General features: G+C 38.3%; 1 protein-coding gene across 2 annotated transcripts; it reads right to left on the bottom strand.

Moving 5' to 3' along the window:
- Positions 1-231: 231 nt before the first annotated feature.
- Positions 232-44536, bottom strand: SEC24A (SEC24 homolog A, COPII coat complex component). 2 transcript variants are annotated; one of them, XM_070739228.1, is made up of 23 exons: positions 44301-44536; positions 34001-34492; positions 31497-31628; positions 30439-30516; positions 25625-25773; positions 22435-22607; positions 19560-19662; positions 18660-18786; positions 18294-18403; positions 16968-17080; positions 12986-13104; positions 12489-12544; positions 10702-10908; positions 9251-9371; positions 7784-7942; positions 6728-6901; positions 6261-6371; positions 5496-5671; positions 5101-5238; positions 2928-3032; positions 2689-2781; positions 1378-1481; positions 232-503 (listed from the first exon to the last, which is right to left on the bottom strand). In XM_070739228.1, the coding sequence occupies exons 1-23, from the start codon at positions 44386-44388 to the stop codon at positions 389-391; spliced, it is 3243 nt and encodes a 1080-aa protein (XP_070595329.1). In that variant the 5' UTR covers positions 44389-44536; the 3' UTR covers positions 232-388. The 2 variants fall into 2 exon arrangements, with proteins under 2 accessions (XP_070595329.1, XP_070595328.1); XM_070739227.1 differs by having other exon boundaries at positions 31509-31628; positions 44301-44478.
- Between the last annotated feature and the right edge of the window lie 15019 nt (positions 44537-59555).

The raw sequence follows: 59555 nt of genomic DNA on the forward strand, positions 1-59555 counted from the left end.
AGTCTTGGAGTTTTCAATTCTAGCAGCAAAACACAAAGCAGAAAAATAAAAAGTAAAAAAGTTAGTTTATAAACATTTCTGCAATATTGCCTTTTAATTTATGCCACAATTACTTACTGTGAAACATTTTTGCAGTAAATTAAAGGTGACCAACATATTCAAAATTATTTTAAAGTTTTAACGTACAACTACACAATAGTGTACTTAAAGATTCCACAGTTCTTTATTTGCTTTTCTTTTTCCTTTTTTGTGGAGGGAGAAGAGGGAGAATCACAGTGAGATTTTCATCAACTGCACCAGGCCAAGAGCTTATAGGAGCATTACAGGATTAAGAGTTCTGCACTGAGGGTACATTCCTTTGAGCAGATGAACCACTTAAGAAAAGAATTCATTTATTCAATTTTTGCTGAATATGCAAAAGAAATTCATAATATGATAATGCAGATTCTGTTCTGTCTTCTATCATATTTTGTAAGAAACTTGGTTTCCCCGGACTCTCGTCCCTTCAAAATATAAACAGAAGGCCATTATAAGTACACACTTATATACTTTATTCCTTTTAAAACTTTTTAAACTCTTCATGGTAACTACTTAGCAATGATCATATTTAGTTAACATGTATTGTGTGCATAGAATTAATGTGCAATATTTACATTAACCCTGTTGTTCTGCTCGAGTTTGTGCAACACAAAATCGAAGTTTGAGACCCTGTAAAAAAATTTCCCTGCATTTCTGAAACTTGAAATTTCATGACTTTTCATCATTTCAGGCGTTATCTCTATGAAAATTTTTTGGGGGGTGGGGGGCTTTTTTGCTGGGCAAAAAAGTCACACTTCTCCTTTGTGACTCGCACCGAAAATTCTTTATTTTAAGTGCTTATATTTGGTCAATTTGAAAACTTCTTTCCCTTGGAAACTAGGTTGAACATTTCTGCACACAATGAAATGAAAATTGAAATTAAAAAATAATGCTTATATAAGCACTTAAAATAAAGAATTTTCGGTGCGAGTCACACAGACTCGTAAACAGTACAAGTGTATAGTGGTTTTGAACAGAGCAGCAGGGTTAAACAAACTTAGTCTATTTAGGAAATCTATATGCAAATAAATATTAACAATTTCATAATTCTATTTTCATCATCTTCATTGCCCTCTTCTTTTATTCCTTTCCGTGGCATTACTTTTGGGTAGTAGTTTTGGATTTGTATTGAATATGCTTTCTGTCTCTACAAAAAAGTGCCTTGTTGTACCAGACATGAACTGAAGGAAGTTTGCAACTTACGGTACTTACATGCATGCAATTGTTAGTAATCAGAAAGGCAATCATGCACATTTTAGGTTCAATCTACTAATTAAATTTCACAAGCAATCTACTTACCTTAGAATATATAATATAGGAAAGAAAGGCCTTTGCTCCCTTAGCCAGCAAATAAAAGCAAGCACTCTAGACGATTCAGCTGTGTTCAATTCTGGAAGATGTGTCTGTCAAAAACAAACAAAAATGGGAATAATAATGGAGCAAAAATATATATATAAAGTATATTCTGCATTCAGAATAATGTATATCATGGACTGATTCTAACATCACTAAGCTACTTCTGCAAGACTATACTTTTTTCTCTCTTTGAGAACACAACAAAATAATTTTTTTCTGGTGTTTTTTGTGAGACAAAAGCACTGGAAGATCATTTAAGTTAAGTCCTTGACTATGACTATTTGTTCATTGACCAATCAAAGTTACGGTGACAATGGACAAGGGGAATTTATGGCAGGTCCTTACAGACAGAGGGCCACAAATTACAAATGCTTGTGAGAAACCAGCAGAGAATGTCATAAATTGTGGTCCTCTGTCTGTCTGTCACAGTCAGGCAAGGTCTTTGGTTAAAGCAGTATCTTGGACTGCCAGAAGTGCCATTTCTAGAGGTGAGATAGTCTCAAGATATCAAACTTTATGGGTACATTGCTTAGCCACAAAAATTATGGTCCCAATTGCTGTCATAAGCAGAGGTATACCTGCATAGAAAATCTTTTTCATTATTACATTAAGTGGGAAAGGAATATCTATTAAAGCAGAAAGTCTGTTTATTCTGAATGTGATATTACATACAAAATGGGAATGAAATTTCAGGTATTTTTATGTATATAACACGACAAAGGGGATGTTACAATAGACAGAAGCAAATAGTGCACAATTTAATGATAACATTTTTGGAAAATTGACCTTTCTTCTTTTAAATTATAATGTGCAAACTCAGGCATTCATAAAGGTATCTAAAAGCCAGAATTATTGAACACATTATCTCAAGGAATAGAAATAGCTAACATGATCTTGACTGATACTTCATCTTAAATTTCTTGAGTCAAGTTAAGTCTTGGCAAGTATATTCCTGTTGTTTTTTTAACAGCAATATAGTATGGAAATGGCTTGTTCTTCTGACTTTTTTAAAAAAAAACTTTGCCTACTGTACAATCTATTCTTAGGATTCCATGGTGATCTCCCATCCAGCTATATACTGGATCTGACCCTATTTAGCATTTTCAAGATTGACTAGATACTGCCATCTATATTGTCCTACAACTCTTGTAAATCTTTAGCCATTTTCATATTGGCTGGGCTTGATGAAAGTTGTAGTCCAAAGCTATGAAGGATTCAGGCTGTCTATCTTTGCTTACCGTGTTATGTTCTTACCATATTGTGTGGTATTGATGCATAGTTTGGGGCTCCAAGTACTTGGCTTATAAAGTTCTGTCCACAATTCTTCCCAATCCATAAAAACATGACCTGAATATTCAAACATAGGAATTAGTAAATAATGTATGCATTAAACCTTTACCTCAAACTAGGCTAATAAAATACTGCTATTAAGGTTTATTTATGGAGAATGAAATAACTCCAGCTGCTCATAGTATATATAAAATCCTACTTACAGAGCCAGCATCCATAAGAAAAGCACCATCCCGGTTTAGTTTCTCTACAGACAGCTGAAGAATGGGTGGCTGAGGTACTGTTCTGTCACCAACGTTGAGGGCTCCCTAAATAGATAAAATAATTTCTAATAGGCAAATAAAACAGTAGACTTATGTATTACAAACATGGGCTGCCATATCCTGATCAGTATAAAATCTAAAACATATATCATTATCATATATCTGTAACATAAAGATAACTAATTTCCAACTTATTTTTTAAACAATTGTTAATGTTTCCAGATAGAATGGTTTGCAAATTACACACAATTTCTGTTCCTTAGACTATGAAATGTTTTTTAAATTTGTAGGGACCAATCATAGTTGTTCTTAAAAGAAACTTAAATTTAACAATGTTTAGTTTGCATATAATAATATTATTCCATGTTAAAATACAAGAATGTGTACCATTTTGATAACCAAGTGTTGGTTAGCACGTATAAAGCCCTACATGGCATAGGACTAGATTACTTACAGGACCACCTCCTGCCGCATGAATCCCAGCGACCGGTTAGGTCCAACGGAGCCGGCCTTCTACAAGTCCCATCAACTAGACAATGTCACTTGGCATGGCCTAGGGGAAGAGCCTTCTCTGTGGGGGGCCTGGCCCTCTGGAATCAGCTCCCCCGGAGATTCGTATTGCCTCCTTGCCTTTCATAAGAACCTAAAGACTCATCTATGCCACCAGGCTTGGGGTTATTAGATACTGCCCGTTGGCCGATGAATGTATGGTGGGTTTGCTGACTGAATGGATATGTATGCATTTTAATTGGTTTCCTGGTTTTTAGATTTAACTTTTAACTTAATTAATTGGATTTTGATGTACATTGTTTTCTTAGATGTTGTAAAGTGCCCTGAGTCCTCAGAGAGGGGTGGCATATAAATCGGATTAATAATAAATAAATAAATAAATTTAAATTTAGTTCTTTATATCTATTTGGTTATAACAGGAATATACATGTTGGTTATGACCTTTAAAGCCCTACATGGCATTGGACCAGAGTACCTCCGGAACCATCTGCTACCGCATGAATCCCAGCGACCGATAAGGTCCCACAGAGTTGGCCTTCTCTGGGTCCAGTCGACTAAACAATGTCGTCTGCCAGGCCCCAGGGGAAGAGCCTTCTCTGTAGCAGCCCCGGCCCTCTGGAATCAACTCCCCCCCGGAGATTAGAACTGCTCCCACCCTCCTTGTCTTTCGTAAACTACTCAAGACCCACCTTTACCGACAGGCATGGGGGACTTGAGACATCTTTCCCCCAGGCTCTTTATACTTTATGTTTGGTATGTATGTGTTGTCTGGTTTTTAATATGATAGGGTTTTATATATTTCTTTTTAATATTAGATTTGTTTCACTATAATATTGTTTTTATCATTGTTGTGAGCCGCCCCGAGTCTTCGGAGAGGGGCGGCATACAAATCTAATAAATTGAATTGAATTCAATTCAATTTGTAATATCAGATATTCTACTTATTCAATTTTAATGTCCTTTGCAATTTACCCATCATAATTTAATATCTCCATTCATTTAAACACACACTAAACACTGATTTTGATGACTACATGTTTATATATTCAGCACAAAATTAGACAGGTACAAAAAAAATAGAAAAGCTTATACAATTTTTGGTAAATGCCATATGACATATACACGTCAACTAATAATCCAATTCATAACTGTCACAACTTATACTATATCTTAAAAGCTAACTGTTGGATTTATATCTACTCTGAAAGTCTGTTATAACTGCTACCTTCATAATTGATACCTACACCTATCGTGTCGAATATTAGTCCATATTTGCAATGTTCTTGATTGTCAATATTCACATAAGTAAATCATCTTTATGGCTTAGATAAGGAAAAGGTTTTTCCTTTTTCCAAACTTCCAAAACTTGAGAGATGGAAAAGGGAAGCCTGACACAGAATATTGCAGAAAATATTGCATACAAATCTAATAAATTCAATTCGGTTCAATTCAAAACTGCTCCCTGAATCTGCAAAGCATGGAAATGTATGCCTTTATTATAAAATATGCACAAGAGTCAAATGTTTTAGTACAATTTTGTATAATATCTGAATTAGGAAGATATATCCAATGATTTCCAGACAAATGTAGATGAAGGACTTACCTCATCTGTGAGATTGTCAATTCTATACAGGTTGGGATGCATAATAAGCATGAGGTACACTAATGGTTGGCTTTTCACTTGACACATTGTAAAGATGCGTTCATCTAAACGGGTATTTGTTTTACTTTGGAATGCTTTCTGTAAAGTAGCAGCAGAAAAACAAGACAACTTAGAAGTTATGCACACGTCGAGACCATCAATTTCAACCATACTTTTTTTACTTCATGCATACAGGAAGTCTGGAAATGTATTCTCAATACAGAATAGTTTTGTTACTGCATATAAATATTTGGAAGAAATAATTAACCACAATACTGTAAACGATCATTATTAATTTCAACAAAACTTACTCAGCCAGCTTCTATTTCTAAGGCAATTTTTGTTTTTGTTTTTACCTGTTTTAAGAGAGCCAGAATAAACAATGGAAACAGACGTAATGATGCAGGAGCCATAAGACCTGGTTGTTGAATGGTTAGGACAGATGAGCGGTATGCAGAAAGAGAATCTATTACAGCATTCACCAATGCATCTCGAGCATCACTCAAACTAGCAGAAATTGACCGGTCAACAGCTGAAAAAGAACAGAACATAATCCACTTGAATGTCAAAAAGACAACCGTAATAAAAACTATCAACAATGGAAATTAAAAGACTCACTCACTCACTTATTCTCGTTCACACACACAGATATCCAATTTACCAAAAAAGAATACAATGCAACATTGCATAGTATCAATATCTCTTTATGCTGTGGCACACTTGACAAGGATTTTAGGTACATTTTGTAAAGCACCTTTATGCATTCTAGAACAATCTCAACCAACACATTCATTATCACCAATCTTTAAACTTTGTACAATGATAGTATCAATGAATCAAAAAAATATTGTGCAATTTAATTCAACAATAACAGTTCTTAAGACCCATCTCTGCCGTCAGGCATGGGGGAACTGAGACATCTCCCCTGGGCCTATACAGTTTATACATGGTGTGTTTGTGTGTATGTTTGCTTTTAATAATGGGGTTTTTAGCGTTTTTTAAATTATTAGATTTGTTGTTACATTGTTCTTGTTATTGTTGTGAGCCGCCCCGAGTCTAGGGAGAGGGGTGGCATACAAATCTAATAAATAAATAAAAAATAAAATAAATTCAGCACATACCCATATTGGCTAAAAGGCCTGTAATAGCTTGTACATCAGCTCCTAAATAAACATCACTCAATTGGCTTACAACTGGTAAACACAGTGTGTGGACACGTATTCTTCTTTCACCTGTTAAAAAAGTAGTTTTTAGTATGGAGCATTTAAAATAAATCCAAGGTAAGGTTCAAAAATTATGATACATTAATCCTATTGTGGACATGGGGTGAAGTGCATTATTCAAAGTCATTCATCTTAAAAACTGAAATAAAGGCTGCTGTTTTCTAATTAAATTTATGTAAAAGACATGTTACTTTCCGCTTTTTTAAAACCCAAAGTGAAAGTCATGAGTATCTGCCAATAACCTATGAAGTTCTTAATCATGAAAACTGCAAAAGTCTAAGGACTTTAACAACAACCATTTTCTGTCATTAAAAGCATGGAGGGTACGACCTTGAAATGAATACCAGATGCTACTGGCTGCCTACCTTTACTAGATGTATACAGGAGGGCTGACTGAAAACAGACCACCTGCATATCTGTCAAGCTCTCCTCTACTGACATTTGGACAGCATATCCTGCATCAGGATTCACATTTGGCAGAGACAATAAATCAGTTGACCGTACAAAGAAGTTGCCATGGAAGGTGTGAATTGAAAGGCCTGTGAAAAGAATTATAATGCTTAAAACATTATAATTAAGTTTAAAATTAATATTCACTCTTCAATTTCCAACAGATTGGGTTTAAGCACTGTCCCTAAGTACATCTATAAGGTGTCATGCTCAATTTAAAAAATCAAATCAGAAACAATATGTGCAAAATGAAATTTCTGTGTGGCAAACACACCCCATTGTCCTAAAGCTTCTATAGTGTTATTCTCAATGTAGTGAGGAACAAAATTTATTTGAGCATGAAGAGAGGATTTTATCACATAAAAATGGCACTCTAAATGCAGCCAAACTCTTGAACTGCTTAAGTTGATTAAAATATTATTAAATAAGATGCAAATACATTATTAGCATTATCGTTATAAGTCTCATGTTTTCTATAACGGAACTGAACCAGCATTAAAATATGTTTTCTTTTTACCGTAAAAAGAAATGGAGACTTAGGGCTAACGTTATTTTGAATCAGGAAAACATTTCAAAATCATATCGCAAGCTCTAGGAAAAGGTGGGGGTGGGGAGAGAGCTGCTTCCACTATAACCATCCAATATATAAAAGACCTTGCCCTGGGGAACAAGATGTTATGTTTCCTTGATCTTTTGAGATCAACAATGTCAGATAATTTACAAATGTGGAAATAGCCTTCATTGATTATACAATAAGTTTATAATATTCTATGACAACTCTTTCATAAAAGCTCATACATTAAGACTGTAAAAAAAAGACTAATAACTTAAGCAATGCTGAGAATCAAACATCATTTGTCAGAATTCCAAATTCAGGCTACTTAGAATTTCAAATTTTTATGTGCACTTTTTCACTTATTTAAATAATTATTACAATGCTTCAATTAACACTGGCAGACTAAGTGTCTGACCTTTGGTACATCTTATCCTCATGACAGCTTCAAAGCCAATCTTCCTAGTTAAATATCGCTTTAGTTCTTTCTGTAATTTCTCCACCAGAAGAGGATTGTGTTGATGATGGTAAGCTTGATAATAATGGACACTACCAGCTGAATACCTTGATATACATCCTAAAAAAAAAGTAAATTTATTTCATTTTTGTGCTTAAATATAATATAAAAAAATTAGAAGTTTTACAGTAAGAAAAAAAAAACATGCACATTTTTTTCAAGCACTAGGCTCACTACTGAAGTGAAATGCATTTCCTAAAAACACATTTTTAAAGATGATGAACTGGAAATAGCATCAAGTACATTACTGAAATGTATTTGTCCATCTTTTATTTATTTAGTCGGATTTTTAAGCCTCCCTTCTCCGCTTTACAAGAATAAAATACAATACAATATAATGAGTGAAACCCAACCTAACACTAAAACTAATAATTAAAACCCCAATAGTATAAAAAGCATTAATTCAACAACCATCACACAATCATATCTACGACTGGAGCAAGATGTTAAGCTCAACGGCCCCAAGCCTGCTGACAGAGGTAAGTTTTTAGATCCTTGCAAAAGGCCAGGAGGATGGGGGCGGTATGGATCTCCAGAGGGAGTTGCTTCCAGAGGGCCGGGGCAGCCACAGAGAAGGCTCTTCCCCTAGGCCCCACTAACCGACGTTGCTTAGCTAACGGGACCGGGAGAAGGCCAACTCTGTGGGACCTGACCGACCGCTGGGATACGTGACTTCCTGTAAATAACCTGTTCCTAAGTGTCATAAGCAACACTTTAAATTGCGTCTGGATACCAATTGGCAACCAATGCAGCTCGTGGAGTGATGGCGAGATATGCCTATTGCTCACGTGGCTCCATTTTACACCAACTGTAGTGTCCGAACGTTCTTTAAAGGTAGCCCCATGTAGAGGGCATTACAGTTGTCGATCCTCGAGGTGATGAGGGCATGAGTGACTGATAAGAGACTCCCTGTCCAGATAGGGCTGCAACCGGTACACCAGGTGAACCTGTGCAAACGCCCCCCTTGCCACAGCCGAAATATGGCGTTCTAAAGTCAGCTGTGGATCAAGAAGGACTCCCAAGTTGAGGACTCACTCTGAGGGGGTCAAATGTGCCCCCCTCCCCCGGTAGGTGGAGACATCCTTGGGAGGCAAAACCCACAGCCTCCTACAATTTTGATTGTAATGTTTTGGCTTTTACAATTTAAAATCTATAATTGTAAAAACATAAGTTCATTATTCTGTTTAATAAAACAGGAAAGAAAGCAAACCAGTAGAACAGGGTTCCTCATGCATATGTATATATATATGTATAATTTTTATGCAACAGTTTCGATAAAGGATGACAATATTGTATTACAATCATCCCTGTGAAATCTACAACTTTCAACAAAGCATTCCTAAATGGCGAGCGACAAGAATGTCTTACCTAATGAAGCCAAGTCAGAGTATTGCCCACTAAGAAGAAACAAGTCAACTGCAACCTGCTGTCCTGAGCAATCCAAGGCCAATTTTTTATAGAAGTCAGTAGATGGTGTCAGAGGCACATCCTGGTAAAAGGCAAAAAAATGCACTTGACGGGGTGTTTCATTTATGTTCGTGCTACCAACAAAGCAATATTCATTAAAGCATTGAAGCAGCTGCATCCTCCCAAAGATTTAGCACAGACTTATTGTGCTAAATCGCCTCCATATGCTTGTGTATGCACTGAAGATGCTTTCACCAGGAATGCAGTTGCAGCTGTGTAGACAGTTGAAAAGTGATGCTTTGCTCACAGCCTTACTGTAAGGACAGCATTGTTCAAATGATTTATACTGGCTATTACCCAATACAGTAGTACCTCTAGATATGAGTTTAATTCGTTCCAGAACCGAGCTCGTATGTCGGATCAACTCGGATCTCGAACAAACCAGAAGCAAGGATTCTTGCGCCACCTAGTGGAAGCTCGGCTCGTATCCCGAATTTGAGCTCGGGTGTCGAACAGAAATTTCGCTCCTGTCGTGGCTCGTAACTTGGAATACTTGCATGTGGAGCAGCTCGTATCTAGAGGTACTACTGTATTAAAAAAATGCTAGTAATGTTCAAACAAACGTGAGAATTTTGTTACAAAATGGCTTGAGTCTAGGCTTTCTAGTAGTCAAACAAAATTGAAAATGCCCATTTAGGCAGCTTCAATGGTCTGTTCAGTAAAGCAAATGAAATTATATCATCTATTACAGCCCATACTTATATTCATCCTGTAGAGACATTCAAGAATTAGTTTGATATAGTGATTAAGATATCAAGCTAGAACGCAGGAGACTGGGAGTTCTAGTCCTGCCTGAGGCACAAAGCCAGGTCCACAAAAAAGTTCATCTGTCTATAGAAATAAATTCTACAATTGAACTGCTCTACCTTTAGCAAGTTTTCTAATATGCAGTCAGACTCTGCTTCCTTGTAACTTAAATCTCTAATTCTTGTAACAAAACAGAACATGTTCTGCACATTATCTTTTCAGATATGTGAATACTGGTATTACATCTTCCCTTAGCTTTCTTTCTTCGGGGCTAAATATGCCTAATGCCTTCAAATGTATCTTCATACAATGTTTTCTGTTCTGCTAATCATTCTCATTGTCATATTTTGAATCTGTTCTAGTCTCTCTGAATCTTTCTCAAATTATAGTACTCAGAATACTATCCAGAACTCAATGCTAAATCTAACTAAAGCAGAATAAAGGACAACTATAGTTTCCTGTGGTTTCCTGATAGTCTTCTGTTGAAAAATTTGCATTTTTGCAGCCTCACTGCAGACTAAATCTATTTTTAAAAAGAACTGTTACAGTAAAAATAGATTTTAAGAGTAACTTTAAAATCAGGCATAAAAGTTTGTTGTGCTAACCTTTGTGGATGCTTTTTGGTTAGGCTCTTCCCGTGGTTTGAGTGCACCTGCTCCTAAAGATGGAAGCTGAGTTTGGAAGACAGTAATCCGACCCCCAGTAGGTGACATAAGTTTAAAGGCAGCCTGTAGTGCAGGTCCCAAAGCACTTTGGGTTTCCAACGATTTAGTAAACATCTGAGGCAAAGTTCTCAATAAATCTTGAATCAGCTGAAAGAAATCAAATTCCCATCCTTTTATTTGCTATATTTATCCATTTTCATATTATCCAATATTTGAAGCACATGCCACAGCTTTAAAAAAATGAAACTTAAAATCATTAGTAATACTAATTGAATTTTTCTTCAATTAGTATTACTATTGATTTTAAGTTTGTTTTTTGGGGGGAGTCTGGTGTTAAAAATGTATGTGCCAATATACCACCATTGGAAATAACATCTACAATCAGGGTTTCTCCAATGGGGAGACCTTAAATCAATTAATCAGTGGTTGAAAGCTTGATTTTAGGTTCCAAGCTTATCAGTATAATAACTGATCAAATGCTTAGAACTTTAAAAGTTAATTATACAGTACAGGGCGTGAGAGTGTAGAGAGCCAGAAGATCAGTAGTTGCCCTCTGACTGTACCAATCTGGTATAGATAACTCAGGCCCAGTTTTGTCCAATTATATGGGAAGATTTTGTTTAGGAGGCTCTTTTAAAGTGTACTGGATTCGCTCTCCAGGCTGCTGACTGCCATTTGTCCCAATAGGTATTGAACATTTTAACTGAAGTTATTCTGTTCTTCAGGCCATATTATGTGTTAATATATGAGCAGAGTAATCCTTGTTTACCAAGGTTGTGCACATACAGAAACGTTTAGATTGAGATTAGTTGTGAATAACTGCTAGCATACTAACTTGAATTAAAGTTTACTTTGAGAAATAACATATTCCTATAAACAGTATAGTCATACACATAATAAGTCAGAATAACAATCCAAATATTACCAAGTACATAGTCTTTCTTATCATTTGTCTTTGTCATAATCAGCAATCCATGGCACCGGACCAGATTATCTCAGGGACCGCCTTCTGCTGCACGGATCCCAGCGACCAGTTAGGTCCCACAGAGTTGGCCTTCTCCGGGTCCCGTCAACTAAACAATGTCGTTTGGCGGGGCCCAGGGGAAGAGCCTTCTCTGTGGCGGTCCCGGCCCTCTGGAACCAGCTCCCCCCGGAGATTAGAATTGCCCCCACCCTCCTCACCTTTCGTAAGCTCCTTAAAACCCACCTCTGCCATCAGGCATGGGGGAACTGAGATACACTTTCCCCCTAGGCCTTTACAATTTATGTATGTTTGTTTGTAGGTATGATTGGTTTTAAAATAAGGGTTTTTTAGTTTTTGTAGTATTGGATTTACATGCTGTTTTTATTATTGTTGTTAGCCGCCCCGAGTCTACGGAGAGGGATGGCATACAAATCCAATAAATAAATAAATAATAAATAAATAAATAAAAATATCAAGCCTAAACACATTTTAGCTATAATACATGACTACAATATAAACAGTGAGTAGCCAGACAAAGAGAAACAGAGAGGGTGATTCAGAGAAATAAGCTATAAAGTCTAGCTCCCTCTTGTAACAGTTTTCAACACCTGCAGCCAATATTTTGCCAACCTAACAGTTATGGACAGAGCCCTAACAATATGTTTTTAGATTTTATTTCATGGAATAGGCAAAATAATATTTCAGAGTCAATTGCTTAAAATATATTTTTGTTCATACTTACAACATATACTACTCCTCTTACCTCTTTGCTTTCATTTAAATTTACTAATAGGTTTTCCGGCATGGGTATAAACACATCTATAAGACAGATAACAAAGTATTTATTATTTATTTTATCATTGGATTTAATGATTATTCAGTTGTGATAGCCCATAAAGCACTTCCATCCATGATAAAACATCATGATAAAACATCAAGATTGCCTTCCTCCACACAGTCACATGACTATATTTCAGGTGTTTGGCAACTGATCACAGCGGTCCATAATCTAACAGGGCAAAACCTCTACATTACTCCAAAAAGAAACTACTAGTCCTGAAAGATCTTCCACAAACTACAACTGAGTTTGTAGTTACAACTGAGAATCATCTTTAGTAGCAAAGTACCACAACTTGTCATGTAACTAGTTTTTTTCTTGTTGAAAACAGAAAATGGGTTGGATTAATACTCCAATTTAGGAATATATGACAGAAGTTATAAAGCACACTCCATTTAGTATTAGAGATTATTTCTTCTTACCTTCAGTATCTGAAATGATTAACATTTGAGGCTGTGAGAGACCTTCCTGGAGGCTATAGAAATGGATTGTGCTGTCAAATGTTATGAAGCCTATTTTTGTTCTAGTGTTTCCTGGGAGTCTGAAAATGAAGCAAAGAAATTGAGCACCAGGCATTAAATATGTAAAGTGTGCACATTTAAGTTGAACATATTTTCATAAAACATTTCATGTAACATGTTAAATGTAGTAAATAAACTATTCTTCCATGAACAACTATAAAGCTCACATTCAGATGGGTTCATTATTAAGTTTCAAAGTAATGGAATAGAACTTTATGAGGACAATAAGATGTCAAAAAATGGAAAGACAGAGAATGATCCAGGGGAGATATTCTGAAATGGACAAAAATTCTACCTTCATTACAGAATAAGATATTTTGTTTGTTTCTTACAAACATTGCAACATGCAGAGTTCCTTAAGCAAATTGTACTTTCAGATTATGCGCACATTTCCAAAAAATTGTGCTTCAGTTCAATACAATTCATCCATTCTTATTAAAAGATGAGCTCAAATCATGTTCCAAATCATGCTACTTGGATTACAGATAATTCTAAAAGATCCATAAACTTTCATCATTGCAGGTTTGTGTAAATTTATATTATCTGTATACTGATGTCATCATTTTATGAGCCAAACTCTTGTGCTATCCTGTTTTTCAATTCAGTAAATATTCCTCATCCTCCTACAGTAATGTTACCATAACTATAATTTTATACATTCTGCATGAGTGTATGCCAGCATCAACACACTCCAACTCAACTTAATGATACTGTCATGGTGGACTCAGATTGAGTCACTGGAGGAACAGACAATGAGCAGCCAAAGCCAGCTTCAGAAGTGCTGACAAACAACATGCAGGCAGCCCAGGTACTACCAGACAGACAGCTGCCTGAGCCAGCAAAGGAGATAGGTCCAAAACAGCACACACAGCTACTGTCACTCTCTGAAAATGACAGTGCAGAATTAGGGTATTTTTGGAGTATAAGACACACCTTTTCTCCCCCTAAAAGACTGAAAAATTTTGTGTGTCTTATACACCAAATGTAGCCCCACCCAGCCTCTCAACTGGATGTTTCAGAGGCTGAAAAAAATGCCTCTGAAATGGAGGTTTCACAGGCTGGAAAAGCAAGGCACAGAGGTCACAACCAATGAATCTGTTGCTAAAGGTCACCTCTGGGAACAGCTGATTGAGGGTATTAAGGGAGGACATCCACCCCCTCCCCAATCAGCTTTTTTCTTATTTTTCTCCTCCAAAACTAAGGTGTGTCTCCAGTGTACAGTGGTACCTCGAGATACGAGTTTAATTCGTTCCGGACCTGGGCTCTTAAGTCGAGCAGCTCTTATCTCGAACGACTTTTCCCCATAGGAATTAATGTAAATAATTTTAATTGGTTCCAGCCCTCAAAAAACTCACAAAGTTAGTCTAAATTATGCAGAAAGACATGTTTTTAATGAAGAAATGTACATGTACATATAAATGAATAATGAAGTTTCTTTCACTTAACTTGTAAACTTTCTTAAACTTTTAAATTTACATATGTTCAACTTCTCTGCCACCCAATCCTGTAGGACAGAGGTCCCCAACCCTTTTTGCACCAGGGACCGGCTTTAAGCGATCAAGAGAGGAATGGGTGAATGAATGGACGGAGGGTGGGAAGGAAGGAAGGAAAGAGGGAAGGGACAGGAACAGAGGAAGGAAGCAAGGAAACTTATGAAAGGGGAGAGTAAGAGAGGAATGAGTGAAGGGAGGGAGGGAGGGAGGGAGGGAAGAAGGTGGGAAGGAGAAAGAAAAGAAGAAATAGAGGAAGGGAAGGTAAAAGAGAGAAAGAAAAAGAGCAAGCAAGCAAGCAAGCAAGCAAGCAAGCAAGCAAGCAAGCAAGAAAGAAAGAAAGAAAGAAAGAAAGAAAGAAAGAAAGAAAGAAAGGGGGAAGGGACAGGAACAGAGGAAGGAAGCAAGGAAACTTATGAAAGGGGAGAGTAAGAGAGGAATGAGTGAAGGGAGGGAGGGAGGGAAGAAGGTGGGAAGGAGAAAGAAAAGAAGAAATAGAGGAATGGAAGGTAAAAGAGAGAAAGAAAAAGAGCAAGAAAGAAAGAAAGAAAGAAAGAAAGAAAGAAAGGGGGAAGGGACAGGAACAGAGGAAGGAAGCAAGGAAACTTATGAAAGGGGAGAGTAAGAGAGGAATGAGTGAAGGGAGGGAGGGAGGGAAGAAGGTGGGAAGGAGAAAGAAAAGAAGAAATAGAAGGGAAGGTAAAAGAGAGAAAGAAAAAGAGCAAGAAAGAAAGCTGCAAGCACCCCCCCGAGCCCCCCAGGCCGGCTGCAACCTTTTAAAACACGCGCGCCGCTTCGCAGCTGTCTCCTGAAGCCGAACGCGGAAGTTAGCGTTTGGCTTCAGGAGACATCTCCTTGGCGCTTGTATCTCGAATTTGGGCTTGTAAGTAGAACAAAAATATCTCTCCCCTCCCAGCTCTTATCTCGAGTTGCTCTTAAGTAGAGCAGCTCTTATGTCGGGGTTCCACTGTATCTTATAATCCAAAAAACATGGTACCTTCTTGCTCTCAACACAAACATAGAAACATAGAAGTCTGACGGCAGAAAAAGACCTCATGGTCCATCTAGTCTGCCCTTATACTATTTTCTGTATTTTATCTTACAATGGATCTATGTTTATCCCAGGCATGTTTAAATTCAGTTACTGTGGATTTATCTACCACGTCTGCTGGAAGTTTGTTCCAAGGATCTACTACTCTTTCAGTAAAATAATATTTTCTCATGTTGCTTTTGATCTTTCCCCCAACTAACTTCAGATTGTGTCCCCTTGTTCTTGTGTTCACTTTCCTATTAAAAACACTTCCCTCCTGAACCTTATTTAACCCTTTAATATATTTAAATGTTTCGATCATGTCCCCCCTTTTCCTTCTGTCCTCCAGACTATACAGATTGAGTTCATTCAGTCTTTCCTGATACGTTTTATGCTTAAGACCTTCCACCATTCTTGTAGCCCGTCTTTGGACCCGTTCAATTTTGTCAATATCTTTTTGTAGGTGAGGTCTCCAGAACTGAACACAGTATTCCAAATGTGGTCTCACCAGCATTCTATATAGCGGGTTCATAATCTCCCTCTTCCTGCTTGTTATACCTCTAGCTATGCAGCCAAGCATCCTACTTGCTTTCCCTACCGCCTGACTGCACTGTTCACCCATTTTGAGACTGTCAGAAATCATTACCCCTAAATCCTTTTCTTTTGAAGTATTTGCTAACACAGAACTGCCAATACAATACTCAGATTGAGGATTCCTTTTCCCCAAGTGCATTATTTTACATTTGGAAACATTAAACTGCAGTTTCCATTGCTTTGACCATTTATCTAGTAAAGCTAAATCATTTACCATATTACAGACCCCTCCAGGAATATCAACCCTATTGCACACTTTAGAGTCATCGGCAAATAGGCAAACTTTCCTAAAACAGCCTAAAATGCTGAAAAGAGAGTAGAGCCTTTGTGCTCTGTGAGACTGCTCACGCAGAAGAGGTCTCTCACCCTAAGATGAACTGCACTGGGGTTGTTTCTATTAAAATGGAGCAGCAAGCACAAGTTAATCCTTGATGACAACCACCCTTCTACTCTGTTTGGCCTTGGCTTGTGAACCTTGCAACCCTGACTTTGATTCTAAACTGGCTGACGAATCTGCTACATGCTTTGATCCGCCAACTATACCTGATACTCTCTTTATGTTGGTTTGATGTGGAACACTTGTAAAACAAAACTGCTGTACTTCAGAAGAGGGATGACTTTATACTGCATGGGCATCTGTTTCTAACTCTCAACTAGTAAACAGAACAAAATCATCCCTTTGGGTGTTTGTTTGTGCTTGGTCCAGGACTGGACAGATATGAATTTTAAAGGTTACACTGATAGATTGAAAAAAATGCAAAGGACTCACAGATCTAAATTGTCCAACAAAGTCTTGCAGACAGTGTCTAAGTATCCTGTTTCTATTGCATTATGTGACACATCAAATACAAAGAGGTACACAGGAGGTTGAGGTGGGCGTAGCTGAAAAAACAAGACACAATTATACACATTTAAATGGCAATATAGGACTGTTGACTTTTTTACTGGGATGTAAGGTACTCAACATTTTTGACACCGTAAAAATATAATGCACTTTTACATATTATAATCCATTTTTAATTTATTCTCTATTGTAAAGATGATAAATTTTCATTGTAGCAAGTTTGCTGAACGCTGCTTTGTAACTTGTGTTACAAAATGAAAGAAAAATCATAGTATGTACACCGTTTTTATTTAAAGATAGCAAATGCTAGTATGCTGGATTCAGAGATTTAGAGGACTGAAAACCACTATGACATAAAAAGATAATATTTATTGTAAAGATGAAATACATTAGAGTCAATATTTATTTCAAATCTTGGACAGTATAGTGGTTGAGATCCTGGGTTAGAAGCTGAAAGACCTAAGTTATGGTCCTCCTTGGACACAGAAGCTGGTGGAGTCTGAAAAGAAGGCAATGACAAACTACTCTCACATTTTTGTCATAGAAACTACATAAACCCATAGACTGACTGAAAAGTGCTTCTCCATTGAAAGATAACTTTTCTCTGGTGCAATATAAGATCAATAAGATTTCCTAGAATTACACAACAAGGAAGGGAACAATGAGATAACTAAATTCGTGGAACAAGTCACAGAGTTCCATAAAGCCCGATTTCTTCCATAAGCAAGTACATGCTGCTTGACTTTTGTTTTATTCTAATAATCATTCACAGTATTTGAAAGGGTGCTTTTGGAAGTTTGCAAGCTTAAGAGCAGTCTTTAATAGAAAAAGAAGCTGCTCCAACCAACTATATGAAAGCTCTAAGCGGTAGTGAAGTTCTCTAAGACAGTGTTTCCCAACCTTTGCTACTTGAAGATATTTGGACTTCAACTCCCAGAATTCCCCAGCCAGCAAATGCTGGCTGGGGAATTCTGGGAGTTGAAGTCCAGATATCTTCAAGTTGCCAAGGTTGGGAAACACTGCTCTAAGATGTATGGTACAAATGTATGGTACCAGTCACTTTCTCTCAACTGAAATACTACTTTCTATAATAGCTATGCAAGAACGGATAAATAGAAGTTTTTAAAAAGAAGAAAAATTTTGAGTTGTAGTAGTTCTGCACAAGTTGTGTTTATTATGACTACGCATTATATAACATTGGGGGAGGGGAAGCAGGAGAAGAGAAAGAAAGATGGGGAGGCAGAATCTCACCATATATTCAGAAGGAGCCATAAACTCAATAGTGGCATTTTGAACTTCAGGTCTTTTATGAGGTTCTCCATAAACTCTCGTCACAGGATTATACATAAACTCTTCAGGAACTATAAGAGAAAATATACACTTTATAAACCAGTATAACTTAAGGTTTACAGTACTTTATATAATATTTTTCGACCTAGTAGTCTTTTAAAGAAATGTTTATTTCCATAATATGTTCAATTACCTAAAAGCAGCTAGAGTCTGGTGTCATAAATGTATCTTACTGGAATCAAACAACTTATGTGTTACATATTCTTAAGAACTTAATATGAGATCAACTGGTTCTTTATTGGATTTAAACTCATACAAAAAACTCACCATCATTCACTCTGTAGCATAAGTTGCATTTCCATCTCCTTTGATCAAGGAAGCTGACAAAAGGATTTATGTACGTTCTACAGCTACGACATCTCACAATTGTGCTAGAGGTTACTACAGGCAATTGCTGAAAAGAGAAACGCTTAAGTCATTTGTTTAGGAACATTTGTCATCAAATATAATTTAATTCTTTCTTTTGACATAGGACTGAATAATGATAATGAAAATAAAAATCAGCCTTAACAGGTATGCTTGCAATGGCAATTCTGATTTCAATCTATTTTACATGAGTTTTTAAAGTTAGAGATGGCTTTAAAGTCATGTACCAGTGGGAGAAATGGTTTTGCCGTTTTTATAATTGCAGACAACATTGAAATATTCATCTACGGATGAAGGGAATCAGGTCTTATCTTGAAAGCAGGAATGAAAAACTGAATGTTTATAAAACATCTTATAATATATAACAAATAAATGCTGGTTACTTGGACTTTGACACTTAACATGTGTTAATTGCAACACACCTAACAATATATGCTTATCCAGAAGATGAGATCCAGAAGATCTCCCCAAACAACCTATATAAATTGTTGTAGGGTGCATTCAAGCAGACAGTTATATAAAAAAATAAATATATTATGCAGATTGCCTATAACGACTGCCTATAACAGATAGACTGCTTAATTTGTAACAACTGATGTCCCATTTCCCACAAGGTTATTCCCTAGCCTAGTAACTCTTTATTATTTGCAAACACAACCATCACAGCAAATTAAAATCAGGAACTACAAATCAGTTCCATACTTGTTATATTATGAATAATATTGATTAGAGTAATTTGAATATAGGGTATGCATTTCTAAAAATCAACACCCTAACATTTTCAAACATTAAATAACATACCGATAAATCTTTGAAAGGGTGAAGTAGAAGCCCCAAAGGAAGTTTGGCTTTATTCAGTAAGGCCTGAGTCTGAGGAATGTTAGTCAAGGTAGACCGGAACAACCTATATGGAAAATCAAAGAATTAAAGAAATCCTAATTGCATGTGTCAACCTTCCTGATCTCCATAGTTAGTCATTAATTTTCTCTCTCTTATATTTGAAGAAAGGGGACCACCCTATATCTTATGCAGCATTCAGTTTAAGGGGAAAAAATTATAAATGCAAATTTTAATAGTTTGTAGGATTGTGCTACAGCAGCATTTTTTTTCTTTCCTAGCATTTTTTTGTAAGTGGGTGGGGTCTCTTTCTTTTCTTTTCTTCTTTAATCAGCCAAATGCCAACCAATTTGATTGTAACAGGAATTGACTGACTGGTTTGCTGCGTGAGCTTGATGTCATGGGCTAGATGTGTGAATGGTCCAAAGTCAACTTTCATGCCTAAGACAGAAGTAGAATTCCCAATTCCTTCGTTTGTAGCCTAGTGCTTTAATTGCTAAACCAAACTGATCTCCTGCTACACTCATTTATTAACTTGTAAAGTAAGTAGATATCCTGACTAAATTTGCTAAACGAAACATTAGAAAGTAACACCACACTTTGAAAAATATACTTCTGGATCAATATTTTATTTATACTATTTTGCATACCATGGATTTTTAAAATATCTTATATCTAACAGGATATTTCTGAAATTAGAATAGAGATCCCTATATAATTTGAATATTCAAAAACAAGTATAAATCAAAAACAGAAACATATGTCATGACTGTAACTTGTTGCTTGTATCCTACGATTTTTGATTGTTTCTTCATGGCTTATTTGACCCCTATGACAATCATCGTGTTCTACCACATGATTCTTGACAAATCTATATTTTCTTTTATGTGCGCTGAGAGCATATGCACCAAGACAAATTCATTGTGTGTCCAATCACACTTGGCCAATAAAGAATTCTATTCTATTCTATTCTATTCTATATGACGGATAAAACTGGCAATTGACCTCGGGTTTTCATTGTTTTGAGCAAAATATTTTCTCACTGAGTGGAAAAAATGAATCCAATGCTTAGCTCTGATGAAGTCTTCATAATTGCTAACCAAGCATTAAATTATGTTCGCAAAACAAAAACATAATCCAAGGGTTAATTGATGAATTCGATTCATGTACATGATGTGTATATTAAGTATGAATAATTACTATAATATTTGTGCTGATGGTCAAAGTCACTTGGGTGGCCATCCATATATCTATAATAAAGATGCTTACAATTTTTGCAATTTGTAAATTTTGCAATATAAGGCTTATACTGTACAACATTTAGTTTTTTATTTTAAAAGAATTATTATCAAGCACCAAAACAATATTCCTTATATGATTTTTCAGAATCTACTTTACTGAATCATTTAATCTTCAAATGTTTAAACATGTTTACATTTCTCAAAACCTAAAGGTGCATTAGCAATATATTCAAATATTAAAAAGTGCAAATAGTCTTTTTCACCCTATATCCATTTACTTCCTATTATAACAAACCACTAAAACCCACAGCCCAATGAATAAGTTACCGTAATAAGAGCTTTAGTTTGATTGAAGCAATTAATTCAATTCCAAAGTTGTGATGATAAATTCTCCTAGTTGCAAGGCCATAATTTTTATGTACTCAGATAAGCTTTTGCTTGTCAGCATTGTAGAAATTATCTTCTCAAAATCTTTGGGCTATGAAATTGTTGTGTAGTACAGCCTTGTGCAACTGACATTCCAGCAGGACATACCAACACAACTGAAAAATACTGCTGTACTGTAGACTTTAACCGCAGTGTAGTAGGATAATACAGCACACATAGTTCTTGACTTAAGACTGTAATGGAATCTGCCAATTCCTGTCAAATGTTGTATTGGCCGTAAATTGGGTCACTCACATAACTAGCCTGATTTTTTTGTGATTGTAGTCAAAAGAAAGTGGCAAACCCAAGTAATTTCTTGTTTGGGACAAAACTGTCATATAATGCAATCCACAAGACCACAGAATGCTGCAAACAATTGTAAATGCCAAGTGCAAATGTGAGCTGGGAGTGAAAGAAGAAACTACCAAATTTTTGGAACAAGGTCATAACTCCTTTTTTTCAGGTAGGTCACAACTATCTGAATACAAATTTAAACCTCAATATCATAACCATCATATAAAACTTCATTTATCTGAACATTATTCAAACACCACCAGTATAATTAGCGCACCCTATCACAACCCAGCCAAATAAAGTTCATACATTTTGCTATCTCTTCTGTTCACCCATGAACATAAGAACTGATAACTCTTTCTTTACAATCTCTCCCTGCTCATATATTTGAAAAGGGAGATCATGTCAGCTTTTTAATTTTTATTTTAGTTTATAGGACCCAATCTTAAATTCAGCTGTTCAGTCTATATTTTAATAATTGCAACCTTCTTACAGAAAGTATTCAGGTACAACCATTTGTTATATATAGAAAGAACCATATGAGCCTACATTTTTCCCTTAACATAGGATTAGTTGGAATCATCAAACACAGATTAGATTTTTATTCACCAGTGATTTTTTTTAATTAAGAGTTGTATTTTTATCAAGAGTTGTGACAGACATCTAAGTAATGATATAGGATATATAAATGTAATTAAAACTTAACATTATGGTATCATCTTGATGTACTAAAATTAGTTTCTCAGTGTGTTTTTGTTTAAATATACCAGAAAAAAATATGGCATTTTAAAATACCGAAAAAGATACTAGCGAGAACCTTTGGAATAACAGAAATTGAAGAGGTTTATTCTTTTACAAGCAGTATTAATTAACCTTACTCGGGATTGCAGTTGAACTTTTGAATATCTTGATGCAAATTGGGAATGGGTGCTTGAAAGGGGGTTGCAGGAAGAATATTTCTGTCTTGAAGAAGGTTGATAGGTCTTAATCCTTCAGGTTGAAGACTTAGTCCACCCATAGATGCAGCTAAGGTATTTGCTCCCAAGGCAGGCTGCACCCAAAACAAAAATTAAATTTAACCTTTATGAAAGACATTTAAATCCATGTATAGACACCGTGGAGGATGGTGGGTTAATATTAGATGTAAATACATAATTCATAAAGCACTTATAATAGTTTATTTACAGGTCGTTCTCAATTACAACCATTTGTTTAATGACTGTTCAAAGTTACAATGGCACTGCAAAGTGTCTTATAACCAGTTACTCAGTGGCAGCATCCCCAGTCATGTGAACAAAATTGGGACACTTGGCAACGGACATGTGTTTATGATGGTGGCAATGTCCCCAGATCATGTGATCAACATTTGTGACCTTCCCAGCTGGCTTTCAACAAGCAAATTCCATGGAGGAAGCCAAATTCATTTAATGACCAGATGATTCACGGAACTTTGGGACAAAACTCACTTAACAACTACCTTGCTTAGCAAGAGAAATTTTGGGCTCAATTGTGGCCATAAATTGAGGATTGATTGATTATTTGGATTTCTAGGCTGCCCTTCTCTGTAGACTCAGGGCGGCTTACAAAACAGAAATAAAATACAAAGGAACATGTAAGAAATCCAAACATTAAAAGTAATCTAAATCTAATCTTTCATTATAATCATACATGTGGCCGGAGCATGATGCCGATACTCAACGGCCCCAACCCTGCTGGCAAAGGATTACCTGTATTTTATTATACCATCCTATTAACATTCAAAACTAATCTAGATATGAAAGTCCATATTTATTTTTTTAATATATTCCAGTAATAGTAATTATTTGCATTGTATTTATATCTTGCTTTCCTTGAGCAAGCTATATATGGGAAAACTTTCTCATTTTATCTGAATAATGTAAGTATGATGAGTAGAATTCAAAATTGTCCACTTATCTAGAATTATCCATGGGTTACTGTAGTCCAAGCCCAACATCTTAAGTACTGTACTATACTAGCACTAAATTAAAAATAAAGTACGGTATACTGAACTATGCAGTCCTATTAAGTAGACAACACTGATTACTAAACAGACTGAAGGAAGTAATGAAGGCTAATGTTTAGGTGAAGTGCATTTTTTCAATTTCATAATGAATTATTAAAAACTAAGTATTGAAGGAGGGATGAAATAGTTTTAAAATCTAGCCAATTATACATGTATCTATAAAGCACAAACTTGAATGAGATGGGGAGACACACTTGAGTGGGAAAATTTAACACCTGATGCTTAACTCCAATTGGAGGTATATCTCCCCTTACACAACAGCAGAAAATATTTAGCAATAGTACATACTGCTGAGCTAGTTTTAGTCATCAACTTAGTTGGTTTTAACATGTTTCTACCTAGAATTAAAAAAACAGAAAGGGCAGAAATGTAAAAGTTAAACTTTTAATATAACAGGAAAATTAAAAACAGTTCTTTTTCATGTAAAACACTCTTTCTGCAAACCAGCCAGTTCTAATCTAGCTATAACTAGGGCCAGGAATTTGATGGTCAAACCAGATCCTGGTTCTGAATGGAATTGTATTCCTCTAGACCAGGGATAGGCAAAGTTGGCTCTTCTATGACATGTGGACTTCAACTCCCAGAATTCCTGAGCTAGCATGATCTGGTTTGACCATCAAATTCCTGGCCCTGTTTGTTTGGGTAAGATTTTTCATAGCATGTAGATTCTTGATGTCTTGTAAATCAATCAAGACTCACTTGTAGGTATGGTGTGTAATGTGTTCAGTCTTGATGAAAATGCAAATCATGATGTAGCAGCCCTCAATTTATGACAAGTGAGCCCAAAATTTCTTTTGCTAAACAAGACAGTTGTTAAGTGAGTTTTGCCCGTTTTACAATTTTTAACTGAATCACTACAGCTGTTAAGTTAGTAACCTGATTATTAAATGAATCTGGCTTCCCATTGACTTTGCTTGCCAGAAGGTCACAGAAGGGAATCACAGAACCTCAAGAAACTCAACCCTTATAAATACAAGTAAGTTGTAAGCATCAAAAATTTTGGTCACAGGACCATGGGGATGCTGCAAGTTGTAAATGTAAAAAATGATCATAAGTCATGTTTTCTTTACCATTGCAACTTCAGTCACTAAATTAACTATTTTGTAAGTTGAGAAGTACCTGTTTATACTTCTTTCTGGAGGAAACTGAGAATCTCCAGAGTTTTCCTCCATATGATATCTAATTATTAATGTGATCTTTCATTGAACCAAATGCCTTTATGTTCAGAAATCGTACCCTTTGGCTGGTCAGGGTGGGATTAAATGGAGCGAGCGTAACGCCAACCATGTTTTCATGTAACAACCTAAATTTACAGAAGCTGCAATTCATGTTTATAATTTTTAAATTGCAATTAAATTAAATTAAAGAAATCTAGCACATTCTTAAATGCTATTCCTCAGGAACCATTAATTTAAATATTTTAACATTTTGTTCATATATATATGTTCCAAAAGCAGACTTCCATCTATACAACTTAGATATTTTATCCCTATTTGTTTCCCGTGTTTTCCCATGTTTCCCCGAAAATAAGACCCTTTCTTATATTTTTTTGAACCCTGAAATAAGCACTTGACCTTACTGCCATGCACTCAAAAGCCCGGTTGTACTTATTATCAGGGGATGTCTTATTTTGGGATAAGATAAATGGTAGAAATATTGACCACCAAGAAAAGAGTGACCAATCAGCAGTTTTACCTATTCTACTATTTAAAAGACTTTCTGGATACAAGTTTATGCATGATCCGATGTTTTGTCTATTGTCTTTCTTGCAAATGTAAATTTACCAAGCAGAAACTTCTATATTTCATTCACTGAAAACAAGATTTACAGATGATTTCTATTTTTTTTTTAAAAAACGGATCTACTACCTTCACAGACATTTTAGCAATATCAAAAATTTGATCCCCCCCCCCCCAAAAAAAAAAATTTAAGCTCTTTAATTATGGAAGAACAACTTCTACAAGGTCAACAAAGCCTTTGTGGAACCTAGAAATAACACATGACTAAAATTGTGAAGGCTTTACCTGAGAGAATGGCTGAGGTGCTCCTGGATACGGCATTCTTGGTCCTCCGGGTGGAGAAGCATTTTGGTAGCCTGGGGGCAAGCTGGGATAAGCAGCCCCAACATGTTTGTTCACTTTAGTATTTTGAGGAGCAGCGTTATGTGGGGTTGCTGAAAGAGTAAATACACCAAATGGTAAATGATAAGTATTTTTTTGCCATTTTAGAATAGAGTAGAACAGAATAGAATTCTTCATTGGCCAAGTTTGATTAGACATAAAGGGATTGTCATTAGTTCAAATGCTGTCATTTAATTTTAGTGATTAAGTACTGTACAGTGTTCCCTCGATTTTCGCAGGTTCGAACTTTGCGAATAGCCTATACCACGGTTTTTCAAAAAATATTAATTAAAAAATACTTTGCGGGTTTTTTTCTATACCACGGTTTTTCCCACCCGATGATGTCATACATCATCGCCAAACTAATAATTTTTGCAAATAAATAACAAAAAAATAATTATTGTTAATAAATAACTATGTTTATAAATATCAGGATCACTAAGTGTCTTATTCAATGGTGAGTACCAGTAATAATGGTGAGTAAATTGTTGTTAAGGGAATGGGAAATGGTAATTTAGGGGTTTAAAGTGTTAAGGGATGGCTTGTGATACTGTCCATAGCCAAAAATGATGTATTTACTTCCATATCTCTACTTCGCGGAAATTCGACTTTTGCGGGCGGTCTCAGAACGCATCCCCTGCGAAAATCGAGGGAACACTGTATATCACAGTATACAATATGCACAGTAAACGTATCATGCTATACAACGTATCACATGATATGTTTACTGTGTATACTGTATACTGTGATATACAGTATACACTGTATACTGGCACACAGGGAGCTATATCTCCCAGCACGCAAGGCATTGCCCTATGTCAGCTCCAGTGCATGTGTCTGCTGGCCAGCTGATTTTCACCCTTCTTTTTGACTGTTTTCACTCTCCCCAAGGTTTAGGAAAGCCTCCTGAAGCCAGAGGACAGTGAATAATGGCCCAGAAACAAACTTCCAGTTGGCCCTTTTTTTGCTTTCCTAAATCCTGGGGATGGCGAAAAATGCCCAACAAACCTCCTGGAAGTCCGAAGGCTTCAGTAAAGCCTGTATGCATGCATAGGGGAGGGGGAGAATGCAGGGGGACTGTGTACGTGTGCGTGGGGGAGAGCATTGCACTATGAGTGTGGGCACACAAATGGGCGCTATCACCCCTACGCGCACTCTTTTGGCACCCAAGCCCAAAAAGGTTTGCCATCACTGTTATACAGCATTACTTTACAGACAAGTAAATGTGTGGTTTTTTTTAAAAAAAATTTAAACTTAAATACTTTCAAAAAAAGTAATATCATTCAAACTAAAACTACAAACATAATATCTAATTTTAGTTCCCCCTCTCCCGCCCCAGGCAGGAATATCGCTGACTTAAATCATCACAGTCAACCGGTTGCCTTCAGTTTAAGATCTCCAAGCATCTGCTTTGGAGATCCGAAGCATGTTCAGTGTTCACATTAATAAATACACTTATGTCACCGTATTCCAGTGAAGACTTGGTATTCGTAAATTTAAAAAGAAATTCTAGGCCAATCTTTAACTTGGGATTTCAGATACAAAAACCTTTATTTTGGCTAGGGCTTCACCTATATTCTATGATCAAAGTTCCATATTTTTGAAGTAATCCAGCCAGTGTTCAAGTCTGCAGATTTGCGAACATCATATCTTATTCACATGGATTAGCTTTCTTTTGTACATTATTCTGAAAAGGATTGGCATTCTTTTTAATCTGGGAATGCTGGGAATGCGTTTTCAAAGTTTAGTAAAAATTCTAACTTGAATCACAGAGTGCTCAAGCATGTAGTTCACCAGTCGGCAGAAAAATGGTGGTTAGAAATAGACAAAGTAAATTTTAGCCACACATTAAAAACAGACTTCTTAGGTAACTTAGACTTGGGGTGAGCTACTGCAGATGTTTAGGAACAGAGCAGCAAACTGGATCTGATATTCACAAAGCAAAGAGAAAGCTGAATAATACCGTATTTTTCGGAGTATAAGATGCATGGGAGTATAAGATGCACCTTAGTTTTGGGAGAGGAAAATAGGGGGAGGGAGGATCTACCTACCAGGTATTCATCTGACTAGCCTCCCTAGGCTGTTCAGCTTCAGCGCATTATTTTATCCCCTGGTTAGGGCTAAAAAAGCATTTTTCTGAGGAAGTAGGAATGAAAGCAAGCCTGCAAAGACTTAGGGCTGGAAAAAACCTTCTTTGGAGGGAATAGGAAGCTTGGAAGATTGATAGCACCTACATAAGGATGGGGTAGGGGGTGGGGCTTCGAAAAGCTACATTCGGAGTATAAGATGCACCCAAATTTTCAGCCTGTTTTAGGGAGGAAAAAGGTGCATCTTATACTCTGAAAAATATGGTATGTCCTACAGTGTGTTGCAAGCTTGAACCTGGAGCTAAAAGTGGAAAAGTAAATAAAAACAGCAGCTAATACAACTGCAAGATTACATGAATCCATACCAGCAATGGCATTTCAATCAACACTATGGAACTTTGGACCTGATGTTTTAAACACTGAAACAGAGCGGAAATGTATATAAGACCATGCGGTATGAATGCTTTATAGTATCAAATCTACAATAAATAAAACTGGTTTGTGCTGCTTCTTTGTTTCAAATAACAGACCTTCAAACATGGATAAATGTCTTGCTGCAGAAGGTCAGCAAGGAGACAGTTTGCCGACGGTTTGTATAAATACAAATGGATCGCAAAAATTGTTATAAAAGGCATGTCATGTTGTCCAAGGTCGTTGGAAGAACCAATTCACAGAGGACATGACTTATTTTCACTTTTCCCAGATTAGTTCTTCAGTCCCTCAATGCCCAAAGCTTGAGCGTATCAGAATCAGGTGCTGAAAGGATCACCTGAGCACTTTATTGCCCTGAAACACAATATTAACCAGCAAGCCTGTGAACCAGTGGATCATTCTTGCAACTAAAGACTGTAAGGGTTGTGATAGTGGATGAATTAGATAAAGTTCATAAAATGGGGCAAAACTCTAATAAATGTCTCATTTAGTAGCAAAAATGTGGGGCTCCGTTGTGGACATAAGATGAAAACTACGTGTAATGTCTTTCACTGAGTTCTTATTAGATCATGAAACTGCTTTTCAGGAGAAATAGCATGCTTATAAGAGCCAATTAAAATTAAACATCCCACCCACCCCAGTCAACCCTTGCTAAATGGCTTCCTCCTGTATCAAATGTTACTGGCCATTTCTCCTGTTCCGCAATTAAAGCAAAACTGAATTTGATAGGCACTGAATGTATCATGAAATGTTATACTGCTGTAATTTGCTCCTGTACTGATATAGAGTCAAACATACGTAACTATGAAATGTACTGAATGCAAAATGAATTACTAAAAACTTTTTACATCCTGCATGTACTTAAGCTGAATTTACTTTTCTTTAGTTGTGTTCAGAAGGGCAACATTTTAAGTTTAATGAACTTTCAGATTAAATACTACAGGTAGTCCTTGATTTACAACAGTTCATTTGATGACTGTTCAAAATTACAATGGCACTGAAAAAAGTGACTTATGACCGTTTTTCACAGTTACAGCACAGTTACATGTGATCACCTTTTGAAACCTTCTGACAAGCAAAATCAATGGGGAAGCCAGATTCATTTAACAACCAGGTTACTAACTTATTAACTGTCCTGATTCACTTAACAACTGAGGCAAGAAAGGTCAAACAATGGAGCAAAACTCACTTGACAAATGTTTCACTTAACAACAGAAATTTTGAGCTCAATTGTGGTCGTTAGCTGCGGAATACCTATATACCCTCCTCTACAAGGTCATTAAACCAACCATGCAATATATATTTTTGTTGCTACTTATAAGAATCTAGAACGGTAATGGTGGTGTATTTGTAATGTAATGTAATGTATTTTACTTCAGATATCACTGAGGTAGAAACCTTACAATTAGGAGCTTGTTTCTTAAAAGAATTCATTTTTAGTGTATATTAAAGCAAGTTAGATAGAAAGATATTTGTAAATTTTAGAATTCAAGAACAACTTCCAAAAATGCACAGTTAATTGAACTGGAACAGGTCTGGTTTCCAATATCACAAGTATTTATCTGCTTCTTTAGTTCTTTTTTGTTCTAAAGTAATATTACCCCGAAAAAATTGATCTTCATTATTCTGCTTCATATTTACTTTTCAAAAATAAAACATAAAATTGCATCTCTGATTACTAATGCCTATTCATATACTGTAGAAAAACTATTCAGATTATATCAACAAGAATAGAACTCTTTTAGTAAAACATGAAGATTTCAGAATTTTTATACAAGTATATCACAATTTACAGAAGCTGCCCTCAGCAGTGATTTAAATCTAATATAGTAAGCATTTACACATATCTAACAATTATTGTAAGGTATAATTTCTATAGATCTGGAACATATGTTGGTTTTCATTATTATTTAACCAGCATGACAAAAGTTAAAGAAATGAGTAAAGAATTAGAATATTGCTAAATATCTTTTAAATTACTGCAGGTGTCATATCACTTCTAAGTCACAGTGTTATACATAATGTATAAATATATGTTCAATTTTCAGTTCTAGAAACTACATTTCCTTTATAGCAAAATAGCTCATATTTGTGTTGTGTGGCTGTTTTGAAGTAGTATATGGACAGGCATAATAGAAACAATTAATTCCCCATTTAATTCACCTTTGAGCAATGGAAATGGGAGAAAAACTATCTTACCCAGGAAACCACCTCCTTCTATTGAATCGTAATTGTTCACGACCGACAGTCCATCATTAGCAGGACATGTAGTATTACCTGTTAACAAAATAATATGTTAGATACATAATACTGACCACAGGTGATATCATAATGTAGATTGTAAATCATGATTTATGGCTTAGCATTATATGTAGATAGGCCACTATGACCTATTCAACATATTATGGTTAAAATAAATCATAGCTCAGTAGAACAGTGTTTCCCAACCGTGGCAACTTGAAGATATCTGGACTTCAACTCCCAGAATTGAATTCTGGGAGTTGAAGTCCAAATATCTTCAAGTTGCCAAGGTTGGGAAACACTGCAGTAGAATATATAAACCCAGTCCTGGCTTATGAAGTTAAAAAAACTTGGTCCATAAAAATGTATCCTATACTACCATTTTTTTCTTGAAAATAAGACCCTGTCTTATTTTATTTTTGCCACCCAAAAAGGCACCAGCTCTTATTTTCAGGGGATGTCATCCACTAAATCACCTCACTTGTGCATGTTGTCCCCGGTCTCCTTTTCGCTGTCAGAGGCCTTCAGGAAATTTTTCGGCAGCCAACAAAGCTTTCCTGAAAGCCTCTATAGCTGATAACAGAGCTCTGGATTGATCCGGCTACAAAGGCTTTCAGGAAAGCCTTGCTGGCTGCAGAAAAAATGGGCCGGCAAAGCAGGTGTCGGGGTATGTGAGGCTCCCTCTCATCCCCATCCTAGCTTAATTTTTACCTGTGCACTCTGGAGTGGCCAGGGTCTTAATTAGGGATTATTTTGGGGGTTATGTCTTATATTGGGTGCATGTGTAAAAATCAAGCTAGGATTTCACTTTCAGGGTAGGTCATATTTTCAGAGAAACACGGTATTTATTTCTTTTCAGCTGTTAAGTGGTTTCCTTTTCTCTCAAATAAAGCATCGCCACTGGAATGCACATGCAATCATATTCAATTACTTTTACATAATTCAGCCTACATAATTCATGTTTTGCTCCTAACTGGCTGAAAGCAACTTCCTCTAATAACCACGTTAATGCTTACCTTCTTGCATACCTGCTGAGTTCTGAACAGCCTGGGATGCAGTGCTTGCTGGGGGAGGTGGAGCTAACGGGGGAGCTGAAGGATGTGCATAAGCTGGACTTCCAACTGCAGGAGGTCCTAAAGGAGGTTGAACTGGCAAATAAATTAATGGATTAGCTGGCAGTGAAACTGACTACGAGAACCAGCAGAACTTACACCTAGCAGAGTTTCTCAATGAATTTATTTTGATAAAGAATCTGTTCATTACTTAGTTAGCACAATAGCAATAGCACTTAGTCCTATAAACCACTTCACAGTGCTTTATAGTCCTAAGTGGTTTACAGCGTGAGCATATTGTCCCCAACAATCTGGATCCTCATTTTACCGACCTCGGAAGGATGAAAGGCTGAGTCAACCTTGAGCCTGGCAAGATTGGAACTGGCAAACTGCAGGCAGTCGACAATCTGAAGTAGCCTGCAGTACTACACAATAGCCACTGCACCACATGCGTGGGAATTATGGTCCCTTTACAACCTATGCACTTCACCTCCCAGAATATCTGAGCCACAGGTATTCTGGGGTATTCCACACAGTGGAAATTCACAGATTGTAAAGAGGCCTTAGCTGCCCACGCCTTCTTAGAATTTAATGCTAGGAATAAATCAAACCATTACTTTGGATTTGGGGGGAGGGGGGAGAAACTACAGTAACTTCAGTTTAATATCATACATAAGCAAAATCACAGCCCTTACCCAATGCAATTATCCCATGAGAAGTTGCTGACAAAGACCAAATATATTACTGCAATGTGTTTCTACAGTTAGAGATGATTAGGTTTCCAGTTCCCTTAAATATTACAACTCTATAGTGACTCACATAGAGCTGTTCTATGCAAATATATGTTCTATCATATTATTTTATAGACAGACAAGTACAGAACATTCAACAAGAACTGAGGTTAGCAACACAGGCCAGCAGGGATAGAATGTTCTCTACATCTACCTTTTTTTTCATCAATGTATCAGCACTATTAATCTGTGGCAAGACAAGTCACTACAAGTAGTCTTCAGCTTACAACAGTTCTTTTACTAACTGTTCAAAGTTACGATGTCACTGAAAAGCGTGACTTATGACCATTTTTCAGTTATGACCTTGCAGCTTTCTCGTGATCATGTGATCAACATTCAGACACTTGGCAACCAGTTCATATTTATGACATTGCTATGTCTCAAGGTCATATAATCACCTTTTGTGACCTTCTGGTGAGCAAAGTCTCTAGGGAAATCAGCTATACTTAACAACTGGGTAACTAACTTAGCCACAGTTGATTCACTGAACGGTGGCAAGGTCGTAAAATGGGGCAAAACTCACTTAACAAGTACAGTGATACCTCGTCTTACAAACGCCTTGTCAAACAAACTTTTCGAGATACAAACCCGGGGTTTAAGATTTTTTTGCCTCTTCTTACAAACTATTTTCACCTTACAAACCCATCGCCGCTGCTGGGATGCCCCACCTCCGGACTTCCGTTGCCAGCGAAGCACCCATTTTTGCGCTGCTGGGATTCCCCTGAGGTGGGGTTTCCCAGCGAGGGGAGCCTCGGTGAAATCGCAGCATCGCAAAAACACAGAGGTCCGGAGGTGGGGTTTCAAGGACTTCGGTGTTTTTGCGATGCTGCCATTTCACTGATGCTCCCTTTGCTGGGAAACCCCACCTCCAGACTTCCGTTGCCAGCTCATTTTTGCGATGCTGGGATTCCCCTGCTGGGATTCCCGTGCAGCATTGCAAAAACACAGAAGTCCAGAGGTGGGGTTTCCTATGGAGGGGAACCTCAGGGGAATCCCAGCAGTGCAAAAATGGGCACTTCGGCTGGCAAAAGGGGTGAATTTTGGGCTTGCACACATTAATCGTTTTTCCATTGATTCCTATGGGAAACATTGTTTCATCTTACAAACTTTTCACCTTAAGAACCTCGTCCAAGAACCAATTAAGTTTGTAAGACAAGGTATCACTGTATTTCAGAGCTGAAAATTCACTAAGCAACAAATCAGCTGCCAGCTAATAACTCTCATTAAACAGCAAGAAAATTTATTATTGCTAATGAAATAGAACATTATTGCTAATTAGGGTTTGAAATCTTATTTGTTTACCCTACAGGCCTGAGGAATCTGCAACTCTCCAGATATAATATTCTTTATCTTTGGCTATTCTGGTGGATGCTGCTGAATACTGCAACTGAATTACAACTTGCAGTACCGTAAGGCAGCATAGCATTTGAAAGAGCCTAAACTGGTTATCCAACTCTAACATGAAAGGGGAATCCCTCTGACACAAATTTGTGGAATCTTAGAAGTTGTGGAGGAGAAGGAGGAGACTGAGGGAATCCCATTGTTTTAGTACAAGCCTACTTACACAAATCCTCAGTTTCACTTTCACAAGCGTATCATGAATACCTGGGATGAAAAATACCTAGGATTTTTACCTACATGGGATATAATGATATAGATTTGCTTCCTTTTTCTTACCTTGCCTTGTATAGGTGTTTTGAACTGGAGGACCTCCAGCAGAAGGAACATAATGATAGTTTGTGGACAAATTTGAATTCCCTGATGGCAACAATGGGGAAGTTACCGTGTGAGCAAAATGATTTGGTTGAGATACTACATTAGGTTGAGTCAAAGGATTCTGTACATATTGCCAGTTTGAATTAGCGGAGAGATTATTTCCAGAATAAAAACTACCATCAGAAGTTGACATAGCAGTTGAGTTCTGCAACAAAGAAGGCATTTGGGCAACAGGACTTGGCTGTGATGCTGTCACAGAAGAGCCCACTGGGGTTCTATTAAGAGTCTGACCAGAAGGTATATTCCAAGATGTACCATGGCTATATTGTCCAGAGGTGGCATGCGGAGGATTCTTTGTTGCAATTTGCTGAGTATATATATTTGGGATCAAAGAATTATGTCCCTGTCCATCTGATAAGTGTGATGAATTCATCAAAGAGCCTGGCACAGGACCTAGAGAAAGACATTTTTAATTAATAAATGAGAAACATTTTTGTTGAAAAACCTTAGGTTATTTCAGTAGTTGAAATACCAACCACTAACTTTATTTGGTTTTACAATCTCCAAAATTACTCATAAATCCCACAACTATATTATCTGTAATTACATAGTAAAAGATCAAGATACTTAAGATGTGTAAGTGCATCCCGACAACTCCACAAGTGTACAAACCCTCTCTTTAGCAATGGCTTAAAACAGTGTTTCCCAACCTTGGCAACTTGAAGACATTTGGACTTCAACTCCCAGAATTCCCTAGCCAGCATTTGCTGGGTGGGGAACTCTGGGAGTTGAAGTCCAAATGTCTTCAAGTTGCCAAGGTTGGGAAACACTGGCTTAAAAGACATCATAGGGAAATGCTGGAGAAGTTAAAAAAAAAAATCCAAATGAAATATAGGTACCCATGAGCACCATCAACGTCAGCATTACAGTAAATTATATAATTTTAAAAAGCATGCATTTTTGTCAACAGAATAACCATTACCTGAAAATAGAAAACAATTATCTACACGCGCTAGAGAAAGCTGGAGGCATGATGCTATTACAAAACCTCAGGAAAGGCACTGACAAAAAGAAATACATTAGCTACCTTCTTTGCTGTGCCCAACTAGGTATATTTTCAATAGTATATGCTGTTATTCCCTACAGTGTTTCTATATTTTATCCAAAGAATAACAAAAAGTGGTTATTTTTAATCCTTTGTCAATAAAAAGTAATCTTTTCCTCCAAAAGAAGATTAGGGAAGATAAATATTAATGTGGAAGGTGAGACTAACAGGATGGGAATATTTTCCCATATAAGGAGGAGGGGGAGAAACCCCTCCCATATCTTTCCTTATATGTCACAGGTTATACAAACTCAACCAGGATCAAGTCCATTTATTTCAATCATATGAATTTTTAATAATGTTCTAAGCATTTAATTGTCTTTAGCTTGGTCTCTTTTTCTGTTGTACCGCTTTTACATTTTTCAATCTGATTTTAAATCCGAGGATTTCAAATGCTGCTCTGGATCAGCCAAATTAAGTCTGATTAAAAACTATTCAACTAATTAAACCACACGCATGTCTTCAATGCTATATAATTGGCTAAGCAATTGATCTAGGAAGCACTGGATGATAACCAGATAAAAATCCATATGCTCCTGCAAAAGATAATAAGACAGAGAGAAGGAAAATTATTCTCCATAGTTTTTGTACATGGAGTTCATCTTGTGTTTTGCTCCCTTAAAGTTTATCTCTCTTCAGCTGTATGAAAAAATACATATTAGGTATTTCTTCAAATTTTCTGCAACTTGAAACAAAAGTCTTAAACTGATGCCCCTCCACACACACACACACACACATACACACACATCCAGGCACAACAGGATATAGGCCAAAATCTTGTGTGGCAGCTTCAAGTAGGCCATGTGTACAGGCAGTTGCACTTTTAGCCTCACACTGAGACGTCGTTAACCACATTAAACAACAGTAGTGGCTGCGGAAGCAGGTTTTGTCCCTGTCTACAGTTTATATCAATTTAACACTCCTGTTCTGTTTAAGAAAAGTAACAAATCTTATGTTCCCGGGTCACCCTGACCCGGACCGAAAACTCTTCATTTGCAGTGCTTATGTTTGGTCAATTTGAATACTTTTTTCACTTGGAAAGTAGTCTGAACATTTCTGCACACAGTGATATGAAAATTGAACTGAAGAAATTAATCCTTATTGGTTTATTTTGCACATAAATATGCCTCCCCCCTCCGTTTTTGTGAATTTTCTTTAGGTTTATTGATAATTATGCCTGCAAAATACATTCTATTTTACTAAAGTTGATGTGGGATTGGTAGCTTGAACATTTCTGAACATAATGATATGAAAATTGAACTGGAAAAATTGATGCATATTGGTTTATTTTGTTGATGAAATGCACGCCCCCCCCGGTTTTTTTAAATAGTCTTCACTTTATGGATAGTTTTGCTAGCAAAATACATTCTATTTTACTAAAGTTGGTGTGGGATTGGTAGCTTGAACATTTCTGAACATAATGATATGAAAATTGAACTGGAAAAATTGATGCATATTGGTTTATTTTGCACATAAATGTAGGCCTCCCCCCGTGTTCAATTATTTCAATTTATATAAAAATTATGCTGTTAATTTCAAACTTACATACTTTTTTTTAGTAAAATGGATTTGTTTCATAAAATTAGTTCTCTGGCTACAATGTGGTTGATTTTCAAAAGGATATTCCAAATATTTCTAGACAAATATGTATAAACAGTGACAATAATGGCACACAGCAAGGCCGAGGGGGGGTGGCCCTTTTGTGGCAAAAATAAACCAATAAGAACCATTTTTTTCAGTTCATTTATATTTTTCTTATATTCAGAAATGTTCAATTTAGTATATCAAACCTTCTGGGGGAAAATTCCTTAGGGATTTGTAGCCTTAAAAAATAGAAATTGACACGAAATTTAAAAAGGATGGGGGGGAGGGGCTTTTTGATCAAAATAAAAATATAAGTCTCAATTTTTCCAGTTCAATTTTCATATCATTATGTTCATAAATGTTCAAACTAGTTTTCCAGTTGAAAAGGTTTTCAAAAAGACCAAATTCAAGTGCCTAAAAAAAATCATTTTGGTCCGGGTCTATATGACCCGAACAGACTAAGTGTGACTTTTTTTTTGCCCAGAAAAAAAAATTTTCCCCCACCCCCACAAATATTTTTTTGATGGTCAGCATTGTTAAATTGAGTAAATGAATGCCTAAGATTTTAAAGAATATTTCGGATTTGGAGCATAAAAAAATAAAAAGTGAAAATGGTTGCAAGCAGCTGAGGGGGGGGGGGGCTTATTTCTGATGTTAAAAAACCAGCAAGAATCATTTTGTTCAGTTCCTTTATATTTTTCTTATATTCAGAAATGTTCAAGCTACCAATCCCACACCAACTTCAGTAAAATAGAATGCATTTTGCAAGCAAAACTATCCATAAATTGAAAAAACTTTCACAAAAACGGGGGGGCGTGCATTATATCAGCAAAATAAACCAATAAGAATTACTTTTTTCATTTCAATTTTCATTCCATTGTGTGCAGAAATGTTCAGACTACTTTCCAAGTGAAAAAAGCTTTCAAAAAGACCAAACATAAGCACTGCAAATGAAGAGTTTTCGGTCCGGGTCAGGGTGACCCGGGAACAGAAGATTTGTAACTTTTTTTGCCCAGCAAAAACTAAGCCCCCCACCCCCCCAAAAAAATTCTCATAGAGAGAACCCCTGAAATGATGAATAGTCATGAAATTTCAAGTTTCAGATATGCAGGGAAATTTTTTTACAGGGACTCAAACTTGGCTTCGGGTCGCATACGACCCGAACAGAACAGCAGGGTTAAGGCTAGGGGTGCAGCTGTGTCCTGGTCTGCTCTCTGTGGATACAGATGCTTTTCACCCAATTGCCAGGCTCTTGCAGTGTTGTACTTGTGTTCTCATTCTCCCTTACAGAGGGAGGCAGTGGTGGGATCTGTAAGCCAACTGCAAGGCAACAGCTGGGCCCAGCTGTGGTAGAACAGAGGAATCCTGTCTCCCCCACCTAGACATTTAGTGCTTTCCTACTGCAACTTGCCCTGCCCTCGTATTCTCCATGCAAGAGCCACTCAGTACAGACATAGCTCTAATATCAATAACTGCAACTGTCACTGCACAGCAAACATGGTAGGCAAAGCGAAACAATGAATAAGGAGGGATAAAAATGATGGATGAAATTTAAATTTAAAAAATCAAGTGTAAAAATTAGCAGAAACACAAATGAAGAACTTTTTATACTATTCTTTCTAATATACAGTAGACGTAAGACATAACAGGCTTGTTAACTAGACTTCTCAATAAAAGTGTAATGATTAAGAAGGTTAATGAATAGCGAATATTAGAACATAATTTGTACAATGAAGAATCTATACAAAGAATATAAAATGGGACCAAAAAGAGAAAAGAGCACACTATTGCAATTTTAAAGATATGAAGAAAGCTATACAGTATTTAGTAAAAATTAATAATATCAACAGACAATTAATCCTACCACCTTTGGAAAAGTTTTAATATAGTTTCTCAACTGTAGGAAAAGCAGACAAATCATTTTATTGAAATCTGAATTTTCTAATTAAGTACACACAGTTTCTAAAATTGTACCTACCCTTCTCGGAATTCTTAAGACCATTCATTCAAAGTTATATCAAAGAATATACAGGAACAGGTAGTCTTTGACTTGCAACAGTTCTTTTAGTGACTGTTCAAAGTTACAATGGCACGGAAAAATGTGACTTATGACCATATTTCAGTTATGATATTCAGCATCCCTGGATCATGTGATCAAAATTCAGATACTTGGCAGCTGGTTCTTACTTATGACCTTGCTGTGTCCCAAGGTCATGTGATCGCCAGTGGAGAAGCCAGATTCACTTAGCAACCGGGTTAGTACCTTATTAACTGATCTGATTTCTTTAACAACCATGCACGGCAACTAAGGTTATAAAATGAGGTAAAACTCACTTAACAAATGTTTCACTTAACAACAGATATTTTGGGCTCAATTGCAGTCATAAATCGAGGACTATCTTTAAACAGTTCGTTTAGTGACTGTTTAAAGTTACAAAGGCATTGAAAAAAGCAAGTTATGACCATTTTTCACACTTATGACCACTGCAGCACCCCCATAGTCACGTGATCAAAATTTGGATGTTTGGCAACTGACTCATGGTTATGATGCTTGCACTGTCCCAAGGTCATCCGATCCCCTTTTGTTACCTTCCCACAAGCAAAGTCAATGGGGAAGTCAGATTCACCTAACAGCTGTGTTACTAACTCAACAACTCCAGTGATTTACTTAATAACTGTGGCAAGAAAACTCGTAAAATGAGGCAAAACTCACTTAACAAATGTCTTACTTAGCAACATAATTTTTTGGCTCAATTGTGGTCCCAGGTTGAGGGTCACCTGTAATTTTATTAAGAACTACTAGTGAATAAGCTGATTTAAAGTAATTAAAGACAATCAATGTTCCTGACTATGGATTTATGTCACAAGGTGATCAAATTCATCTGACCAAAAGCTATTAGAATTAAATCAGCCAAAGTAAGAACCTATAGAATATGTACAGTATGGACAGATTTAAATTCAATAGGACCTATAAGAAAAATAATAACTACTAAAAATAGTTTTAAAACACAAAGAGGCATATCTAACTGAAATTGCCTTGAAATGAGAAAATAGGGAGCTCCATAGCAAAATTTCTAGTTTTTCAGAACTGCTGCAAATCACAACCACAAATGCCCTTTGTGGAGGGAGGGATACTGGTCACACTGTGACAATTCAAACATCAGACACTGAAACATGCTATGCCCGTGTAACTAAATACAGCATCAAATTATATAACAAGTCTAGAGGACATCTCCTTTGGAGGAAAGTGTAAAAGCTTAAATGTTCCCATCATTCCATACAATAATTCCTATAGAATTTTCAAGATCAAAACTCATTTATCTACATAGAAAATGGCTAATAATTGCAAGGCAGCATTGAACATAAATTTTCCTAAGTTTTCTTCAGAAACAAATTGGTATTCTAATTATGTTTCTTTGTAACACTTTACTTTTCCAAAGCAATATTCAGCATCAATGCAAATAATATTATGACTTAAAATTTTCTCTGATGCTCAGAAAATCACAGATTGGAATTTCTGCTACATACAATGCCTAATTCCATCTCCTCTTCCTTTTTACAAAGAATATGAGGTTTTATTTTAAGTTTTATGGAGTTACAGAAATCTGATTCCTTTAAATAATATTAGTGAAATCCAGTCTTCAAACAGACTATGAATACTGCCACTACTGGGCTGGAAAAGCAGAAAGATAATGGAGAATGACAATTTATTATTTTGTCTAGCATAAGACAAACATGTTTTCTCACTAGGCTTGCCCTGAATGTAAAAACAAATAGAATCTATAATTCCTTAATTCAGAATCATACATTTTTAATAAGAGAACATTCTTATATCAACTCGTCACTTTGTAATTCTGTATGTACAGTATATCTATTTAAAACTGCAGTTTAGTCAGAATTGTTGCTTTTATTGCTGCAGAAGCTGCACAAAATTTTGGGTAACCACAAACCACAATCAGAATTCTGTGCAACAATCTCAAATGAGTCTTGGGGATATATCATAAGCTAGAAATGCATATCTTTAATTAATTAAAATATAATTTAAAAATTACTTCTAAAAATAATCATAAGTCCATATATACAAACTAAAATATAAAATTTATACAAGTTTAAAATTGTTTCAACTAAAGATAGATAGTACGCTATACAGGCAATCCTTGACTTACAACCATTTCACAAGTGATTTATGAACATTGTTCATACTTACAGCCATTGCAGCATCCCTGTGGTCATACATTCAGATACCTATTTATGATGATTGCACTGTCCCAGGATCATGTGATCACGTTTTGACAAGCAAAGCCAATGGAGAAACCAGATTCATTTAACTGTGCAACTAATTTAACAAATGCAGTGATTCATTCAACAAGAAAGAAAGGTTGTAAAACGGGGCAAAACTCAATTAACTATCTTGCTTAGCAAAATAAATTTTGGGTGCAATTGTGATTGTAAGTCAAGGACTACAAGGAGTATCTGGGGCTTTTAGATAAAGAGAGATCACATGATAGAATATAAAATCATGCATGGTATAGAAAATACAGATGGAACAAGATTTTTTCTTTCAACACCAGAGTTACTTATTGAAACTAAATATGTTGAGAATCCAGGAGTGTTAAAACAATGTATATTTTATATAATGCATAGTTAAAATTATTTATTATTATTATTATTATTATTATTATTATTATTATTATTAATTAGATTTGTATGCCGCCCTTCTCCGCAGACTTGGGGCGGCTCACAACAATAATAAAACAATGTATAACAAATATAATAATTAAAAGTCACTAAAAACCCCTTATTAAAAAGCAAAACATACACACAAACATACCATGCATAAACTGTATAGGCCCGGGGGAGATGGGATTCACTGCTTCCTTTAGCTAAAAATGTATGGGTAGTATACTTAAACATCATCTAGAATTGTAACTCATAGACTACCTGTACCATAATTTGCATCAAGACCATATTGATTAAAAATCACACACCATGTCTATATGTTCATCTTGATTAATCTGTAAGATATCAAAATCTAATGCTACTCTTCTTCCTCTACTCTACTCCTCTACTTGCAACAGAATACCTTATGCAACCAGACTTGGAATCCCAGGCTTAGAAAGCTTAGAACTACGTTGTCTTTCTATCCTAGGCTTAGAAAGCTTAGAACTATGTCGCCTTCGGCATGACCTAAGCATACCTCATAAAATCATCTGCTACAACATCTTTCCTGTCAACAACTACTTCAACTTCAACCACAACAATACACAAGCACAGAACAGATACAAACTCAAAGTGAACCACTCCAAACTTTACTGTAGAAAATACAACTTTAACAACCAAGTGGTTAATGCCTGGAATTTACTAATCAACCCTGTAGTTTCGTCACCAAACCCCCAAAATTTTACCCTTAGACTGTCTACTGTTGACCACACCCAATTCCTAAGAGGTCAGTAAGGGGTGTGCATAAGTGCACTAGCGTGCCTACCGTCCCTGTCCTAATGTTCCCTCCTATCAGTACCCATCTCATGTATATAAACATTGTTATATCTATATATATTACCAATACATACTTGACAAAATCAATAAATAAAATCAGTTTGCACCACACAAAAGAGTACCATTGGCTTGCATTCTTTCTACATCTCCATTTGTTGCTCACCAGCTCCAGCGCAAGAATCCTGTTGCAATAAACAATTGTCATTTCCAGCTAACTTGGTGCCACTATCACTTTATAATTTATAAGGCCTATATTGATTTAGAATTCTACACTTTGCATGTGAATAGGAAACTCACATAATGTAACCTATGACCCTTAACTACAAATTGGTGTAGTAAAGGGGAAAGGGCAAAGTTCTATATTACAGAAGCATACTTATGGAACCACAGTTTCAGTCTTTTAAGAAACAAAATGTGTACAACTCTTGTAAGTACTAGTGCAATTTGATTCTCTTCCTAATTACTAATTAAAATACTAATTATTGTCAACATCCAACTATGAAACTATACAGTGAAACACAGCTAAATATCGCTCTATTTTTACCAGAAGAACACACAGGTACACACACAAATGAGGCAGTTTACACAGTTCCTCAACCAGCCTCATTTGATAGCTTTGATTGAGGAGGAGAAATTGAGCAAGTAGTCAGCTGATAGATTTTCTGATTATACCAGCATAATGAACTCCTTAAACCAGGAGGATTTGAATTATGCACTGCATTCTTTACACCCACAGATCCCAGAAAGCAAGCAGCATCCATTCCGTAAGCAATTCTCTTCACAACAGCGCCTTTTCTTTCTTTTATGCAACTAGGGTATTATTTTTTTTTACAGAAGAATGCTCAGCTGGGAAGCCGTCTCAAAAGGGTAACTGATCAATTACTTATACAGAGACACAAACATTTGAGGGACTTTGGAGCATTGTAAAACCATCCCTTTATTCTGATTTCCACTGAGAATTAATTTTCCTTGTTCAGTTGTCATTAAATGCCATGTTTGCACCTGAATTTTGAATTTTCTTTTAGAGAAAGCAGGAGTACCTGGGCACAGGTAACAGTCAGAATTTTAGGGCAATCATCCTCAAAACTCATCATTCCATTAGCCAATACAGCTGGGAGGATTATCAGTATTGTAAGTGTATTGCTCCATCATGAAACATCCTGTTTTAAGAATCCTGTCCTCAAGTGCTGCTGATATCTGAGAACTGACATCTTTTAAATCGGCCTAAATAAGTTTTTGGATGTATGATATGATATGATTGCATGGACAAGATTTATGGGTTCTATATTATTATTAATGCTGTAAATTGATTTTATACTGTTTTATTGTTTTACTGTTGTAAACTGCCCTGAGTCCTTCGGGATAGGGCGGCATAATAATAATAATAATAATAATAATAATAATAATAATAATAATAAAAAAGACATGCTCTCTCTCACAAAGCTCATCGGGTACTGCCATATATGTATGTGTGTGTGTGTGTATGTATGTATGTGTGTGTGTATATGTGTGTGTGTGTGTGTGTGTGTGTGTGTATACTGTATATATAAATAAATGGTATATTCTGCTACCCAGATTAACCTCTTTCTCCCTCTGGGAGCCGCATCCCGTGTATTCGCGTTAAATTCTGGGAAACACTCTCAAGCGGCAGGCGGTTTCATCGTTAAGAGCATCGCCAGGGAGCGATACATACAGGGAGCTCCCATCGCTGTCTCGCCCCAAGAATAGTAAGAAAATGCCCCATAAGCTGCTACGAGTGCGGATGCCAGACTGCTGCAGCTTGTCCTTTCTGCCCAGGACCTCCCTATTATACACCCAAGCACGGAAGGGAAGCCACGGCCTCGGGATTGGAAAGCAGGGGAGCCCGCCTAGCAAAAAAAAAAAAAAGCCCGAAGTGCCATTCTGCTCCGCGAGGGGCGACAACCGAGGGGGGGGGGCATACGGCCGCCACGTACACGGATCCCCCGCGCCGTGACATAGGACCGTCCTGCCGAGGGAATCCCGACATTCAAGCCCCGCTTTAAGATGAGTCAGTGGCCCCCTAACATGACCCGGGGTGCGGCCGGCCTCACTCACCATTGCTGTACGGCTGCTGCTGCGGTGGCGGCGGCGGCTGGCCGGCTCTAGTAAGGCTATTATACGCGGGCCTTCCCGGCTGGGCCATAGCGGCAAGCAACAGGGTCGCTTTGCGGGCGTCTCTGAGCCTTGCTCCGGCGCCAAGCCCAGGAGGGGAGGACCTGCTCTTCACACCGGAAGAAAGTAAACGGAGGCCGCGCAGGCGCACTCGGTACACGTGGCACTTCCGGAACGGAGGAGCCCGCAGCCGTAGGCGGGGCTTAAAGGGCTGGAAAACGGTGGCCTTGGAGGCGCAGCAGAGATTTAAAGGGATAGCGCTCCGGCGGACGTCATCGCGGTCAGGTGTTGCGTTGAATTGACAGGCAGGATTCAGTGACAACTAGGCTCACCCTGCTCAGAGTCCAGTTTTAAAGAGAAAAAACGAATCCATAGCTTGCTCGAAACGATTAATGGGTAAATCAATAAGACTTCTAGGATTCGAAGAGTGAATTTTCTCCAATCCTGGGAAATTGTAGAGTATCTACGGTCTTAGACTATCTACGGTCGACCTCACCAGGTTCCTAAGAGGTCAGTAAGGGGCGTACATAAGTGCACCAGAGTGCCTACCGTCCTCTGTCCTATAGTCTCTCCTATATCTCATATATTTTCTGTTCTATCTCTTATATCTTTTCTGCTACTCTTTCTATTTTCTCTTTTATACTCTATTTGATACATTCTACTCGTATATATCCTCTATAACCTTCATTGTGTATTATTGTGTATTGGAAAAATAAAATAAAATAAAATAATAAAAAATAAAATAAATATAATATAATATAATATAAATAAATTTTCTTCAATCCTGGGAAAGGGTGTGCCTAAACCAACATCGTGCCTACCATCCCTGTCCTATTGTCCAAATTTACCTGTACCTACTTGCTTTTGTTTATGTTTATACCATACTTGTACACATTTTGACAAATAAAATAAAATAAAAATAAAAATAAATCAGCTCACTCAAGAGTATGAGATTTAGTATGGTGTAAAGTCGGGTCAAAAAATGCATAAAGATTCAGTAGTAGCCAAAATTGTGGAAACCTTTGGGGAAAGTACAGTATTTTTGAAGTTTGATGGCTAATAACACCATTCTCATCAGTCCAAATAACATGGTCCCATTGTTTCCTTGGCCTGGTAACATGGGTTTTAGTCCAGTTTTGTCTTTTTAACCTTTGTTTGAGAGATAAAAGTGGTCTTTTTGGTGGAATTCTAGATTCTAGGTTAAATTCCTAAAGTCTGTGCCGAAAAGTCCTTGCACTCAACTTTGCATTGTTCCATTTCATCGTGCACACACCCAGATGACTTTCTTCTCTCAGATAGGCACGATCTCTTAATTCTTTTATCATCACTTCTTGTTGTGCACCTTTTCCTGCCTTTACCAATGTGATTTTGTAGTGACTGAGTCTCCTTACACGTCTTCAAAAACTTAGAAATGCTACCTTTCGTTAATTGCCACCAACTTTTCTTCTAATTTCTTTATAACTGTAGCCTTGTTCACCAAATAGGGTCTCCTGCTCAAGCAGAGGGTTGGACTAGATGACCTGAAAGATCCCTTCCAACTCTAATAATAAATAAACTTAATACTATTTTACATTACTTTCTGGGCTACCAGTCAACTCTTTGCACCATTACTTTAACATCGTTAAGTTTTACAAGCTCACTAAATGAAAGAACACAAAAAACTAATCAACTTGATAGCGATCACATAACACACTGACAAATGTCCCCCCTCTCAGCTTCAATACATGACATCAATAACTGAATCCTACTGTGATCTGATAGGCTAATTGCCAAAACAAGATGGCATCTGATTGGCTCTCTAAACACTCATGCTAATTGGCTACAATTAGAGGAAGAAAAGCTACCTGATATCAACCTAAGCAAGTTGTGCTTCCTTTTTCTGGTTATTTGGCTATAACTTTTCATGGAATACAGATACAGTGATACCTCGTCTTAGGAACTTAATTAGTTCCGGGACGAGGTTTGTAAGGTGAAAAGTTTGTAAGACGAAACAATGTTTCCCATAGGAATCAATAGAAAAGCGATTAATGCATGTAAGCCCAAAATTCACCCCTTTTGCCAGCCGAAGCGCCCATTTTTGCACTGCTGGGATTCCCCTGAGGCTCCCCTCCATGGGAAACCCCACCTCCAGACTTCCGTGTTTTTGTGATGCTACAGGGGAATCCCAGCAGCGCAAAAACAGGTGCTTCCCTGGCAACGGAAGTCCGGAGGTGCAGTTTCCCAGTGAGGGGAGCCTCAGCGAAATTGCAGCATCGCCAAAACACAGAAGTCCTCAAAACCCGCTGGGAAACCACACCTACAGACTTCCGTTGCCAGCGAAGCGCCCGTTTTTGTGCTGCTGGGATTCCCCTGCAGCATCGCAAAAACGGGCACTTCGCTGGCAACAGAAGTCCGGAGGTGGGGCATCCCAGTGGTGGTGGCTTGGGTTTGTAAGGTGAAAATAGTTTGGAAGAAGAGGGCAAAAAATTGAATAAACTTTGTTGCACTACATTCTTGATTAAATTATCTTTCCATATATAAAAAGGAACTGTGATGTTCCTTCAATATACCAGGGTGATTCGACACAAAATGTAACCCTTCCCTGGTACAGAGCTGAAGGGATTGGATACTGTAGCCTAGAGGATAATTCTCTGCCTTACAAGGCAAAGGTTGCAGGTTCAAGTCCCAGTGGGTATGGCTAGCTGATGAGGCCAAAATAAGGCCGAAATAGATCTATCCTAGTCTCCCTTAATTTTCAAATTCAGCTTAAACATGTGACATATATATATATATATATGGTACTGCTCCCTCCCCCAAAATGTTGTTATTAGCCATCAAACCTCAAAAATATAATTTTCCCAAAAAGTTTCACAATTTTGGCCACTACAGTATGTAATATGTAAGCACACGTGGACAGTTTATAGTTGCAAATTTATAAAAGGAACAGAACAATTTTCTAAATAAAATCACACTGGCTCCTGATAGTTTCCTAAGCATGTCCGTATAGACTAGTGATGATGAAACCTTTTTGGTTTGCATGCCAAAAAGTTGTGTGTGCATGTGCTAGCATGCTTGCATGTGCCCAAACCCCTTCTTTCCCTCCCTATACATGTGCAACCCCACCTGCACTGCCCCTGTGCATGCACACAATCCCCCCTTCCCTGCACATGCGCACAGGCCTCACTGAAGCCTGGGACACTGAAAAAAATGGGCAAACCAGAAGTTCAGAAAACAACTGTTAGGTTTGCCCATTGTGCTGTTTTTGCACTCTGGAGGATTCAGGGAAACTTCCTGAAACCCCAGAGTGCAAAAAACAACACAATGAGCAAACCAGAAGTCTGTTTCGGTTTTCCCGTTGTGCCGTTTGCCCATTGTGCTGTTTTTCGCACTCCGGGGCTTCAGGAAGCTTCCTTAAACCTTCCAGAGTGCAAAAAAACAGCACAACAACAAACTGGAAGTCCATTTTTTCCGAATTTCTGGTTTGCTTGTTGGGCAGTTTTTTGCACTCTGGGGTTTCAGGCAGTGAAGGGCTGCAAAAAGTTTTACTACCACACTGTGGGCGTGGCTTATTTTGTGGGTGGGGCTTGCCGGCCATGTGACCATGTGGGAGTGGCTTGACAATCGTGACTGAGGGTGGCTTAAAGCAGTGTTTCCCAACCTTTTTTGAGCCGCGGCACATTATTCATATTTTCAAAATCCTGGGGAACACTGAAAGGGGGGGCCGGGGCGAGGGAGCGGGCTAAAGAAAAGTTTGGACAAAAAACCCCTCTCTCTTCCTCCCTTTCGCTCTATTTCTCCCTCTTTCTCTCTTTTCCTTCCTTCCCTTCTTTCTCTCTCTCCATCCCTCTTTCTTTCTTTCTTCCTCTCTTTTTTGCTCTCTTTCTCTCTCCCTCCTTCCCTTCCTCTATGTCTTTCTCTCTCCCTTGCTCTCTCTCTCTCTCTCTGTCTCTCTTACTATCTCTTTCTTGCTTTTTTCTCTCTCTCTTGCTCTCTCTCTCTCTTTCACTGTCTTGCTATATGTCTCTTTCTTTCTCTTTGCCTCTCTTGCTATCTCTCTTTCTTTCTTTCTCTCTCTTTCTCTCTCTCTGTCTCTCTTGCTATGTCTCTCTTTCTTTCTCTTTCTCTCTCTCTCTGTGCCTCTCTTGCTAAGTCTCTCTTTTTCTCTTGCTATGTCTCTTTCTTTTTCTCTCTCTCTGCCTCTCTTGCTATGTCTCTCTTTTTCTCTCTCTCTTTATCTCTCTTTCTCTGCCTCTCTTTCTTGCTCTGTCTCTCTTTCTCTGCCTCTCTTGCTATGTCTCTCTTTCTCTCTCTCTGCCTCTCTTATATGTCTCTCTTTCTTTCTCTCTCTCTCTCAGCTGACTGCAAGCGGGAGCCCTGACGGTGGCAGCTGGACGTGCTGCTGGACACCGTATATGCCAGGCCCGCAGCGCCAGCATGTACGATGTCCAGCTGCACGTCCAACCGCCACCGTCAGGGCTCCCGCTTGCAGTCAGCTGAGAGAGAGAGCGCTCCCTCTCGCCGCCGCCATCTCCCTGCGACTGCCTGCGGCCGCTGCGGCCACCCCCCCCCTGCTCCCATCGCCAGTGCCCTCCCGCCGGGCCACAAAGGACACTTGCCGTCGACGCCAGAGAAGCTCCAGCTGGGCGGGGCGCTGCCGGTACTTCCGTCCTGGGGCTCCCGCTCGCAGCTGTCAACCGGCTCCTGCTCGATGCCGCGGTTTTCGGCGCTCTCCTGCTGGGCCCCAAAGAAGGCGAGAAAAAAGCGTGAAGAATGGAGCTCTCCTTCTTCCTGCCTTCCTTCTTTGGGGCCCAGCAGGAGAGCGCCGAAAACCGCGGCATCGAGCAGGAGCTGGGGGACAGCTGCGAGCGGGAGCCCCAGGACGGAAGTACCGGCAGTGCCCCGCCCAGCTGGAGCTTGGCGGCACACCTGACCATGTCTCGCGGCACGCTGGCTTAAAGGCAGTGGTGGACTACTAGCCAGAATGCCTAATCGGGCTTGCCTCCGCAGCTCTGGAGGTACCATAAGTTTAGGCAGAGTTATGCTGCTGCACCGTGCAGGTAGCAGAATCGTGCATGGAGAACGCAGCTGCGCCCAAGTCCCAGTAAGGGTTTTTGCTTGCACGCATTTGGACCTGGTTCTCTTTGCACGATTTTGCTACCTGCACGGGCGCATCAGCGTAACTCTGCTGAAACTCACGGGACCTCCAGAGCCGTGGAGGCAAGCCCAATTAGGCGTTCCGGCTAGTAGCCCACCCATGCTCAAAGGTCATATGACTGGTTAAAGGTGGCCAACTTGATGTCACTCACATCAAGGGTTTGGGTTAGGGTGCCTGGCCTTGCCTCGCCTCAAAGAGATACAATTTCCCTATCTATTTACTATTGCTGAACATCCAAAATATACTATTTAATTCTATGTATATATGCCATATGTGTACATACATATTACATACAGGCACACAACAATATACATTATCTACTATATAAACTGTAAGTGTATGTACACACACACACACACACACACACACACACACACCTCTTCTAAAATTATACACATTCAACCTCATTTACTATGATAGGAAAAACATACCCAGAGCTCAGAAGGGAAAAAAAGAAGAAAAAAATTCTACCGGTTCTACATACCTGACTGTACCTGTAGGAGCCCATCACTAGCTTTAGGGAAACTTCCCTGAAGCCTCCAAAGGGTGAAACAACCTTCCCTAAGAGGAAAAATCAGCTGGCCATCATGCATATTTTATTTTATTTATGTATTTATTTTGTCCAATACACAATAATACACAATGAAGGTTATAGAGGATATAGTAGAGAAGAAATACGCGATATAGGAGAGACTATAGGACAGGGGACAGAAGGCACTTTAGTGCGCTTATGTACGCCCCTTACTAACCTCTTAGGAATCTGGAGAGGTCAACCGTGGATAGTCTAAGGGTAAAATGTTGGGGGTTAGGGGATGATACTACGGAGTCCAGTAATGAGTTCCACGCTTCGACAACCCGATTACTAAAGTCATATTTTTTACAGTTAAGTTTGGAGCGGTTAATATTAAGCTTGAATCTGTTGTGTGCTCTTGTGTTGTTGTGGTTGAAGCTGAAGTAGTCTTTGACAGGCAGGAAATTGCAGCATACAGTCTTGTGGGCAATACTTAGATCATGTTTAAGGTGTCTTAGTTCTAAGCTTTCTAGGCCCAGGATTGAAAGTCTAGTCTCGTAGGGTATTCTGTTTCGAGTGGAGAAGTGAAGGGCTCTTCTTGTGAAGTATCTTTGAACATTTTCAAGGGTGTTAATGTCTGAGATGCGATATGGGTTCCAAACAAATGAGCTGTATTCTAGGCTGGGTCTGGCAAAAGTTTTGTAAGCTCTGGTAAATAGTGTGAGATTTCCAGAGCAGAAGCTACGTAGCCTGCTGGAGCTGACATAGGGCAACGCCTTGCGTGCCCTCTGATATGGCTCTGTGTGGCACCTGTGGCACTTGTGCCATAGGTTCCCCATCACAAGTATAGGGGGTTTTTTCCCCTCCTTTTTTTTTTGGCAATACTACAGAAGTGTTTGCCATACTATATCATCTGGTGTGATTGTTCAGCTTTCCGGTGTAGCTTATGCTGTAGCTGTGATATTTCTTAGACTTTTGCCATCTAAGCAGAGCTGATGTGGCTCAATTTTTTTGACATCAGCAGTGTCATCTGCAGAATCGTCTGCTATGTTGCAATGCAAGTTCCACCTCTTATCTACCTACAGCAGGGGAGGGCTTGTTTCGCAATAGTGCACTGCTTTCAACTTTCTTCCCTTCTCTTGCTCCCATGGCGCCCACTAAATTTCAGGCAGGTTTAGGCTAGGTGACAACTTCTATAAAATGTATTTTAAAAGATAAAAGAAGGGTATTTTTAATATTCTGCAAAAGTTTGATATTTTTAATCAAACAGCAAGATTTTTTAAAATGACAGTTCAGTTAGAGGAAAAAAATAATAGGGAAGATTACAAAGGGGAAAATCAAAGCAGTCTTCTCAGCTGAATACTTTGCAAAAATTCATCTTTTAGATGATTTGCTGAACTGATTTCACATAAATACTGTGTTCCAGAGCTCTGTTGCATTAAATTCCATTCAGATAACAGGGTATCTAAGCAGGAAAAAAAAACCCCTGATAATTATCTTCACATTCTGACCACAATCCAGAGTTAGATTATCTTAAATTTATTGGTCAATTGATTAAGATTTAAAAGGAATAGTATGTCAAACAAGTAGTATTCTAAATGAAACAGATAGTGTCTTTTGAAATGACAAACAAGTCTTTTGTTTGCAGTGGGATAGAAATGTGTGTTTTACACGAATACACAGATGGAATACCTTGGGAAAAACAACAATATCTATGAGATTTGTATTTTGGAAAGAGGAGTGAGATATATCACTACTACTACGGCACAATGTCCATTGTATCTAAATTTGCTTATCCTGAGAGGAGGGTGGGGAATAGGCAACTAAAAAGTAGGGTATTGCATGACTACACCACACTTACAAAACACCATTAGACTCCCACCAATCATGTGCCAATAAATGAAAAGTTTTATTGATAGTGTCACATATTCTCTCATTCAAGACTGATAGCTGTTGTTTTTGACAGAGCACTGAGAAGAAAGAAACCAAATATTTAATTTCAGCGGGGAAAAAAGGTTTCAATATAGCCCCATTTGCTTTTTGGATTCTGGGAGAAGCCATTCTTGATAGACACAAGATCTCCACTAGAATACAATACAATACAATAATGGATCTAGGAGACAAAACATGCTTTCTCTTTCACCACACTTATCCTGTTATGTTTTATTGGCTGTATTAAAGTCTGGCAGGTTGGGACCATCTGAATTGGAAGGGGACATTGCTCTGCCTCACGTGACATAATGTTAACATAATGGCCATAATGTTACATGAGCCTCTTTTAGTTGTGTCTATCAGAATGATTTCCTCCCAGCACTGTGTCTTATTATTATTATTTTTTAATTTTAATTTTATTTTTAATGCCGCCCTTCTCCTTAGACTCAGTGTGGCTTACAACATGTTAGCAATAGCACTTTTTAACACAGCCAGCATATTGCCCCCACAATCCGGGTCCTCATTTTACCCACCTCGGAAGGATGGAAGGCTGAGTCAACCTTGAGCTGGTGATGAGATTCGAACTGCTGACCTGCAGATTTGGCAGTGGCCTGCAGTACTGCACTCTACCCACTGCACCACCTTTTAAACTATTATTTTTAAGCCACCTAAAAGTCTAGCAAGCAGATCATCATAGGAATGGAAGAAATAGATAGAAAATCAAGTCTATACTTCAAATAGTGCAGAAATGTTCCTTATTGATTTTGCCAGATTTCTGAAGAAATCTATAGTAATTAATGTGACAATTCTGATAATGTTGCTTGTCAGGCCAGATTTACTGCAAAGTGAAATCCTTAGCTCAGGGCTGTTAAACTCCCAATCTGCAGACAGGGTGCATCACACACTGGCCAACCCCACCCCTGGTTTAGTGAAGGGGAAAAAAGTGCTGACACATCATTTGATGGCGCCATTACGACATGAATTTAACACCTCTGCCTTAGCCTCATCATCTTCTCTCACCCAGTTCTCTGCATCCCTGCTTTGCATACTGGCCACAACTCTCATTCTACAATCTCCTTTTACATGGCAGATAAACTGAATGAACAAAGAATCATTGTTCTTGGCTCATCAAGTAACCCTTACACCTGCCCTCACATCTTCATTCCTAAAACCACCACCTAATTGTGGTGGAAGAAATAATTTCATATGATATAGCCAGTGATGGGCCACCAAAACTTTTACTACCACACTGTGGGCATGGCTTATGCATTTTGTTTCAACATCTTTCAGTGCAAATTGGGGTGGAGCTCCCAATTTTGCTACCGGAATTGCGTTCCTGACCATTTCTGTAGGAGCCCATCACTGAATATAGCACTTCCTAAAAGCACAAGGCTTGTAGCAATCTACATTTGGCAGATCTAACTTGACAAAGAGCATCCCAGTCACTGGCGTACTTAACACTATTGATGGCTCTCCTGATCCACACAGAGTGTTGAATGGATTCTATCCCTTTGGAAGATACATGATACAAGGCAAGAGATATATAGCTGCCAATCAGCCTAGTTATGGTCTCTTGTGTTACTGTACGGGGTGTGTTGAGTTCCGATACTGAAGAGACAGGAGACTGGTGGAGTGACTTCGGCTCTTTATTAGGTTACAGGGAGTAACTTCCAATAGCAGTATACAAAAGGCAGGGAGCTTAAATAGAGAGCCAATCCGGCAGGGAACCAATCACATTTTTCCTAACTTCCTTCCCTGTCAGACTGGAGTGAAAACTTCCCAGCTTCTTCAGGAGATAACAGTGTGTAATAATGAGTCAGCTTAGTATAGTGATCAGGCTAGAAATGAGGAAGCAGTGAGCTCTAGTCTCACCCTAGGCACAATGCCAGCTGGGTGTCTTCAGGCCAGTCACACTGTCCTAGGAAGGAGGCAATATAAACCACTTCCCCCAAAATAAAAAACCCTACAGGAACTACTTAGTCATACACTGACTCAAAGGCAAAAAAAAGCATGCTGTTACATCACAGCCTATGCTTTGTTGTGGTGACAACACAATGTGGATACAATGTGGGTATTGGTTTCTGATTTTTGTTGACTTTTACTATTCTTTTGATTCCAGCGGGAAAGACTTTAATTTTCAATGAAAATTCAGTTCCCCTAGAGGTGTCCTCAGTTATAGAATGATTCTTTAGTCTCCCAGACAGCAGAATTCAATCTCCGGTATATGTAAGTACAATATATATATGTGTGTGTGTTTGTGTGTGTTTGTGTGTGTGTATACACACACACACATATACATACATACATATACAGACTAATCTGTATGTATACACAGATATACCCTGTTTCCCCGATAGTAAGACACCCCCGATTGTAAGACGTATCGGGGGTTTCAGGGGGGTCGGCTAATATAAGCCGTACCCCGAAAGTAAGACATATGTCTTACTTTCGGGGAAACACGGGGTTGCCGCCTCCCTCTCGTAGCTGCGCGCCGCCTCCTGCCCACGTCCCCCTCTCCATACGTCGCCGCGTCTGCAGGAACGGGTGGTGGGGTGCCACGAAGGGCGGCGCTTGAAAGCCACCACGGCGCTGTTGTTGTCCTCACGGCGCAAAGCCACACAGTCCCGTATCGCTTGCTTCCCCGGCCAGCAAGCCGGCTGCCTGGGAAAGCGGCGCGCTGTTAAAACGCACATTTTTCAAATGCGCTGCTTTCCTAGGCTGCCGGCTTGCTGGCCGGGGAAGCAAGCGATCCGGGACTGTGTGGCTTTGCGCCGTGAGGACAACAACGGCGCCGTGGTGGCTTTCAAGCGCCGCCCTTTGTGGCGCCCCTCCACCCGTTCCTGCAGAAAGCCTGGGAAAGCGGCCAGCAAGCCGGCTGCCTGGGAAAGCGGCACGCTTTTAAAACGGGACTGTGGTGATGGTGTTGGGGGGGTGCGAGATAAGTGAGAGAGCCTCGAAACCGCTTGTCGCCTTCGCTTCCACGGGGCTTTTGAGGGAAATAACAGTCCCTCCTGGGGGAGAAGCAGGGGACAGGCTCTCGGAGCCCTTGAAAGGACCCCCCCCCTTTCCACCCCTTGTCGCCCGAGACGAGGTCGGGGCGCTTCCTTCCCATTGGCGCTCTCTTCAGATCCTCCTCCCCTCGCTCTGGGTGAGCAGCGCGGCGTGGCGGTGGTGATGGAGGAGGAGGAAGAGGAGGAGAACGAGGGCGAATATAAGACATACCCCAAAAGTAAGACATAGTGGGGCTTTTGGGGATAAAAAGAAAGTAAGACACTGTCTTACTTTCGGGGAAACACGGTATGTATGTATGTATGTATGTATGTATGTATGTATGTATGTATGTATGTATGTGTATTTATATGTATACATTCATACATACATACAAATACACACATATATGTATATACATATACAGACCAGTATAGATCTACAGTATGTCACAGAAGTGAGTACACCTCCTCACATTTTGTAAACTTTTAAGTATATGTTTTCATGTGACAACACTGAAGAAATGACACTTGGCTACAATATGAAGTAGTGAATATACAGCTCATATAACAGTGTAGATGTGCTGTCCCTTCAAAATAACGGAACACACAGCCATTAATGTCTATAAACTGCTGGCAACAAAAATGAGTACACCTCTAAGTGATAATGTCCAAACGGGGCCCAAGTAGCCGTTTTCCCTCTCTGGTATCATGTGATTCGTCTATGGTACATTCGTTTGAAGTTCAACATGGCAATGAACTCTTGGGGATCTGAAAAAAATAATTGTTGCTCTACATAAAGATGACCTAGGCTATAAGAAGATTGCCAAGACCCTGAAACTGAGCTGCAGCACAGTGGCCAAGACCATACAGCAGTTTAGCAGGACACATTCCACTCAGAAGTTGACTGCCCATGCTCAGCATCATATCCAGAGGTTGGCTTTGGGAAGTGCTCAGACCATATGCTGCACACTGCATCAAATTGCTCTGCAGGGCTGTCGTCCTAGAAGGAAGCCTCTTCTAAAGATGATGCATCAGAAATGCAAGCACTTAAGGCTGCTGATACACCATAAAATGTAGACATTGTAACTACTATACATCATTTTATGTCGTAAGACAATACTTGTTTTCACTAGTGACTGTTTCCTGATGTGCCAGTGAAGGCTACTTTTGCAGCTTTGCAAAACCTTATTCATTCATTCGTTAGTTTGTTTGCAAATACTGTGCAAATACACAACTATTGAGTATTAATTTTCCTTTGTTATTTGGGGATAATTTGTTAAGTGCTTTTATATTTTTCAATACGTTGATCCAGCGGCATCCATACGTGAGCGATATATTAAAATATATATTGCTCACGTATGGATGCCGCTGGATCAACATATTGAAAAATATAAAAGCACTTAGTTTTAATCCTAAAATTAAAGTGTCTGTAAAGTTGAGCAAGATGCATCTGCTCTTATAAATATATTATTTAATAGGCTTTGAGGACTTGTCAATATTGGATTTTAAAAATCTGTTAAGGTGCTTTTAAAAAAAACAACTAAGACTGCAATTCATATAAATACTTACTTAGGAGTACCCACTAAATATTAACATATATGGGATTCCTAGCTGAAAAAATTCAGAGTGAGGACCAAATAAAATTTATTTGGAATAAGAATATTACAACTCTACCAAATTTATTATGAAATTAGTTGCATTAATTGTAATAAGTAGTTGAATTAAATGATCTGGAAAGCCCATTTTCATCATTTAATTCTGTAATTTCTGTAATAAATTGAAATTATACATTTTTTAAGGTACAACTAGCTTTCTGTGATGTTCTGATATTAAGGAAAGAGAAATTGAAAATTGCAATTAGTAAATCGTATCATCTTAATATGTACTTATTGTTGTTTCATGGTCATAAAACCAATGCAAGATTTAGAATTGCATAAATAAATAATAGTATGTGATTTCCAACTTATAACTGTTTTTCACACTTATGATTGTTTCAGCATCCCCATGGTCACATGATCCAAATTTGGATGCTTGACAAATGACTCATATTTATGATGGCTTCAGTGTCATGTAATCATGTGATCACCTTTTGTCACCTTCTGACAAGCAAGTCAATGCGGAAGCCAGAATAATTTAATAATCCTGTTACTAATTTTAACAATTGCAGTGATTCACTTAACAATTGTGGCAAGAAAGGTTCTAATATGGGGCAAAACAAATATCTCACTTAGCAATAGAAATTTTGGGCTCAATTGTGGTTGTAAGTCAAGGACTACCTGCACTGTAATCTTACATTTATAAATTGGTCACAGTATCCTTTATTTTGTAATGTTCATAGAAATGTTTTACATTGCAACAGAAATTTTGATATATACAGCAGGTGAAATTGTTCCTGCTCCGCAATTCTTTTCTAAACCCATCAAAATGGTTATTTTAAGAGCATTTAGTAAATTTAGTTGCAGTGTAATACATTTCCTTCTAGATTTTTAAATTTCTGTTTGGGATTAAGTGTTAAATTTAGTGTTAGCTCAATTTCCTCAAAACTGGTTGAATAGCATGCCTCCTAAGAACATCTATAATGGTGACAGAGCTGACTTCAATTATCTTAGTGGTTTTACTGAGAACTCTTGTTCTACTTGTCAGACTTTAAGTCAGAAGACAATGAATTTGGGACATAAGATTCTACATAAGATGCTTCTGTGAGCATGGCAAAATAACAAGGGATTAAAGCTTTAAAGAGGGAGATGCAAACTTGAAATAAGGAAGAATTTCCTGACTATGAGAGCTATTAAGAGGTGGGATAGCCAATCTCCTTGAGTTGTAGGGGCTCCATGTTTGCAGGGTTTCAAACAAAGGTTAGACAGATATTTATCTGGAATGGTCAGAAGATTCCTACCTTGGGTAGAAGGTTGGATTAGAAGACCTCAAATCTTCTATAGAAGACTTCTATAAGCCTTATAGCACAATCTACCTCAAAGAGTGCTTGTTATATTGGGGGGGGGGGGAACAGGAGATGGAAATGCAATGTCTGGTATAATAATACACTTTTAAGGTGCCACAATATACAGTGATCCCTCGATCTTCGCGATCTCGATCTTCGCGAAACACTATACTGTATTGCGATTTTTCAAAAAATATTAATTAAAAATATTTTCCCACCCGATGACGTCACTCTCTTCCTTTCTCATCTTTCTTTCTCTCTCTCTTTCTCTATCTTGCTTCTTCCTCTCTCACACTCTCTTCCTCCCTCTCTCATCTCTTTCTTTCCTTCTCTCTCTTTCTCTATCTCTCCCCCTCTTGCTCTCGAGCGGCGCGTGGGCGGCGGGGAAGACCCAGGGAAGGTTCCTTCGGCCGCCCAGCAGCTGATCTGCTTGGCAGCGCCGCAGCAGTGAGGAGCCGAAGATCCGGGTTTCCCCTTTGCGTGGGCGGCGGGGAAACCCGGATCTTCGGCTCCTCGCTGCTGCGGCGCTGCCAAGCAGATCAGCTGCTGGGCGGCCGAAGGAACCTTCCCTGGGTCTTCCCCGCCGCCCACGCAAAGGGGAAACCCCGATCTTCGGCTCCTCGCTGCTGCGGCGCTGTTGAACAGATCAGCTGCTGGGCGGCCGAAGGAACCTTCCCTGGGTCTTTCCAGGTGCGGAAGTAAAAACACCATCTGCGCATGCGCGGCCATGGGAAAAAAGGGCGCGCATGCGCAGATGGTGTTTTTACTTCCGCACCACTATATCGCGAAAAATTGATTATCGCGAGGGGTCTTGGAACGGAACCCTAACGATAATCGAGGGATCACTGTATAGCCATTTTTGCAGCAAGTGATTTAAAGTTAAGCCATTTTTGCTGCAAGGTTGACTCAGCCTTCCATCCTTCTGAGATGGGTAACATGGGGACCCAGATTGTTGGGGGAAATATGCTGATTCTGTAAACCACTTAGAGAGGGCTGTAAAAGCAATATGAAGCAGTATATAAGTCTAAATGCTATTACTATGCTAAACGCTAGTGCGGTTTACTGTTCCCCATATAGTTATAATATGAGCCAGGATGGCACAGTGGTTCGCAGGCTACTTCAGCTAACTGCTAGCTGTAGTTCAGCAGTTCAAATCTCACCACCGGCTCAAAGTTGACAGCCTTCCATCCTTCCGAGGTGGGTAAAATGAGAACCCAGATTGTTGGGGGCAATATGCTGATTCTGTAAAACCACTTAAAGAGGGCTGTAAAACCACTATGAAGCAGTATACAAGTCTAAATGCTATTGCTATATTTAGGCGTTTCCATATGAAACATTTATTAAGCAATTGTGATCTACCTCTTCCCCATTTCATTTTTGTTGCTTACAAAAATGGTAGAGGCAGAATAAGAGATGATAGAATAGAATAGAATAGAAATACAATACAATACAATAGAATTCTTTATCGGCCAAGTGTGATTGGACACACAAGGAATTTGTCTTGGTGCATATGCTCTCAGTGTACATAAAAGAAAATACAGTGTTTCCTTGATTTTCGTGGAGGATGCGTTCTGAGCCCGCCCGTGAAAGTCGAATTTCCACGAAGTAGAGATGCGGAGGTAAATACTGTACACCATTTTTGGCTATGGACAGTATCACAAGCCATCCCTTAACACTTTAAACCCCTAAA

The sequence above is a fragment of the Erythrolamprus reginae genome, chromosome 2 (assembly GCF_031021105.1).
Source record: "Erythrolamprus reginae isolate rEryReg1 chromosome 2, rEryReg1.hap1, whole genome shotgun sequence".
NCBI lineage: Eukaryota > Metazoa > Chordata > Lepidosauria > Squamata > Dipsadidae > Erythrolamprus > Erythrolamprus reginae.

Bases quoted from the DNA above. Each gene is read 5' to 3' on its own strand.
- SEC24A (XM_070739228.1), bottom strand. From the start codon at position 44,388: ATGGCCCAGCCGGGAAGGCCCGCGTATAATAGCCTTACTAGAGCCGGC. The intron at 31,629-34,000 runs GTAAGAAAAAGG...TTTATTTGCCAG, and splicing joins AAACACCTATACAAGGCAAG to TTCAACCTCCTTTAGGACCT. The intron at 25,774-30,438 runs GTAAGATAGTTT...TTACTCTTTCAG, and splicing joins AGAAGGAGGTGGTTTCCTGG to CAACCCCACATAACGCTGCT.